The sequence below is a fragment of the Adiantum capillus-veneris genome, chromosome 17 (genome assembly GCF_014529385.1).
Source record: "Adiantum capillus-veneris isolate H3 chromosome 17, ASM1452938v2, whole genome shotgun sequence".
NCBI classification, from domain to species: domain Eukaryota; kingdom Viridiplantae; phylum Streptophyta; class Polypodiopsida; order Polypodiales; family Pteridaceae; genus Adiantum; species Adiantum capillus-veneris.
Genome location: NC_140947.1, coordinates 90,848,454 through 90,920,542, shown reverse-complemented (window position 1 = coordinate 90,920,542; position 72,089 = coordinate 90,848,454).

Genomic DNA, 72,089 nt, shown 5'->3' with positions numbered 1-72,089 from the left:
GGAGAATCTCTCTATCTTTCTCTCAGTTGTAAACCGACGCCTAGTTGCATGCCAATCCACGTGTGTGTGTGTGTTTTCCCATGATGATGAAGGTGTAAAATTTGGCATAGATGCAGGCGGGTCGTCTGCATTCCCTCCTTCTCTCTCAGCTACGCAACAAGAAAACAAGTCTCTCTCTCTCTCCTTTCCTGCGCTACACATAGGGCAGTGCCCTAGCCGGCTCATAAAGAGGGCAGCCCTCCTATCTCCTATGGCAACCCCCACTCTCTCGAGCGCATAGTACAGGGCAGCGCGTTCTCCCTCTGTTTGTCCGTGGATGAGGAGGAAGAAGACCTAGGGCTGGGGGAGGTGTAGCATGCATCCGAAGGCAGAGGAGGAATATGGCGAGGACAAGGGGCAAGAGGTGCATCCGAAGGCAGAGGAGGATACACAAGCTTGAGGGAATCTGGCATCTTTAAAGTATTAATGGTATTTTTTTTTAAGTCTACCAGTATGTACGAGATTTCTTACGTTTTATTATAAATCCTACTCGTTGGACGCTTCATTCATAAAACAAGGTGACCTTTTGAAGGGTCATATTTGCATTCTAAAGGAAAGTATGAAAAGGACATGTATATATGAAGGTGTTGACCCATTTATCAATACTCTTTATAATGGAGCTTAAAATTTTCAAGGAAAGAGAGACCCTCCACATGTCATACCTTGCTTCATTTCAAAGATAGCTTTAAAAAAATATTAATTTGAAATCCAAAAGTGAAGGGTAAGTATTGAGATGGTAAAAAATGAAAAGGCCTGTCTGCTTCATTTCAAATATAGCCTTAAAAAACTATTAATTTGAAATCCAAAAATGAAACGTAAGTACTGCAATCAAAAGTGTAAAAAATCAAAAGGCTTTTCAATCGTGTCAATCTAAAGGCAAAAGAACTTTTATACTCTTTATAATGGAGCTTAAAATCTTTGAGCAAGGAGAAGTCATCCAAGTGTCACACTCTGCTATATTTGAAAGGAAACCTTAAGAAATGCAAAAATGAAAGATAGAAAATGAGAAGACTTTTGAGTTCTAGAAATGTAAAGTAGAAAACTTAATACTTTGTCTATATTTATAATAGTTTTAATTCTTGGGAAGGCCATATTATTTCACTTCAATATTATTTCACTTCAAGCACTGACTACTTTTGCTTTTGCTTTTTAAACCCATTTGAAGGGTGGGTTTACTTTACATTTTAAAGGAACTTCCCTCCATGGGTCATTTAAGGCTATGGTCATGCGAAGCTAAGTGGTTTATTACATCAGCCTTTTCGTTCGTTAGCATGTAGATTTTTATCGGCTTATTGTGCGTAAAAGAGCGTAATTTTTAAACTACGTCGGTTTCTTGCCGATCAGTTCTCTTTCTCTCTCTCTATTGTTTTGCATCTCACTCTCCCTCACTACTTGCTGCTATCTGTGACGTTTTGGACTGTCGATCCTACCTTAGTTAAAATTGTTGAGGCTTATAGGTAACTAAGCTTTGTGTGGCCATGTCCTAATGAACCCCCCTTCATAGGATTGCACAAACCTTCCATGTCGTAAATGATCTCTCTCTAGCCTTACTGCTCAAAGCTCAATAGTTGCACGCATGTATTCGTGTTTTGTTTGTATGTGTGTGTGTGTGTGTGTGTGTGTGTGTGTGAGAGAGAGAGAGAGAGAGAGAGAGAGAGAGAGAGAGAGAGAGACCTGCTACCTTTGTGTGTGTGTATGTGTGTGTGTGTGTGTATGAGAGACAGAGTTGACGTGCCATTCGTTGAGGTGTTGGAGCGTTGCAAGAAGGCCTTCCACATTTGCATTGCAATACTGAAGTGCAGTGAGCTCAACAATAGGAGTCCAATGATTTTTTGTGGATGTCATGCACGCATTGTGTGTGTGTGTGTGTGTGTGTGTGTATGTGTGTGTATGAGAGAGAGAGAGAGAGAATGCAACATTATTGATTGCAAGATTTTGTGTGTGCCGAGAAATAGAGAATGGTCTATGTGATTCATCATGTGTGTGTGTGTGTGTGTGTGTGTGTGTGTGTGTGTGTGTGAGAGAGAGAGAGAGAGAGAGAGTGAGAGAGAGAGAGAGAGAGGGCTATCACACCAACATGAGAGAGAGGGGGAGGGAGAATAAGCATTGGTCTTACAATCAACAATCAACAAAGCGACGATCAACAGAATCCACAATCAAGAATCATGAATCAACATTGACATCTACAAAATCGAGAATTAACGTAATTGGAAAATTTTGATCCGACAAATCCAAGGCAGAAGGCGTATAAGCCCCAAGGCAAGAGCGGACCTCAACAGATAGCAAAGACGGACGACAAGAGGCAACTCTGGAAAATCTTAGATATTTTTGAGGTTTTTATGCTAGATTTCTTGCTCTTGCCTTGGGTTGACTCAGAATTCAAAGGTAAATCTCAAAAGTCATAGGTGGGATTGCACTAAACCTAGGTTTTTGCAAGCGTCTAAGGACAAATTAGATTTTTTGAGACAAATCTCAAAAATTTGTAAGGGGGGTTGCACTAAATCAAGGTGAGGCACAATACTTTCTTTCAAAAACTCAAAAAACTTAAATATGAGAAATTTTAGGGGCCACTCCAACTCTCATCCCCTCAAAGCCCTTTCCTTATGTCACGTGGCAGGGGCCTCCAAGGTGTATTAGATATAGTCAAGGAATTTGTAGGTGGGATTACACTAAACGTAGGTTTTTCTGGAGCACTTGCATACACAATAGTTTTTGGCTATTATTCAATAGTCCATTATCTATAATCTTTCTAATGGAGCTTGAAAAATTAGAGAAAGGTGAGTGTCTCCACATGTCATCTTTTGGTTGATTTGCACAGTATGTTGGATCAACACCAAAATTGAGTTGTTGACTCCCTGCTGGTTGTCCTCCTTGCTATAGACACATTAAAGAGCCTTCAAAAATTACATGAAGTACTCCAAATTCAATGCAAATTAATTATTTCCCACACGGTGATGGTCACACACACACACACACACACACACAGTGTACATGCGTATGCGTACACACACATGCAAGTTGTTAGGCGTACAATTTTGGGTATTATACTTTGCACGTTGTTGAAAAATGGTGGATTTGCACAATCTCTCTCTCTCTCTCTCTCTCTCTCTCTCTCACACACACACACACACACACACACACACACACACGGGTTAACACGATGTCAGGTGTACGATTTTAACTTTTTCAAATTTGTAGGCGGGATTACACTAAACCTAGGTTTTTCTCAAGCCCTTGTGTACACAATAATTTTTTGCTATTGTTCAATAGTCCATTATCTATACTCTTTATAATGGAGCTTGAAAAATTAGACGAAGGTGAGGGTCTCCACATGTCACCTTGTGGTTGATTTGCACGGCATGTTGGATCAACACCAAAATTGAGTTGTTAAGTCCCTGCTGGTTGTCCTCCTTTCTATAGACACATTAAAGAGCCTTCAAAAATTACATGAAGTACTCCAAATTCAATGCAAATCAATTCTTTCCCAATGCCTTGAAATAGTCAAAATGGTACACCTGACATCGTGTTAACCTGTGTGTGTGTGTGTGTGTGTGTGTGTGTGTGTGTGTGTGTGTGTGTGTGTGAGAGAGAGAGAGAGAGAGAGAGAAAGAGAGTGAAAATCCACCATTTTTCAACGAAGCACAAACTATAGTACCCAAAATTGTGCGCCTGACAACTTGCATGTGTGTGTACGCATACGCGTGTGCATTGTGTGTGTGTGTCACCATCATTGTGTGTCAGAGAGATAGAGTAGATAGAGATAGAGAGAGAGAGAGAGAGTACACACGATATACGTGTGTGTGTACGCATATGCGTGTGCATTGTGTGTGTGTGTGTCACCATCACCGTGTGTCAGAGATTATAGAGTAGAGAGAGAGAGAGAGAGAGAGTACACACGATATACATGGTTTACCCAATGTGGGCTACGTTCACGGAAAAGTAGCCACTCAATGGCTTTAGTACTTCAAAACAAGAAGTAGTTTACAAAGGGATTATACCCTTAATGGAGCTCCCGCCTTGCTTCACTCTCACCACCTCACACTCACCTTGTTGCATCAACTTCACACTATGAAATGTGTGTAGAAATGGCCTCCTTTTATAGGCCAAAAGGGCTTCCCTCTCTCATGAGAGGCAGCCATGCGTAGCTGTCCTTGTGTGAATAAGTCCAAATCGGACCCTCCAAACCGCCTATGTGTAGCCGCCCTTGTGTAGACAAATCCGCTTTTGAATTCGGCCACCGGCCATTGAATTCAACCACCGGCCACCGGCCATTGACTTCCGACCACCGGCCACTAGCCATTGACTACGGCCACCGGCCAACCAACCGGTCGATTTCCGACCACTTTTTGGCCGCCGTCCCGGCCATAATATTCCGGCGAAAATGAATATTCCGGCGAGGGAAAAAAAATCTCGGGGATGGAAGCCCCTAAAGTTGCCCCTGAATTTTGACTGTGAAAATTGTGGTTTCCGGTGAGTGATTTTCCTTCACGCACGATGGCTTCTCCTCATAATGGGGGCCTTAAAAATGTGCGCTTTTACCACAGAAAATTACAAGGGGTAAATCAGGCTCCATACTTAACAATCTCCCACTTGGAGACTGATCTCCAAACCAAACCTGTGACTGCTTTCCATCCTGGCTTCTTATCCTCAAATGCCGATTGAGGATGAGCAAAAGCTCAACTTCTCCTTGTTGACCACCTTTGTGAACATGTCTGCAGGATTTTCACTTGTATGCACCTTTCCTAGCTTTAGTTGTCCCTCTTCCAAAAGAGTGCGTATGAAGTGATATCTCACCTCAATGTGCTTTGTCCTTGAATGAAAGGCTGAGTTCTTCGCAAGATGGATAGCACTTTGGCTATCACTGTACAAGACACAATTGTCTTGTTTGAATCCAAGCTCTTCTAAGAATCTGTAAAGCCACAGAATTTCTTTGCTTGCCTCCTTCATTGCTACATACTATGCTTCCGTGGTAGAAAGTGAAACCACTTTCTGCAGCTTTGAAGCCCAGCTTACTGTTGTGCCTCCAACCGTGAACACATAGCTAGTAGTGCTCCTTCGAGTATCTTTGTCACCTACCATATTTGCATCAGTATACCCTTCTAGAAAAATATCAGTTCCTCCAAAATACAAAGCATTTGTTGTTGTCCCTTTTAGATACCTAAGTATCCACTTCACAGCTTGCCACTGCTCTTTACCTGGGTTGTCCATGAACCTGCTCACAACTCTCACTGCATGTGCAATGTCTGGCCTTGTCCAAACCATAGCATATATTAGAGAACCTACCGCTGCAACATATGGAACTTTAAACATATATGCTATCTCCTCTTGTGTCTTTGGACACATATCCTTCGTTAGTTTAAAGTGATCAGCCAAAGGTGTAGAAACTGGTTTTGCATTTTGCATTGCAAACCTTTTTAGTACCTTCTTGATGTAATCTTCTTGAGATAGCTTTATTGTCTTCTTCGTTCTATCCCTTGATATTTTCATACCGAGTATCCTCTTTGCAGCACCTAAATCTTTCATTGAAAAAGATTTAGACAGATCCTCTTTTAGGTCTTTGATGTCCTGCATGTTAGCACTTGCAATCAACATGTCATCAACATATAACATTAGGATGATGAATTTCCCATCTCCCAAATTCTTCGTGTAGACGCAGTGATCCGAGTTGCATCTTGTGAATCCATGATCCAACATCCATCGATCAAACTTCAAGTACCATTGTCTTGATGCTTGCTTTAAACCATACAAGCTCTTCTTTAATCTGCAAACCATTTTCTCCTTACCTTTTACTTCATACCCCTTTGGTTGAAGCATGTAGATTTCCTCCTCTAAGTCACAGTGAGGGAATGCCATATTTACATCCATTTGCTCGAGATTTAGATCATGAGCAGCCACAAGGCTTAAGACAAGTCTAATTGAGTTCATTTTTACAACAGGAGAAAATATTTCATTGAAGTCAATACCTTTCTTTTGAGAAAAACCTTTTACCACAAGCCTAGACTTCTACCTTTTCTTCCCACCTTCTTCTTCCTTCACCTTGTACACCCATTTGTTTTGAAGTGCCCGCTTACCTTTAGGCAACTCAACCAATTCCCATGTTTGGTTGCGATGTAGTGAGTCCATCTCCACTTGCATGCTCTTCGTCCATTCTTCTTTGGATTCATGTTTCATAGCTTCTTCGTATGATTCCGGCTCTCCAGAATCTGAGATCAAGAGATGGTTAAAGGAAGGAACAAACCTTTCTGGAGGTCTACTTGCTCTTGTAGATCTTCGGGGAATAGGTTGAGGCTCCTCATTTGGTTGACGTTGTTGCACATTGTCACCGTTTGCAATCCTTGAGTCTTCACCGTCCTCAAGCTCCATGTACTCATCACCTGTTTCTTTTGTTTGATTTCTTTCCAAGTAATCTTTGTACATATTTTTTTTAAAAGAAATTACATCCCTACTCCTTAAGCTTTTACCATCTTCAAGATTCCATAGGCGATACCCAAAGTCACCTTCTCCATAGCCAATGAAGAAACACTTTTTGGACTTTGCATCTAGGTTTGATCTTAGGCTTCTATCTATGTGCATGAAAGCCTCACACCCAAACACTTTGAGAAATGCATAATTCACTGGTTTACCTGTCCATGCCTCTTCCGGAACTCCACCATCCAATGTCGTTGAGGGTGACCGATTGATTAAGTACATAGACGTACTTACAGCTTCCGCCCAAAGCTCAAGCGGTAGGCCAGCATGTAGCCGCATGCTTCGTGCTCCCTCCATGAATGTCATGTTCATCCTTTCCGAAAACCCATTTTGTTGAGGTGTCCTTGGGGTTGTCCTTTGCCTCCGAATGCCATTGCTAGCACAAAAGCTTTCAAAAGCTTGGCTGCAATATTCACCTCCATTGTCGGATCTGAGGCATTTAACCTTGGTACATGTTTCATTCTCCACAAAGGCTTTCCATCTTTGAAATATGGAAAATACATCGGACTTATTCTTCATGACATAAACACATGTTTTTCTAGTTGCATCGTCTATGAATGTTACATAATACAATGAGCCACCAAGTGATGGTGTACTTGCAGGACCCCAAACATCAGAATGAACCAACTCAAGTTTTTTATTTTTTCTTTCATTTCTTGATTTTTGAAATTTCACCCTCTTTTGTTTACCATAAACACAATCTTCACAGAACTCTAAGTCCACTTCTTTCAAACCTGGTAGAAGCTTCTTTGTTTGAAGGATTTGCATTCCTTTGGCACTCATATGCCCAAGCCGGTAGTGCCACACTGCACTGTCAACTTCTGTAGTTGCTGCACAAGCTGGAGGTTGCGTGCTAATAGTACACAAGTAAAGTGTACCGACCTTTTCTCCTTTGGCAACCACCAAAGATCCCTTTGAGATCTTCCACCGTTTGTTTCCGAATGCAATGTTGTGACCTTCATCGTCCAATTGTCCCGTAGAGATCAAATTTTTGCGAAGAGAAGGAACATGCCTAACATCTTTAAGCTTCCATTCATTTCCATTAGCAGTTTTGACAGAAACTGTACCTTTACCGACAATCTCACAAGCTTCATCATCTCCCAAGTATACATACCCAAAATTACCTTTGGTGTAGTCTTGGAAATGTTGCTTGTGTGGTGTCGCATGGAATGAAGCCCCGAAATCTACTATCCAGGAATTAGACACATTGTCTAATGAGAGAATTAGAGCATCTTGTTCTACTTTCCCTGCCACATTGGCCTCCGATGTTGGCTTGTTGTCTTGAGACTCTGACTCCTTTTTCTTCTTGGACTAGCAATCCTTCTTGACGTGGCCCTTCTTGCCACAGTTCCAACATTCAAGAACTGACTTTGTGCGTGACTTGCTCCGCCTTGAGCGATCACGACCCTTTTGGTTTTTGAACCTCTCCTTAGGCCTTCCTCTTGTTTCTATTGACAGTGCAGCACTTGATGATTCTCCTGTGCTTCTCCTTCGTATTTCCTCGCTTAGGAGAACACCCACAACATCATCAAACTTAAGAGTATTTGTGCCAGAAATAGACTTACTTACAGCCATCACAAGGTTGTCCCAACTATCCGGTAGAGATGATAGTATAAGGAGAGCTCGCACTTCGTCATCGAAATTGATTTTCATCGATCAAAGTTGACTTATGTTTGTGTTAAAGTCATTTAGGTGTTCTGCAACTGAACCATGCTCTGCCATCTTTAGATTGAACGAGCACTTCATAAGAAATACCTTATTGGATGCCGATGGTTTCTCGTAGAAGCCGTCAACTGACTTCATCAAGTCCTTCGTGGTCTTCATCTCCGAAACATTGAAGGCCACCGTTGACGCTAAGCTTAACCGGATTGTTGCCGATGCCTTTCGATCAAGGACAATCCATGATTCATGTGCCATCGTTGCGGGCTTCTTTGCAAGACCGCCTAGTGGCAAATAGAGGTCCTTCTGGTAGAGATAGTCTTCAATCTGCATCTTCCAATGTTGGTAGTTTTTGTTGTTGAAATTCTCAATCTTGAGCTTCCCTTCCTCCGCCATAACTCCCACTCAATTCAAGGAATTCTTTCCTTGGGATAATTTAGCTATGAGCAAACCTTGCTCTGATACCAGTTGTTAGGAAATAAGGCGTAGCTAAATAGATAATTGAGTAGATTATTTAATGGAGAGAGACAGATTTACATACACGAGATTATAGATTAGAGAGAGAGAGAGAGTACACACGATATACCTGGTTCACCCAATGTGGGCTTCGTCCACAGGAAAGCAGCCACTCAATGGCTTTAGTACTTCAAAACAAGAAGTAGTTTACAAAGGGATTATACCCTTTATGGAGCTCCCGCCTTGCTTCACTCTCACCACCTCACACTCACCTTGTTGCATCAACTTCACACTATGAAATGTGTGTAGAAATGGCCTCCTTTTATAGGCCAAAAGGGTTGCCCTGTCTCATGAGAGGTAGCCATGTGTAGCTGTCCTTGAATAAGTCCAAATCGGACCCTCCAATCCGCCCATGTGTGGCCGTCCTTGTGTAGAAAAATCCGCTTTTGAATTCGACCATCGGCCATTGAATTCGGCCACCGGCCATTGACTTCCGACCACCGGCCAGCCAACCGGTCGATTTCCGACCACTTTTCGGTCGTCGTCCGGCCATAATATTCCGGCGAAAAGGAATATTCCAGCAAGGGGGGGGGGAAGTGATTGTGAAAATTGTGGTTTCCGGTGAGTGATTTTCCTTCACGCACGATGGCTTCTCCTCATAATGGGGGCCTTACAAATGTGCGCTTTTACCACAGAAAATTACAAGGGGTAAATCAGGCTCCATACTTAACAATCATCAAGCACATATGAAATATCGTAGTTGTTGGAGCATGTTTGAGGTCAGCTTTTGCAAAGGCATTTGGATATAGCATCCCAATTGGGGCTCCAAGAATTACCTACATCAATAAGGTCATCATGTGCCTAGTCTCTTCACAAAGATGGTCATCGATCTGGAATCCACTAGTGCATGCCAATTTGGATTCTCATGAATATGCTTTTTGGATTGTATGACAATATTTGGAGGTGGAACCAATGGAGGGGATTGCTAGCTAGAGTCTATTGGAGTAACATGCTGTGCTTGGTGATCCTTTGGTCCATGTGATCCCCTCATGAAATTTCTAAAGTGGGCAAGGCTTGGTGGGAATGAACCCGTGTTTGAAGAATTAAAAGGTAGTGAAAATGAATTTTTGAAGTCGTCTACAATGATTACAAGGAAGGTGTGCACATGGAGCCATCACCATGGAGAAGGGGTGCCAAAGCAAAGAAAGGGAAGGAGTATGGGTGGTAGAATCATTGTGCTTATGACCATCACGCAGGCTTGATCCATAGCAGCATGAAGAGGATGCCACACACAATTTAGGGGGCGTCAATACGAGAGGAGCTGCACCACAAGGAAAAGCGAAGGACATCTCCCTGACTCGGGCAACTCTCAGTACTCCAAGGATGTAGTCAACTGCTAAAGAAGAAGGTGAATGGTTGTGGAAATATAAAGTAGTTGAAGTGGTGGATCGTGGCCATTTAGTGCATGAGGGTGGGCCATGTCAAGAAGACGTTGAGGTGGAAGTTGTTAGAGAGGGAGGGAGTTGAGATCCGGTTCAAGAAGGATGGCCGACTGGAAAACAACAAGACGGGGCAAAAAATCAGGGGAAATGTCTAGTTGAGAGGGGAGGGAGAAAAATATGAGTTGCACAGAAATAGGTGGGACAAGTCATAGATCGAGTAACCTCTCAAGGACCACGAGAGGTCGTGATTTCCAAGGGGTAGTTCAACAAGGGGGCTGAAAGATTACTGTTGGGAGGATTCAAGGAGAGGCGAGCTGAGGTAGCACTATAAAGAGGGTGTTGATAAGCTATAAGGAAGAGGATGGCTCACAGAGCACAAGAAGAAGAGTCAAGGGACTACCAATTAAAGAGGGGTCTCATATGGTGCTAAGCCTACTTGTTCAGGAGGAGAGATCATTTTAGAGGACTTTATTGTTGAAAAGCTCACTTTTGTGGAAGAAGGCTTACAAACTTTCTTTCAAATTCCAATAATGTCTTTCATGTTTAACTACAAGACAAGGCTTTACATAGAGTCAAGGGACTACCAATTAAAGAGGGGTCTCATATGGTGCTAAGCCTACTTGTTCAGGAGGAGAGATCATTTTAGAGGACTTTATTGTTGAAAAGCTCACTTTTGTGGAAGAAGGCTTACAAACTTTCTTTCAAATTCCAATAATGTCTTTCATGTTTAACTACAAGACAAGGCTTTACATAGAGTAAAAATGTTCCCATCTTCTCTTCAATCTGAGTATGAGAGGGTGCGAGAGAAAGAAAGAGAGGATCTCATGTGCCAGCGTGTGGAAGAAGTTGCACCTTAATGAGAGAAGCATCATGCATCAAAGCCAAAGACCTTTGACCACGGAGGGGGATTGATACGGAGAGAGCTTTTGAATCAAGCTTTGAAGTGAGTTTTTTCTCTCTTTTTGCTTGCGTTTCATAGCTTTCTCCAAAATCTTCTAGAGTGAGCTTTTGGAGCAAACCTTTTTTTTCATTTTCTCCCTCTCCCCTCTCTCTTGCTCTCTCTCTCTCTCTCTCTCTCTCTCTCTCTCTAAGTAAGTGTGGATGAGACTTGCTTAGAGAGAGAGAGAGAGATTGAAAAGCTTCTAGAGAAAGCTTCTGGAGCGAACTTTTTTTTTCATTTTCTCCCTCTCCCCTCTCTCTTGCTCTCCTTCAATCTCTCTCTCTCTCTCTCTCTCTCTCTCTCTCTCTCTCTCTCTCTCTAAGCAAGTCTCGTCCACACTTGCTCCCTCCCTCCCTCTCTCTCTCTCTCTCTCTCTCCCTCCCCCCCCTCTCTCTCCCCCCCCCCCGCCCCCCCCCCCCCCTCTCTCTCTCTCTCTCTCTCTCTCTCTCTCTCTCTCCCCCCCCTCTCTCTCTCTCTCTCTCTCTCTCTCTCTCTCTCTCTCCCTCCCCCCCCCCCCCCCCCCCCCCCCCCCCCCCCCCCCCCCTCCCTCTCTCTCTCTCTCTCTCTCTCTCTCTCTCTTAGAGAGAGAGAGGGAGAGAGAGGGAGGGAGGGGGAGATAAGGAGAGGGAGGGAGGATAAGAGAAAGTGAAATAGACAAAGAGAGGGAGAGGGAGGAAGAGATAGAGGGCACACACACACACACACACACACAAAGGTATAGAGAGAGAGAGAGAGGGGGGGGGGGGGGCGGGGGGGGGGGGGGGGGGGAGGGAGGGAGAGAAGGAGAGGGAGGGAAGAGAAGAGAAAGTGAAAAAGACAAAGAGAGGGAGAGGGAGGAAGAGACAGAGGACACACACACACACACACACACACAAAGGTATAGAGAGAGAGAGAGAGAGAGATAAATATAAATAGGTAGAGAGAGTGAGAGAGAGAGATAAATATAAATAGGTAGAGAGAGTGAGTGAGACACACACACACACACACACACACACACACACACAAACACACAGAGGGTAAGGTAGAGGGATACAGAAGGGGAGTGAGAGAGAGAGAGTGTGCGCTCCTTGCCGCACTGTCGAAGCAAGGGACTTGCCGATACTCCGTGTGCGAGCCACAAATGGTTCCAAGCACACAACAAGACTAATCTAGCAAGCTCAAGAGAGCAAAGGGTGTGTCACTCACCGCTCTACGCTCGCCTTCATGGTGGATTCCTCGCCGCGATGAAGAAGAAGCTACAGTCGTGCCGCGCTCAACCGCTTCGCCGCCGTCGTGCCTTCGTAATGCTCGATCGCACACACACTCTCCCTCTCTCTCTATCTCTCTCACATACACATACACACACACACACAAGGAGGTGAAGAAGAAGAGGATGGAGATGGAGATGGAGCAAGAGCACTCTTCTATTGCACAAATGAGAGAATGAGTGAATTTTAGGTTTAGTTGGCTTTTATATGAGCTCACCCCATTCACACTTGGGCGCCCATGCTTAGCCAACTAATCCCTTGAATGTCCCAGTTAGAGTGCGCCTCTCATCGGCGATCACTCTTACCCTTTTCCTATTGGTCCGACAAGCCCGGTCCTGACTCTACCAAATACATAATACACGTCCGTCGTAGGTGATGGGGTGTCCGTGAGCTGTGAGGGTTAACATGCCCCCCTTCCTGATGTAGATTCCATCCTCGGAAGCTATTGAGTTGAAGTTCGTTCGTCAAGGTGGAAGAGCATTTGAGATGAATGTCCTTAGCCTTCTTCAGTCACTGCAAAATCAAACAACATTGGCACAGTAATTGCATTCTCATAAGTGATTAAAAAGCATATGCAGTTTTAGGTAGACAAATTGATTGGTAAAAGAATTTCAAACAATTTGTCAGCAATGAACATTAAATTGCAATGTAATCAAATGCATAAACAGATGTAAAGGTAAAAAATTAAACAAGTCTGGGGTCGCTAATTTGACGGTCGAAAGGCACTAGAGATCGAATATTAATACCATGGGTAAGCTTCTTAATTTTCTGTGGTCAATTAAGTTGTTTAATCGCGAGAGCCAAGTATTCATGTTCGAGGGCTGACTAGTGGCTATATCTAGAAGACCCTGTAGTTAAGCTACCATAAAAGGAATTTCTCATGAAATCATCGCCTGATTGATTACTTTTTCTTTGACCCCCCAAAGTCTTTTCACAGTGATTCAATTTTGATGTGTGTGCTTATTTTGTATGCCTTGGGTTTTTTGCTTTTCAAGTAAAAGCGCCCATACGGGGAACCTCTAGGGCTCTAGTACGATAGGCAATACATGTGAGTGAAGTACCAAATCAAGTAGATTTCTCTTCCCGCTTAAGATTTTACAGTGTGGCACTTTGATTTTTTGTTTGTTCATTTTCAACATTTTAATTTTGTAACTTTGGGGGGTCATATAACACTGATACACCTCCCCAGGCTCATCACACTAGTAAACTCCCTTTATAATACTTAAGTTAAAGGTCAATAGGGTCAAGCCCACTAGAAAGCCCTAGTACATTTCACACAATGCTGCCTAAATCGGATTAAGAACCTAAGTAACCATTAATTATTAGGAAGGCATTCCCCATGGTATTAAGAGAAGATTTCTAACACCTAACTTGGTCAAACTAGTTTGTCGGACTGCTTGATTTTTAAACCTAGACAAGTGATTATGACAAAAAATTACATTGAATTAAATGTTTGATACTAAGCAAATGCGGTGAATATTAGGCTACCAATCACAATTAAAGATGACAATCATAGATGTAAAAAAGATAAGGGGCAATACTAATGGACAAGAAACACCTGTTTGTGTCGATGGTCGCGCTTGATTTGAAGAGTGAGTCGAGATAAAGATTCCATGAAGGTCCAAATCCTACCAATAGCAACATGCTCCTGTACACACTAGGAAACAAAAGGAATACCTCCAGGAGGCACATTAGTGGAAAAAGGTACCAACACTTATTGAACACAACAAAAAACATAAGGAACCCTAACCTAATTATTTGCACCCCCCCTAGAGAGTCAAGGGAATAGGATATTGTAGAGGTTGGGGGGAAACCCTAAGGCTAAACCCCTATCTTCGTCGTCGAGATAAACAAAGTCATCATCCATGAGACCATATGTGCCATCCGTGTAGTCGTGTAAATTTTCTTCTTCATCATAGGTGCCCATGTTTACTAAGAAGATCACTAGACGCCTATAGTCATCTTGGTCAAAAGGGTAGGCTTGTGCAATGGGAGAAACGCTCTCTACTAAGTATGGATCAGACGTGGTCAAGAGACGTATCAGCCATTCCAACTCCTCAAAATTCCTCTCACATGCTAGCATACCTATCAAATCCCATTCACATGCAAGCACTGGAAAGACCATGTGAAATATTTGTGAAAAGTAACGAGGGTACCTCTCACCCAAGCCAGAAGTGGATGAATCTAGCATACTAGCCATATATGTACACGCAAATAGATGATGGTTAGAGTGCAAATATTACAAGGGTCGTGTTCTTGTGCATAATTTGTCTTTATGATTTGTGTTATGGCTCTTGCTCTTTTACTTTTTTTCTTGTTTTTGTGAGTATAAGGCTTTATATATACATTCCCTAAGATCGGAGATTAAGAGGTCAAGGAGAAAGGTTGAGAGGGAAGCAAGTGAATGATGGATGTCCACAAACACTCCCCTCTTCCTTGGGTAGATCATACCGTTTGAAATGATGTCACCCTTTGAAACCAATTGTTCCAGTTGGTAATAGGTGATGATTTTTGCCAGTAGTTTTCTATTACCCTAGGTGCCTCGTCAAGTTGCAAGGGTGGTAAGGTACTCTCCCAGGATCGAACTTGAAGTGGTTCATCAGGTGATTCTTGAACACTGGGAGGTGTGGATTCTTTTGTAGCTTCATGGAGGTCCACTACTATAGATGGAGGCTGTGTAGAAGCTTTTACCTCTATGGATGTATTACATGAGGAGCTAGAAGCTTTATGGAACTCCCCCCTTCCTGAGCTAGGTGGAATAAATTGGTTTTGCCTTGGAGCCCAAACTAGCTCTGGACTAGGTGTGTAGAATTCTGTGATCTTTCCCTTCCCACAGTCTGCCATTGGCTTTAGCGTTACACTGTTTGACTCATAGGGGTTTTTTGTCGATAGGTAAGGACACATTTTATGTTTAGGTACCCAAATTTGCTCATTTCCATCATAGTAGCCTTGGGCTTCTAATAGCTGTTTTGGAATGATTTGGTCTTGACTCTCCTAGGGCGCGCTCTTGGTTTTCCCGGGAAATTTTTTCTTGGAATGGATGGGAGGGTTGAGGTAGTTGGAAGTAAGGCCTTGGGGACCCATTGATATGTACTCTTAGGTCATGCAGGTTGAGTACTTGCAATATTACTGCTTGCTGCAACTACAAGTGTTGAAGTGCTAGATTCATGGGTAGCCGGCAAAGACGAGTTAATCACCTTGGCTTGTGAATGTTGGCTATCCTTCAACTTTGCTAGAGTTTGCAACGTAGGTGACTTTGCTTGAATGATAGGGGTAAGAGTCGGTGGTCGCGTCGTGACACTACCAGTATTCCAGTCAATAGTGCATTTGGTTGCCAACATCCACGTGCGTCCCAGGTTTACGTTGCCTTCCATAGCTCCTGCGGGCATGACTAGAAACCTCTGCACTATGCTTCCATTGCCATAGACAACAGGGGTCTGAAGGACTCCAAGAATAGCAGTTTTCTTTTTATTAATGCCCTTGACTTGCATCGTACTCGAGGATAGGGTCGGTTTCCCTAATTGACACCAAACTCCATAGGATAACAAATTGTGTTTAGCTCCCGTATCTAATAAGGCATTGTATAGTACTTTCCCATAGGGGCTATTTAGCTCAATTGGGTGTCGTAGGGGTGGCTCAGATTCTAATGAGTCGTCATCTGTGTCCTCGAAAAATGCTTGCGTGATTCCCAGATTAGCCTCTCGTTGGCGTCTAAGACGTTGTCGTCGTTCTCGAGCCTCAACTCTTGCTTGGATTTTTTTAAGCTATGCTTGTTCCTTAGCAGCCTTCTTTTGATGGATGGCTTGCAACTCTTGCTGGCTTAGAGGATCATAATATCTTTTGAATTTACTCCCATTAAGGAATCCAATGGTTTCAACTCCATCTAGAGTCTCCACACGAATGGTACTTTGCGGAGTAATTTCACACACTCGATATGGTCCCTTACCAACGTATTTCAAATTCTTCTTTTCATTACGTACCCCGTACATAAGAACTTTATCACCAACCTTGATGTCTTTATCCTTTAAATGGCTATCAAACCACTTCTTTCTCCTATCCTTCTCCACTAGAGCATTTTGCACAGCTAATTGCCTTTCTTCATCTAGCCTTTCCAGGATATATAATCGCTCCACTAAGGGGTTACCATCCCAACCTTCTTGAGAAGCTACTCAAAGACTAGGAATGACAAAATCCCATGGAATAACTGCTTCTTGACCATACACCATCTTAAACGGTGTGCAATTAATAGCAACTTTATACGCAGTACAATAAGCCCATAAAGCTGATGTAAGCTTTAGGTCCCAATCAGTGCGATGAGCTTCGACTGTCTTTGTCAAAATGGAGATGAGAGTTTTGTTGGTACTCTCAGCTTGGCCATTTGCTTGGGGATAATAGGGCGTAGACTTGTGGTGAGATATCATGAAGTTTGATGTGAGTTCTTTTATTACTTCATTTATAAAATGAGTTCCATTGTCACTCACAAGTTCAAAGGGGCATCCAAAACGTGTGATAATGTTCTCAAAGAGGAACTTAGCTATTGTTTTTGCATCCGCCTTTCGTGTTGCTTTTGCTTCAGCCCATTTGGTTACATAGTCGGTAGCCACAATGATATATCGTGATTGTGTGTTACGTGCAGCCGGACTAATCGGTCCTACAAAGTCTAAGCCCCACTTTTCAAATGGTTAGGTTACCTTGATGGGATGTAGAGGCATCCTATCCCTTCTTTGTGGCTTGTTGAAGCGTTGGCATTCATCACATCCCTTTGCAAAAAGTGATGCATCCTTAAACATAGTGGGCCACCAATAGCCTGACTGTAAGATCTTTCGAGCGGTCAACTTTCCTGCAAAGTGACCACCAGCTACACCCATGTGTGCCTCTTGTAGAATATATAAATACTCATCCTCGCGGGCATAGCGTCTAAGAACATCATCTTTTCCTCTCTTATAGAGAGTTCCAGCCAGTAAGCAATAGGGTTCGCATTCCTTGATTAATTTTCGAACTATATCTTTTCGCAGTTCTTTGGGTGGAAAACCATTAACTAAGAAGTTAACAATCTTTTCACTCCATTCAGGCATTGTCTCAACAATGAACAAAGGAGTATCAGGCAATTCATCATCAACCCCCGTAGGAGCTTTGCCATTAGGGATACGAGATAAATGATCCGCCATGACATGTTTCCTCCCAGGCCTCACAACAACGGTGAAGTCAAACTCAAGAAGAATTAACAACCATCGTGTAATTTGACCTGTGGAACACGGCTTGTTTACCAAATATAGCAATGCTTGATGATCAACATAAAACACAAACTTGGTAGCAAGAAGTAATAGTGAAATTTCTTTACTGCGTAAATCATAGCTAGACCTTCGCGCTCTGTAGTAATGTAGTTCATCTCGGCATCATTTAATTGGCAACTTGCAAAGCTAATAGGGTAGTCCAATTTATGTTCTCCTGGTTGAGTTAGAACACACCCAATAGCAAAATTTGATGCATCAATATGCACATGAAAAGGTACATTCCAATCGGGTGTTCGCAGGATTGGAGCACTTGTTAGGGCCTTCTTTATTAACTCATAAGATTGATGACATTCTTCCGTCCAGTGAAACTCGATAAGAAGCTTGTACAATGGACGCGCTATCTCGGCAAAGTTTAAAATAAACCTTCGATAATACCCAACATGGCCCATAAATCTTTAAACTCCTTTATAGTTAGTAGGTGGTGGCAAATCAGCAATGGCTTTAATCTTACTCTCATCTGTGGATATCCCGTTCTTGGACACTATATGCCCTAGAATGACTCCATGCTTAACCCAAAATTGGCATTTGAAAGGGTTCAATGAGATGCGATAAAATCTGCACCTTTCAAATATTTTTCGTAGATATAACAAATGCTTCTCCCAAGAAGAATAAACACAAAGGTCGTCTAGGAAAGCTTCACAAAACTCCCTTAGAAATTCTTTAAATGCAGTGTTTATTAATCGTTGGAATGTAGCAGGGGCATTCGTTAAGCCAAAAGCCATAACACGAAATGCAAACACTCCAAACTCTGTGATAAAAGCAGTTTTAGCTTGGTCCTCTAATGCAATTGTGATTTGATTGTAACAAGAGTACCCATCTAAAAAGCTATAAGCCTCCTTGCCCGCAACTCTTTCGAGCACATGTTCTGAATATGGCAAGGGATAATGATCTCTCCTAGTGGCTGCATTAACTTTCTTGAGGTCCACGCACACTCTTAGTTTCCCATTCTTTTTTGGCACAATGACTATTGGAGAAACCCATTTTGAGTGCTCAATAGGGTATATGAATCCACATTGGATAAGTTTTTCAATCTCCTCTTGTACAATTTTGGCGTACTTAGGATTCATTGGATAGGGTCGTTGCTGGACGGGTTTAGCAGTGTTGATCATGGGAATTGTATGTTGCACCACAGAAGGTGGAACGCCCTTCATGTCATGATATGTCCAAGCAAAGATATCCTTGTCTTCCTTGAGGAGTTCCTTAAGTACAGCCTCTTCAGTTTCGGTAAGGTCTTGAGCAATAAATACTGGTTTAGACTCCTCACCTGGTTCTGCTAATTCTATCTCTTTAACTACCGCTGGACCATCATAGACTCCACTGCTTCCATTGGTAGGTATTCGTTGGGCTTTGGCATACACAACCTTTTGCTCCCCCGTGGTATAAGATTTAAAATGTTCAGGAGCCGTATGTAAGTCAGCAGGCTCTTGTCCTGACGAAGACCTTTCTTTTAGTTCTGCCTCCTTTTGTTGTTGTGCTAACTCTCAGTTTTGACGTCTTCTTATAGTTCGACTCAATTTCGGCTCTGTAACCTCCAATTGAGCGAGGTCAATGGGTCGCGGGCTACACCACATGACACTCTAGAGATGTTCACCCCAATTGTCTACTAGCTTTCGATGAGCATCACATGCCCTTAGATAGCTAAGCCATTCTGCAGTAGATCTTTCCTTGTTTATCCTAGCTCTCACATTTGCTCGATATCGTCGTCTCTTATATGACCTTTGTTTCTTGTTAAGGTTTTGATTTTGGTAAATGTTTGAACTCGACTCGCTCGATAGGTCTTCGCTTGTATCTTCTTCACTCTCATATAAATTACCATAGATGGTCGTACTAGACCTTGAGTGTTCAGTTTCTATACTTGGCTCACTCGATGTTTCCTCAGGTTCTGAATCCATTTCTCCCTGAGATTCCGTTTCTGATGTGTATTGGCCTGAAGCCTTTGAGGAATCATCGGTTTCACTCTCAGGTAGGTGTGCCTCTTTCTTATCATCGGATGTTACATGCGCTACACCTAACATGTTTACTGGTGCAATGTGTGGTATCTCTTCCCCATTTGGTGTTACCCAGGTTGTTCCTCTAGCTCCCCATGTAACTATAGTTGCCGCTAGGTGTACCCAATCGACATTGTCTGACTCAGCCATTCCGGGTAGGATATCCATATAAGGAGAGTTCTCCCCAATATCCGTGTCTTCGTTACACGTGTAACAATACTGTAATGGAGCTAAGTGAATTGTTGTGTCTGATTGATTATCAATGATGAATTTATTTCCTAGAGGATGCGTTCGACCACTTAAAAGATCAACTCAAATGACAGAATCTTGGAACTGTAAGTAGACGTGGTTTTTGGACCAGTCATGCACCATTTTTGCTTCCCTCATGAATGGACGCCCTAAGATCATCTCAAATGACATAGGATGCTTGGAAAAATCCATAACAATGAAAGTTTGCCTTACCTTGTGTCCCAAGACCTTGATCCTGAGATCCTTAAGCATTCCAATAGGCGTAACAATAGATCCATTAGCCATTTTTACCACTACGCTTGTGGCTTCAAGGTGAGGTCGCCCCATAGACTCCCAACAACTCTTTGTCACCATGATGACTCCCGCACCACCGTCAAGGACTCCCTTTACAGTTAATCCTTTAGTAGTGATTGGCAGAGTAGCATTAGATTCATCACCTTCAAAGTATTGCCCCAACTTGTTAACGGGTACTTCAATTACAGATTCATGTCCCGCTAGGTTAGATGGTGGTGCTAAATGTTCCTCATCATTCATTACCAAGTCAGGTTTGTTCATATGTGCAAACTGTGGTGATCCGGTCTGTAATTCTCCATTGAGGAAGGCTCGAAGAGCTGAGACTAGCTCGGGGTCTTTATATAGTTTGGACATGATGGTGGTTCTAACTTTTGAAGACATGAAATCCATCAATTTGGCAACATTTAATGGCATCTTGTGGGACGTAGGACCCTGAAAAGAGAATGGTGAAGATGGAATCTCCACTTCCTCAAGGGGGTCGGGTATTCCCTCACCAAACATTCTCTCTAGTAGGAAAGGTGTGTGTCCACTTTCAGATGTCCTACCCTCACTCTCTTCCCGAATGATACTGGGTATAGCTAACGGCCTGTAGTTCTTGTGAGGTTGAACTTGTGTGGGAAACACTGTGTCTGACATCTGGATATGTTTGGGTTCAGGTTCTAATGTTCATTGAGTTTCTTCCACCAAACCCCTCAGTTGCTGGACTCGTTCAATTTCCACTGTTGGGTTTGGATAGGTTCCAATCTTTCTCTTGCAATCCTCATTTTTCGTCTCTCGTGGCTTATCTTGGGGGTTCGCAACTGGGTGGTTTAACTTTGAATACTCTTTTGGTGTTCGTCGGATTTCCCTCTCGTGATCCTCCTCACTGGCTTTTTCCTTTGTAGTAATAGTTTTGGTCTCCGTGGTCTCTATCGAATCTGAGTCATCCTCAGGGTCATTCATATACACGGGATCCTCTCATGTCCCTATGTTAGTCTTTGAACTAGGTTTTGAGCTAGAAGCATTAAGGGATTTCTTTCTTCGTGTTTTCTTCTTTCTCGCTCGGCCAATGGATGCAGCATCTCTCTCTTCGAGGATGTAATTTTGCTTTTGGAGCATCGATCGTGTGAGTGCATTCACTGGTGCTATGTTTATAGTTGGTGGTGTCCCATCAACAATCTCTATTAAGTTCAATGGTGTGATTTTCGGTGCGTTTGGATTGTTAGGACACTGTGCGATCAAATGATCTATGCCACAACGATTACAAATGAGTATTGGCATTGCTAATGCACTCCCTTGACTTGTTTGCATTAGTGCAGCATTCTTTTGCATTCTAATGGGGCACTCAGCTACTCGATGTGGTCCACCACATTCGTAGCACTGAAGAGGTGGTCTCCTGGCAAAACTATTATTGTTTTGGCCTCTTGCTGCTAGCGCAGTAGCTTGATATACCGGTTTGATTTGTCCCCAATGGTCTTCCATATAGTACATGGGACACTCCTCAAGCATGTCGACTCCATAGGTGATACTAGAGTCTATGTCCTCTTCGCAATCTACATAAGTATTAGATGACTCGCAACCTATTTGGTTCATAGGTGTAACTCTTGGATGAGGGGGTTGCGGTCCTAGCACTGGAGTTGGCAACGGTGTGGTTTGGACCACATTTTGGGTTCTAGGGACCATGTGCTGTAATGGCAATTGTTTCTCCATGGGTAGGGTAGGCATCAATGCAGGAACTCGAGGTGAGTCTGCCCAAGCTATAGGCGGTCTATTTTCCATGATGCGTTTAAGCATTAGGCAATCCTTCGCTTGATGTCCATACCTACCACACGCGTTACAAGTCCCGTTAAACTTTACTCTGAAAGTAGGGCATTCACTCGTAGTATGTGGGCCCAAGCAAATTGAGCACCATTGTTGCTCCCTTCTTGGATACATATGAGTGTTTTGTGGAGCACGATTACCCCTAAGGCTTTCTTGGATGGCCTTGGTGAGATCTGCCAAAGTCATCTCAGATATCGTTTGCTCTTTCACGATTGGCTTTATCTTCATTGGCTCATGCCCTGATGCTTGCGAGCTACTTGACTTCGGCTCGGCAGACACTCTTTCTCCTGCAATCATTAAATTATCCTCCAATTGGATTGCATTCATGGTGACTGCTTCCCAAGTAGTGATACCTCTAATGACTAGGCCATTATAGATACTTTCATGTCGTAGTCCCCTAATGAATCTATCGAGCAATTGGTTGTTGTTGAATCGCTCGTTTGGATTGCATCGAGAATTCAAATTCTTTAGGCGACTAATGAAGTCTCTCACGGATTCACCTTCTTCTCGTTGGGCTTTCTGGAGCTGAGAGGCTACACCCCAAAGTACTCCCTCTCGTATGTATTCTTTTAAGAACAGTCTCCTAAGAGTAGAGTAGATCGTTTTCTCTTCTACTCTTAAGGTTCTATACCAATCTCCAGCCTTTCCGCTTAGGGTCAAACTCAAAGCCTTATACTTATGTAGCTCAGTGTGCTCTTCCAAGGAATCGCATACATGTTCAAAGACTTCCATATGCTTTCTAGCATCTCCGTCTCCACTGAATTTCTGTGTGAGCTTAGCTACTTGAACTGCCTTGCTCCTGGCTCTCTATCAAGTGTACTATGCATGTTTTCCGCAATAGAGCGACCGATAGTTTGAGCAAATGCTGCCAAATCTCTTATTTGAGCAGGTATAATGGGTGTATGTGCTCCTGGAACCACATGTGAGATGGGAGTTGGCCTTGGCCTTGGCATACGCGCGGCTCTTGGGTCCCAAATTTTGTATGGTGGTGTACCAGACGGTGGTCCAAAGTTTATAGATGTGGCCCTAGGCATAGGGGGTGCCTGATATGGCATGGATCCACTTGTATAAGATCTTGGATAATTCCATTGTGGATTGTAAGCTCTTGGAATAATCGAAGGTGTAGGAGCTACATGAGGCTGAGGTACAACAGGTGCACATGATTGATACATACATGTAGGTATAGTTGGGGGCACTGTGCTACTAGGCATCGGCGCAGTGTTAACAAATGAACTCCATGGTGTACTTCTTGTCATGCTCACCATTGGGATATGCATGGTAGCCGTAGTGTCATTAAGAGAAAGATGAGCTAGATCTGGGAAGGTAAAGTTGCCACTTGTGGGCTCAGATTGTATTGAGGCTCCGGCGAAACAACATATGGAGGATCAATGGGGCTCACTGAGGGAGTCTCCATTTGTGATAGGGTTGGTTGGTTGGCCTTTCCCGTATCCAAGAATCTCATTAGGCCTGTTGAAGGCATGTTGATCCCTGTGTTCTATCTTTCTAACTCGACAATCCTATGGAGGACATCACAGACTTTCTGTTGTTGCTCATCTATGCTAGTAGCACCCGATGTGGATTGTAGAACATCTAACCAACCCACATGATAGGTGTGTCCTGTGTACCGATCAGTTAAAGCTTCTGCTTGTAGGTCATACTCCCAATTTTTGTTTAGGAATATCCCATCTAGGCCTGGCGTGCTGGAGGTTTCCCTTGAAGTGGAAGCATTATTGCTCCCCATAGCTTGCCCCTCCGTGACTGCTACCTTGGGAGCACTCGGTTGCTCGGCTGGCATGATTGTTGTCATAGGAGCCTTTGCTTTTAGGGCTCGACTTTGTTCTATCCTTCGTAGGTTCTCAATTTCCCTCTCCCTTGTTGCTTGCATATAGCGTTCGATCTCTTGTACTTCGGCAAGACTCCTACCATCGGGTAGTAAAACCTCAAAGGGAGATAGTCCTAAAGGATCAGGAGGTGCAGTGGATGGAACATTCACATGCACACTCTCAAGAAGCATAGGGTCCATTTTAGTCATGAATGATGAATTTACTTCCCCACTCCCTTCATTTATTTCATTAACCGCGTGTTCGGAGCGAGTAGCTCTACTAAGGGTCTCTTTTAAGCGGCTAAACACGCTGGACCCGGGCCGTGGGCCCATGGCATGCATGTATTGACTTGCACTATCAGGGTTTGGTGTAGGATACCCCTCCATGACTTTGTAGTCAGAGGAAGAATCACTAGACGCGATATGAGGATCTTGGGTCACGCTACCTTGAGTCCCGGCCGAAGGTCCAGAACCTAGGGTGGAGGAATAATGGGTGCCCGCGTAAATGGAGGCACTACCAATAGGCTCGTGCTCTAACACTCGTCCAGAGCGTGGGTTCATATGACTTGGATCCCCTAGAAGTGTCAGTGAGGGCCCGTGAAGGCTGCTCACCTAGTAATTTTGGGTGTTTTGCAACCCAAGTCTTTTCGTATTTATTTATTTTTTGATTTTTTGGTCCTTTTTTTCTGACCCAACTATAGAATAGAACGTACGATAGCTCAAAACGAGCGTCTCGGTCAGAGGGACATGCTGTGCTTTACAGCCCTCCGTTTGGTCACTTTATGCCATCGGAATCCCTAAAACCGTCAATTTCTAGTAGGGAACTAGGCCCAAATTAGAAAGTCTAAGGGTGCAAGTGGGAAGAGAAGGGAGCAGAGTGGAGGACTTGCCCCACATGCTCTCATTCCCTCTTGAGGGGGTAGGGTATATATATAACAGTGAGTCTAGTACATACCATAAGACTGAGGACTGAGGCCTGGGCCTGGGCTTGGGCTTGGGCTTGGGAAAATGATCCCGATCCCGATCAAAATTTTAGTGTAGCCCCCCAGTCACTCACGCTTAAATATTTTTGGTTTTTTTTATTAAAAAAATTTATTATTTTTAAAATTTTTTTTGCGATGACCGTGCGCGGTTTAGGTGACCCTTTCTTGGCCACACACACTCTCACCTACCTAACCTCCCAGTCAACAGCTCACAGACAGCTCACTACCTTATCTACTTACTAACAGTGCTGCTAACCACTGACTAATCTGTTAACTGCTTACTGACAGTGAGCTAACTGTCCACCTACTTCCTCTCTCACTACCTTACTGTGCAAAGACTGTGTGCAGCCAAACCTTGACAGAAAACTGTGTACAGACTGTGTGCAAACAGAAATTGCTAACTGCCTTCCTACTTATTCATTCACTGCAAACAAGCTAACGACTACTAATTGTGCAAAGACTGTGTGCAAACAGAAAACACAACATTATGCAGAAATCACAGAACTTGCAGACAACACAGAAATTAACAACTTACAAAAAAACAACTCATTCCTCTTCCTCTTCCTCTTCTTTCCTACTACAAACAACTCATAGGAGAAGCACAAAGTGCCTCTTGGGCTTAGTGCAGGGCGATTCCCCGGCAGCAGCGCCAAAAATGTGCACTCCTTGCCGCACTGTCGAAGCAAGGGACTTGCCGATACACCGTGTGCGAGCCACAAATGGCTCCAAGCACACAACAAGACTAATCTAGCAAGCTCAAGAGAGCAAAGGGTGTGTCACTCACCGCTCTACGCTCGCCTTCGTGGTGGATTCCTCGTCGCGATGAAGAAGAAGCTGCAGTCGTGCCGCACTCAACTGCTTCGCCGCCGTCGTGCCTTCGTAATGCTCGATTGCACACACACTCTCACTCTCTATCTCTCTCTCTCTCTCACATACACACACACACACACACAAGGAGGTGAAGAAGAAGAGGATGGAGATGGAGATGGAGCAAGAGCACTCTTCTATTGCACAAATGAGAGAATGAGTGAATTTTAGGTTTAGTTGGCTTTTATATGAGCTCACCCCATTCACACTTGGGCGCCCATGCTTAGCCAACTAATCCCTTGAATGTCCCAGTTAGAGTGCGCCTCTCATCGGCGATCACTCTTACCCTTTTCCTATTGGTCTGACAAGCCCGGTACCTGACTCTACCAAACACATAATACACGTCCGTCGTAGGTGATGGGGTGTCCGTGAGCCGTGAGGGTTAACAAAGAGGAGATAGAAAGAGGGGAGAGAGAGAGAGGGAGAGAAAAAAATGCTCGCTCTAAAAGGGTTTGGAGCGAGCTGTTTATGTTCATTGTGAAACTTAAGCAAAAAATCCTTGCTCCAAACCCATACTCAACAGAAAGATAAGAGGGAGGAGAGAACGAAGCTTTTGGACTATTGATTGAGTCAACGTTGTGGTATGGGTTTTGGTATCCCAAATCTCACCAACATGCCATATATACATTATGCTCTCACTTGTTGATGCTGATGCAATGTCATAGTAGACTTTCACACTCCATTGCCTAGCCATCATATCCAACAAGATGGTCAAGGACTGCCTCACAAACCCTCATGAATGTCCTCAAATGCCACTTAAAGAAGCACACCATTAAGAAGGGACTGGGGTGTAGGAGGGTCTCTTTATTTGCCATGGGATTAAAAATGAGATTAAGGAATGAGCAAATGGGGATTTCCATGTGGACTGAAATGGTGGGTGTGGTAGGTCCTAAAAATGAGTGGTCAAACTTATAGGCCTAGAGGTGGAGGGGTCTTTTCTTTATTGATAAAAGGAGAAATTTAGAAATATTGAACCTTTTTTCAAAAAGTTGGGAAAAACTCTACTCTTTCTCTCTCTAGAGGCTACTGACTCCTCCCCCCTCCCTCTCAAAAAGGGGATCTTTCAAAAAACGTGCTGACATTCTCTCTCCTCTTTACTCTCTCCAAGTATGCTATCTCTATCCTCTCTCCCCTCAAACTATGAGATCTGCATCTCCTTCTTCAAGACTCTCTCTCTTCTTTACTCTCTGCAAGGCTACTATCTCTATCCTCTCTCTCCTCCAACTGTGAGATATGCATCTCCTTCTTCAAACCTATCTCTCCTCTTTACTCTCTCCAAGGCTGCTACCTCTATCCTCTATCCTCTCCAGCTATGAAACCTGCATCTCCTTCTTCAAGTCCACTTTTCCCTCCAAATACCTATTGTAGCAAAGGTTTGACACCTCCCTTCTCCATAGATGACCCAACCTCACCTTCACACCTCTGTGTAAACCTATAGATCTGAAGCATTGGATGCTTCTAGAGTATTTTTCTAAACACCTTCCTTGGTCCTTTGTCATCCTCTAGATCTGAAATGGTCTACGCTCATATATCAACATTGTTGTGAAGATTAGGCACAAGAGCAAGATCATTAGGCTTCTTTCACCATATATATTGGTAAGAACAAGGAGCTTTGTACCTATTTCTAATGTTCTCATTACTTTGTGCACTATATTGGTTTTTGTTTCCATCTTTCAGGTAAAGATTTGTAGCGGTTTCATTGTCTATCATTGTATACATCTTAGCATAATTGGTTATGTTGCACTAAGAATAACCGTGTATATGAATTATTCTTGATTTTTTTTTTTGCAGGGTTCATGGATGCTTGAGAGTCAATCGCTGCCTACATCATCGCTTGTGTCATCGCCTACATCATCGCTAGAAGGATCTAGAAGATTCTAGAAGGTTCTAAAAGTATCAAGGAGATTCTAGAAGTTTCTAGAAGCATGGAGAAGATTTCGAAAGAATCTAGAAGTTTCTAGAAGTTTGGAGAAGATTCCGAAAGAATCTAGAAGTTTTTGGAAAGCTCTAGAAAGTTGAAGAAGGATCCAGAAGGTTCTAGAAGAACTAGAAGGATCAAGAAGGTTCTAGAAGATTCTAACCTCCTCAAGAACAACCTAGAAAGTCCTAACCTCCTCAAGTAACCTCCTCAAGCACTAGTATAAATAGGGGTCTTGGCTTACAAGCCCCTCAGTCTTGCCAACACCAGTTGTGAGGCTCCTATGAGGAAAGCCCTCTTCTAGTTCTTATGTTCAAGTCTTGTCGTTGCAATCAAGCCTTGTCTTGTGCTCAAGTCATGTAATTCAAGTCTTGCATCTAGCTCTCTTAATCAGGTATTAAGTCTTGTAATCAATATTAAGCTTATCATCAAGTCCAAGTTCTTGTACATTGTGAGTGCCTCCTCTTGCTCTCTTCTAGCTCTATACGCACTCATAACAGTTTGGCAAGACTACCATCTCTTAATCTTCTCAAGCCATTATGGAGCCGGCAATGGAAGGTGTCATCAACGCATTGCAAAGAATCCAAGCTCAGTTACAAGAACTTTGTGAGAGTAACGCTCAACTTCAAGTAGGGCAACCCCTAATCTTGGGACCGGCATTGCAAGATCTTCAACTTCAAATTCAAGAGATTCAAGAGACAAGCACACATCAAGCACAAGCTTCAAGATCTAGCTATTCTCAACAACATAAGAAGGAGCCGAAGGTCAGCATGCCTATGAAATTTGATGGGACTAGATCAAAGTTTAGAGGTTTTCTCCAACAAGTGTGTCTCTTCATTCAAATGCAATGAGAGCGTTATCCAGATGATGCCTCTCAAGTGGGCCTTATTGGGACCCTCCTCTCGGGTACGACTCTCTCTTGGTTTGCTCCCTTACTTGAAAAAGAATCTCCTCTCCTTCATGACTTTGAAGCTTTTGTGCGGGAGTTCTCCGCAACCTTTGGGGATACTGATAGAGCAAGGGTTGTTGAAACCAAACTAAGAGATCTCCGCCAAGGATCAAGACCTGCATCCGTCTATGCATCCGAATTTCAACAGCTCACTTGTGATCTGACTTGGCATGAGGAATATTTCATTTATCCAATTTTGGTGGGGATTAAAGGATGATGTAAAAGATCTTTTATTGACTATGCCAAAGGTTCACATACTAAGCCAGTTCATTTCTCAAGCAATAGAATGTGATAATCGACTATTTGAGAGGAGACAAGAGAGGCGTCTTGGGGCACCATTGTGATCCCAAACAAAAGTGACACATAATGGCTACACACCTCAACAGGGCCATGAATCAAGCATTCAGCCCATGCAAATTGATTCATCACGGTTTCAACCTCTCTCAGTCTAGGAGAAGCAAAGGTGACGCATTGATGGCTTATGTATGTATTGCGGAGAGCAGGGGCACATAGTTCAACAGTGTCCAAGGAACAAAAGGATGAAGGTTCATGGTGCAATGGCCTCAACGTGTTCAAAAAACATGGACGTCCAACCCCAATAGAGACCGACCGGTTGAACAAAAGACAAACAAAAAAAGGTCTCTTTCTTCTTGCTGATTCCACTTCAAGTTTTATGCTACCAGTCAAGATCCATATGCCGGGTAGGCACATGGATTGTGAAGCATTACTAGATTCAAGCGCAACTGCGTGCTTCATGAACAAAGAATTTTCAAAAGAACAAGGCCTACCACTTGTGGAGAAGTCTAATCCAGCAACTATAGAAGTCATTGATGGTCATCCCCTCGCTTCAGGGGATGTCAGGTATGAAAATTGCCCCATAGAAGTAACATTGCAGGAGCAGGTTTCAAGAATAGCGTTCAATATTATACAAAGCCCAAGCAGTCAAATTGTTATTGCAGCTACCGTGGCTTGAATTACATAATCCTAACATCGATTGGAGGGCTCAGAGAATTGAACCACAAAAAGTCCAAAAGAAGAAGGGAAGGCATAATAGGCCTATATATCTTGGAGCCAAGGTCTTCATGGGTGCAACCAAAAAGTATCCAACTTTCCTGATATTTGCAACACCAACCGACATGTCGACAACAAAAATCATGGAGGCATTGCCACGTCAATATCAAGATTACAATAATTTTTTTGAGAAGAAGAATGTAGACCTCTTATCGGAGCATCGACCCTATGATTGTGCTATAGAGCTTCAGGAGGGAACCCAACCCCCTTTTGGCCCAATATACAAGTTATCTCAAGATGAATTGGTAGAATTACGAAAAAATATTGATGAGAATCTTGCTAAGGGGTTCATACAGCATTCAAAGTCCCCATCAAGATCTCCAATACTCTTTGTAAAAAAGGACGGAACTCTCCGGATGTGCATGGATTATAGGGGCCTGAACAAGATCACCGTCAAGAATCGCTATCCCCTTCCCTTGATCCCATAGCGTCTTTAGCGCCTTGGCAAGGCAAGAATATTTACAAAAATAGACCTTCGTGGTGCTTACAACCTAGTCAGAATCAAAGAAGGTGATGAATGGAAGACAGCCTTTCGGACAAGGTATGGCCACTTTGAATATACCGTCATGCCATTTGGTCTCACAAATGCCCCAGCTATTTTTCAACATTTAATGAACGATATCTTTCGAGAGTATTTGGATTATTTTGTGGTAATATATTTGGATGATATCTTAATATTTTCCAAGGATCAAGAAGAGCATGAGCACCATGTACGATTAGTGCTTGAAAAGCTTCATGCATTAGGGTTATATGCAAAGTTGGAGAAGTGCTCTTTTCATCGATCTAAGGTGGAATTTCTTGGTTATGTAATTTTTGAAAAGGGAATCTCCATGGATCCAAAGAAGGTTCAAACCATCTTTGATTGGGAGACACCCACCTCGGTAAGAGATGTTCAATGTTTCCTCGGATTTGTAAATTTTTATCGTATCTTCATACAGGGATATTCCAAGGCGGTTACAGCACTCACAAGGTTGACATGCCATAATAAGTTTGTCTGGGACTCAGAGGCCGTGAAAGAATTTCAGACTCTCAAGCAAGCTTTCGAGACCGCACCTATTCTAATTCACACAAATCCTACAAAGCCTTTTATCTCAGATTTTGCCCTTGGCGCTATTCTATCCCAAGTAGGAGAGAATGGTCAAGTACATCCAGTGGATTTTCATTCCCGCAAGTTCTTAGCTGCACAAATCAATTATGAAATCCATGAGAAAGAGCTCTTAGCAATCATCGACTCCTTTGACACTTGGAGTCACCTACTTGAAGGAGCTCCTCATAAGATCCCTATCTATACAGATCACACGAATTTGGAATACTTCATGGCATCCCACGTCTTGAATCGTCGCCAAGCCAGGTGGAGTGGTATCCTATCAAGGTTTGACTTTCTTATCTCTTATAGACTTGGTCGTCAACAAGGTAAGCCAGATGCCTTATCAAGAAGATCCTACCTTGCACCTAGAGAAGGCGACGCAACATTTGATCAACAAGAGTCAGTGATTTTGAAACCTGAGTAGCTTAACCTAAACACCAATGAGCCAAGCTCCTGAATATTCTACTTTTCTTTCTAAGGTGAAGACGCAAATTGCCAAAGACCCACTTGCTCAAAATATTAGACAACAACTACAAGGACAAGAGGTTAATGAGGACTTTCAAGAAATTGATGGACTAATTTACTATAAGGGTCTTCTCTATATTCCGCCAGGACCAACACGCTTGGAGGTACTTCAGCAATGGCATGATCTTCCATCAGCAGGGCATTTTGGGGTTAATAAGACAATTGAGCTTCTCTCCCGTGACTTTTGGTGGCCTCAAATGTGGAAGCTTGTCAAGGAGTATATAGGCACTTGTGACACTTGCAATAGATCAAAGGCCCCTCGTCATCATCCTCATGGGTTACTCCATCCCTTGCCCATTCCAAGCAAACCATGGTCATCCATCTCCATGGATTTCATTGTAGAGCTACCCTTGTCACAAGGATTTGACTCCATTTTAGCAGTCGTGGATCAGTTTACAAAAATGGCACACTTCATATTAACCGCTAAAACCATCACCAATGAACGTACGGCCAAACTCTTTCTACAGCATATCTATCATTATCATGGATTACCGGATGACATAGTTTCTGATCGAGGCCCACAATTCATCTCTAGCTTTTGGAAAAGATTATTCAAGCTACTCGGAGTACAAAGCAACCTCTCTTCAGCCAATCACCCACAAAGTGATGAACAAACAGAGAGAGTAAATCAAGTTTTGGAACAATATCTCCATTGTACAATCAATTATCACCAGGATAATTGGGTCGAGCTCCTATCGCTAGCAGAATTCTCCTATAATAACAGTTTTCATGCCTCCACCCGTCACACTTCATTCTTTGCTAATTATGGTCAACATCCCAAACAAGATATCCACAAACACCATCAAGTCAAGAATCCAGCTGCTATTCATCTTACACAACAATTATCTGCAATTCACAAAGAACTTACAATTCATATCAAAGAAGCTCAATCCAAGTATAAGGAAAGTGCAGATCTCCATCGCATGCAGCATCCAAAATATAAAGAAGGGGATAAAGTGTGGCTCCTCCAGCGTGATCTGCGTTAATCTCATCCCTGTCAAAAGCGTGATTATCGAAGGCTTGGCCCGTTTAAAATTATATGTCAAGTCAATCCAGTCACCTATCAACTGTGTTTGCCCTCATCCATGAAAATCCATCCGGTCTTTCATGTCTCAATCCTAGAACCTTGTCACACATCTAAGATCCCAGGAAGAGCCCTACAACCACCTCCTCCGGTTGAGATTCAAGGACATGACAAATATGAGGTCAAGAAAGTCCTAGATTCTCGAGTTTCGCATGGCACGTTACAGTACTTGGTGCATTGGAAAGGCTATGATGTTAGTGAATGAACCTGGGAACTAGCATACAATCTTCAGCATGCATCTCTCAAAGTCCAAGAGTTCCATCAACAACATCCATGGAAGCCCCAGTCAAGGAACACCACTGCTCCTCATGGAACTCGTCATAGAGGAGGGGGTAATGTCATGGATGCTTGAGAGTCAGTCGTGCTACCTGCATGATCACCTACATCATCGCTAGAAGGCTCTAGAAGAATCTAGAAGGATCTAGAATATTCTAGAAGGTTCTAAAAGTATCAAGGAGATTCTAGAAGTTTCTAGAAGCATGGAGAAGATTCTGGAAAGCTTTAGAAATTTGAAGAAGGATCTAGAAGGTTCTAGAAGAACTAGAAGGATCAAGAAGTTTTTAGAAGCTTGGAGAAGATTTCAAAAGAATCTAGAAGTTTCTGGAAAGCTCTAGAAAGTTGAAGAAGGATCCAGAAGGCTCTAGAAGCACTAGAAGGATCAAGAAGGTTCTAGAAGATTCTAACCTTCTCAAGAACAACCTAAAAAGTCCTAACCTCCTCAAGTAACCTCCTCAAGCACTAGTATAAATAGGGGTCTCGGGCCACAAGCCCCTCAGTCTTGCCAACACCAGTTGTGAGGCTCCTATGAGGAAATCCCTCTTCTAGTTCTTATGTTCAAGTCTTGTCCTTGCAATCAAGCCTTGTCTTGTACTCAAGTCATGTAATCCAAGTCTTGCATCTACCTCTCTTAATAAAGTATTAAGTCTTGTAATCAATATTAAGCTTATCATCAAGTCCAAGTTCTTGTACATTGTGAGCGCCTCCTCTTGCTCTCTTCTATCTCTATACGCACTCATAACAGCAGGGTGTGCTGCATTTCTTTCATGGCTTCTTTAGATGCTTGTCAACCCAAGAGTGTTATTGAGTCATTAATATGCAACAATGTGCAAGATGATAGTGGGGATTACTATCGATGATTTATGCAGGTCTTCACAATACAACCAAACTCAAGAGGTATATTGAAGGGGTCAAGGAGATATATGGCTTCTTAGGTGCACCATTGCAAGGGGAGAATCATGGATTTCAAAAAGAAAACTCAAGATGGCAAGTTGCTAGCAAGGTAAAACCTGTGTATATAGATTCTCAATTGAAGCTTGACACATCCTTCTCTCAGCTTAAGTTTTCTGCAAACTATTAAGTGCCTTACTTTTGCTTACATGTTTTGGATTGTCCCATTTATGCTTTTACGTCTTAGGTTGTTTAAAATGTGTACATGATTTGGCGTATTTTTATGTTAACCACTTATGGACACCCTATTGCGTTTGACGAACGCGTTATCACTTATTTGAGTCATGGACCGGGCTTGTCAGTCCTATAGATGCGTAGTGATCATCGATGAGAGGTGCACCACTTATCCCATTTTTACATGATTTTTGCTATGACCAGCCATAGTGGACGCCCATGTGTGAGTGGGTCAGATTCATATAAAAGGTCCATCTTGACCTAAAATCCTCATTCTTGAGATGCCTGCTAAAGAAGTGCTCTTGCTCTACCTCTGCCTTCTTCTCCATTGTGTGCTCACGGGTGTGTGTGTGTCTCCTTCTTCTTAGCGGCATGGGATTCTTCACGACGGCAAGCATTGAACGATGAGTGACACACCATTGCCCCTTTGAGCTTACTAGAATAGTCTAGTTGTTTGCTTGCATCCGAAATTACTTTACCTGCAGAAATAAGTTGCTCATTGATATCCTTGATACTAGTAAGGAAAGTGTTCATATCATCTTCCTCATGCATAGTCTTTGACTCCAGCTCTTTACGCAGCAATGCAATTTTAGCCTCATTGTGACTTGCACAAAGACCAGCCAAAATATCCCAAGCTTGTTTTGCAGATTTCGTTGAACGAATGAGAGGAGTAATGGTGCGCTTCATAGACAATGCAATCAATGCATGATCCTGCGCATCCTTTACATTCCAACGAGCTTGTTCTGTCATAGGCAAAACAACTCTAACAGTAGCAATTGTTGCAGCAAGACCTGCAACATCCTCAACATCGCCTACACTTCAGAACTAGAACGTACATCAATGCCCTACACTATATTCTAGACACCCTTTGACCCAAGAACATGTTGTATCATGTAAGCCCACATAGGGTAATTATCCCCATCCAATCTTTCCTCACCAACAAACATCTTGAACACATCTGTGTTGTTGTCAGCCATGGAAAATGCTTGCACATGGTGCCTGAAATGAGGATAAACTCAGTGAGACTAACACGTGCTATAAAGCATACCCCCCCAGTACACTGTATGGGACTTGTTATGCAATAATTCGCATTGACAAAAAATTTGCATGAAATGACAAAATTGCTTGTACAAACCTGGCTCTAGTGGAAACAGAGGTCGAAATGAGCCCGAATCAAAAATTTAAGCGGACTCAGTCTACAAGCTTATCCAAATTTTTTGTCGACTTGCTGACGATTGCAAAGCTTGTTGAAATCTGATAAAATGAGTAGGGGTGTTCTAGAGATGCTAGCAACTAAGCCCAGGAGGACGCAACCTGCTCTGATACCAATTGTTGAAATTAGGGTTGTAGGGAAATGCACACAGCTTGGAGAAGACAAAGGAAGCTCAAGGCACACAATAGAGAGTCTGTTACTTAGTGTGCAATGGAAAGATAGATAGCCCTAGAATGATGGGTGTATATACAATGCACGGGGGGAAAAACTCCTAAAGAGGGAAAAAATGCCACAACGGTCCTAAGTGTGTTCACACACATCACTACCACATGTATATGGTAACAGGAGACTCTTTGAGGTTGTCAATCTCAATAAGTGTACCTAATAAGCAAACACACAAACTCAATAAGAAAACCACCACTCAATGATTGGAAAATCTTTCTATGTCCTTTCTCACCGCTCTAGGTCATCACGCCATCTTAGCACTCAAACGGACGCGAAATGCTATGAAACTTTAGAAGGAGTTCTAAGACACCTAGGGCACTATCCTACTAAGTCTAGTCGCAATCCAACAAGGTATCAAAATCACCATCCGTCATGAAAAAGGTCTTTAAAATTGTAATAAAACTATCCAAAACGATCGTCGTATGGTTTAGGAACACTCTCGTATGGTCAAAACATCAAAAAATAGTAATTTAAGCACTCAAATTTGGAGATTAGTCTCACTAACACATATGCGCAAACCGCACCAAAACTAACAATGCTTACACTTGACTGTGTTGGGGTATAAAGCCCAATGTGGTCGCCCAGGTAAGTGGGCAGGCTGCCAGGTATGTACACATATTCTTTTGTTAACACCTAATAATAACTCACTATGCTCTAAACATTACAGTAGAGCGAGTTCACCATATCGTCATGCTCTTCTTCTCGCACTCTCTCTCGCGTCGCACTTCCACTCGTACTCCTTCAACTAGTATCAGAGCTCAGATCGAGGCTCGGGGCAGCATTGCAGGAAGCTAGAGTCACCTGCTCATATTGGAGTGAGATTTGACAGGCGAAGACACGGCCACCGTTCGGCTTCGACAAAGTTCTGTGCAAGCCATTTTCGACTACGTGGTCTCAGCGGGTGCAGATCCGACTCTGCAAATTAGGGGTTTCGGCCTACGACTGCAAGTGCTAAGTATATCTACACTTCCAGAGTGCTGATTTGTGGCTGTCTACACAACAAAGGACGGCTCATAGTTCTTGGAGGCGTGTCACATACAACACAGGCGCACCTACACACAGACTGTAGGCGACATCCACTAGTTCATCAGGTAGCTTGTGTTTGCTGCTTGATATTCCAGATTTCATCCTGACATTGCAGGTACTTCCAAATAGGATGTATTATAAGAGATGATGTATGTCTGTTGAGGGTTTGCTGACTGTGAGTCACACAGCAAACAACCATCGCAGCGGTTACAGCATACAGTGGGAAATTTATGGATGTATGACTTTGTGGGAAGTCTATGTACTGTCAGATTTACTGCAGCCTTTGTTGAGGGTCGAGTGAGGTTTTATTGAGCTGGGGGATTCTCGAATGTTGAGATACTTTCGGTGATATAGGTCTTGGAGCGATCCCTCGAGCACCCTTAGATAGGCAGCTAGGATGTATTGACTGTGAGTTAGACAGTTGGGATTACATCTTTGCTTTACTGCCGTTGAGGCATTGTCGCAGTCTATGCTTACAGGACAGTGACAAGACAGTGAGAGACAGTACAGGTGTAGGACAGGTTTACCCACAGCTTACAGTGTTAGAGAGACAGTGGTTTTTTGAGCTCTTTTTGGTCTGTTTTTAAGTACACCATAGCCATTTTACAAAGGAGACTCTGCTGAAATTTTTGCAGAATCTGAAGCTTTCTTGGTTCATTTGACAGGTTGATATTGGTTCAGAGCACAGTTTACAGGGGAAACTCTGCCGAATTTTTCCCAGGAAAGTAAACTACTGTGAAGCGTAGTTATGGCTGGATCACAGGACACTGCTCTTTACAATATCAAGAAGCTAGATGGAACCAATTTCCCATTGTGGAAGAAGCAGATTTGGCACGTGTTGGTACAAAAGAAGCAGATAAAACCTATAAGCTCAAGGGGATAAAACCAAAAGATATGGACGAAGATGAATGGAGCGAAATGGATGAATTGGCACTTTCTACCATTATGCTGACTTTGGCAGAAAGCGTTTACGTCAATGTAGCAGACGAGATATCGGCTTATCAAGCATGGACAAAGCTGAGTGATCATTATGAGAAGCAGAGTGCAGCTTCACAAGTATACTGGCTTAAGAAGCTTGTTGACTTGAAGATGAAAGAAGGGACCCCTATGTCCAATCATCTGAATGAATTCAACACCATCTACAGTCAGTTGTCAGCTCAAGGTGTCAAGTTTGATGAACCTGTTAGAGCTATGTTCCTGTTGATCACATTGCCGGAAAGTTGGGACACTTTTCGCACAGCTTTGAGTAATTCTGCACCTCCAGATGGTTTGACCATAGCAAGTGTAGAAGGTAGTCTGCTTACTGAAGAAACCAACAGAAAGACAATGGACAAAGGCAAAGGAACAGCCTTAGTTGTCAGGGGAAGGACCAAAGAAAAGGACAAAGGTGGAAAGAGGAATCGATCTCGTAGCAAGTCCCGCAGTGCTAAAGGCAAGAGTGACATAGAATGCTACCATTGTGGTAAGAAGGGTCACATGAAAAGAGACTGCAGAGAATGGAAAGCAGAAAAAGGCAAAGAGAAAGCTGAAGACCATGGTGAGAAGAACAAGTCCTCAGTGAAGATTCAAGAAATTAATGTAACAAACACTGTTGCAGAGGATGACAGTCTAGTGTCAGGAGACATCTACTTCTTGAAGAATACAATGGACTTAGCTCTTCTTACAGCATCTGATGGAAATGCATTGAGTGACTGGATTATAGACTCAGGGACATCACTTCATGTGCCTCAGGCTCTCAAGCGCCAAATGGACTAGTCATCCATTATGGAATGATGTCGTAGGGTAACATAGGGATCCTCTACCCGCTAAGAAAAGGACTCATGCATATGCTTTATCTTCTCTACACCATAGTCGAGGACGACTATGATTTCAAGAGAGAGGTAATGTCATAATAATCAATATCTAATTCTCCTAAATGATTTTCTCATATTAAACTGATCATTTAATGTGGGGAAGTGCCAAGGGAGAAAAAGCTAGAATATTGGTTAAGTTAGCAGACCGGCCACAGTAGGGATCCAAAGGAGGGAAAATAGGGATCCAAAGGGGGGGCCATCTGCAAAAGAGCCATGTGAAACAACGGGCTAAAAAGACCCTAAGGTTCAGCCCATTAAGACTTCCAAAATGCTAAGGTTCCAAAATTCAAAGGTTGTGTCCAAAGGTCAACCTTAGGGAAAATTGGATGCTTAGTGTGTGCCCAAAAAGTCTTTCTACATCCCTACATGGGAGGGGGCGAGCCCCAAAGCTAGGGGATGAGAGAGAAAGCCACACACACACACACACAGGCTCCCTTTACACAAAGGGAATGAGGGACACATGTCAGCTCCCTAGGCCAGATGCCCACAAGGTATGCCCAATTCCTATTGGAAGACCCTTGAAGTGGACCAATGAGAATTAGGCTAGAGTAAATCTAGTTTAATTAATTTAAAAACATTTAATAAAAGAAACCAATAAGAATTAAGTGTCCTAGAAGACTATTGGGCAGTCTCCCAAGGGGTCCAATGAGCATTCAGGAGCCCCATGGCTTGCCTGATTCCTATTGGCCAGGAGGCAAAGGGGTCCAATGAGAGTTTAGTTTAATTATTTAATTATCTAAAGCTCTCACAAAAGGGGAAAGGGGCACACATGTCAGAAGGCTATCACTTATGCTGCTTAATCCCTATTGGCTTGACCTGGGAAGGTCCAATGAGGCAAAAGCCAGACTAACTTAGCAGCTAGGGCTCGCCCAAGAGAGAGAGGGGGCTGATTTTTGCTTGGCATTGACACACACACTCTCACACTTGACCATGTGTGAAGGGAAAATACTCTATCTCCTCCCAAGCTTTAATGGAGAGCTCATCACCTACTCCAAGCTTGTGAGATAGAAGCCTACATCAACACTCTCTTGGCATGTGGATGCAAATCCAACCAAGAGCCAAGCTTCAATGCATGCTCATCTTCTCTACCAAGCTAATTACTAAGCTAAGCTATGCTAATATGAGTGATTATGTGAGGAGATGTACTTCTTTCTCGTAAGATACTTCTTTTTCCTCTCAATCTACTCTCATACCCTGCTAGCTCTCACCATCTTCGAAGGTGTGTGAGGTCTTGGGTCTGAGAACGGGGATAATTCAAGTTGTGTTTGATTAAGTGTTTTGCTTGGTGTATGAAGCTTCCATCTTCATTGCACTAGCTCGTCTTGAAGGAACACAAAGAATTGTATTGTACAATGTCTCTCTTGATGGGAGAAACCATAATACAAAGCCTTTTGGAGGGGGGACCGGCTCCATGCAAATCCGGTCCTCAACTGTTGTCAATAGCTTAATTGCTCTCTCTTTTGAAAGTATTGTCGATGCTATCTAACTAGGTGTTATGCTTTTTGTTGCTCTCTCCACCCAAGCACTCTTGTAATTCTCATTAGGAATCAAATCTAATGAAATGCTCACTATGTTCATGCTAATTTCCGCTACACATAAGATTTTAGGCCATTAAATGTTACAGCAAAATCGTTTCACATGAAAGACATGGGTGAGGCAAGTCATATACTTGGTATGCGCATTGAGAGAGACAGATCAAAGAAGTTGATTTGGTTATCTCAAATAGAGTATATTGACAAGGTTTTGCAACGTTTCAATATGGAGAAGGGAAAGGCATTGAGTGTTCCATTGCCACCATATGTGAAACTTAGCAAACAAGATTTTCCTGTGTCTGAGGAAGAACAGGCTGAAATGGATAAGATTCCATATGCGTCTGCAGTGGGTAGTTTGATGTATGCAATGATTGCTACTCGCCCAGACATTGCATTTGCATTGGGAGTAGTAAGTCGATACATGTCAAACCCAGGCAAGAAACATTGGGAGGCAATGAAAGGAATATTGAGATACCTGAAAGCTACAAAGAGTATGTGCATATGCTATGGAAGTCAGGAGCTAAGTGTAAAGGGTTTTACATACTCAGATTATGCAGGTGACTTTGACAACCGAAGGTGTACGTCAGGGTATGTATTTACATTGGCTGGTGGAGCAGTATCATGGCGTTCTAGATTACAAGATTGTGTTACTTAGTATACTACAAGGCTGAATATGTTGTAGCATCAGAGGCATGCAAAGAATCAATTTGGCTTAATCGACTAGTAACAGATTTGGGAATCAAAGAAGAGATGCCTGTGTTATATTGTGATAGTCAAAGTGCTATACAATTGGCTCGCAATCCAGTTTATCACTCAAAGACAAAGCATGTGGATGTGAAGTATCATTTCATCAGGGAAATGCTCGAGGATAAGCAACTTCAGCTTGTCAAAGTTCACACCACAGAAAATCCTATTGATCTACTTACAAAAGGACTTCCCTTAGAGAGCTTTGCGCCATTTCGCAAGCAGTTAGGTGTAGGGTAGGTGTAGGGTACAGTTAGTTGTAGGGTAGGTGTAGGGTAGTACATCACTTCTCTACATCTCTTGTATATTAGCTTGTATAGTAGCTTTTCTCACACTTAAAGTACCACATTGGACTTTAAGTGGGAGGTTGTTGGGGTATAAGGCCCAATGTGGTCGCCCAGGTAAGTGGGCGGGCCGCCAGGTATGTACACATATTATTTTGTTAAAACCTAATCACTATGCTCTTAACATTACAGTAGAGCGAGCTCAATATATCGTCGTGCTCTTCTTCTTGCACTCTCTCTCGCGTCGCACTTCCGCTCGTACTCCTTCAGATTGAAGGAGCAAAGAGAGAGGAACACAATGCAAGCTTCAAAACTGAAAATGGATAACACAATCATTAGTTATATTGATTACAAGTTGGGGCTTCTTAGTCGCTTGATTGTTCGTACAACAGAGCTTTCTTCTCTTCAAAAGATAAGCCTCCTTTTCACATTGAAGTTATTGACCTTTATACCTAGGGCTTTATAAATGGCCAATGGCCGACTCACACGGGCCTTTATAGATACCATGATAAAATTACAACTCAGAAAATTGACCTGCTACTCTGAAATTACGATTTACACACAGTGTAGCTGCACTAGATTGGAAAAATAACAGAGTACAAATGTGGTGTCTGGATACACGTGCGGCCAAGTGGGTGCCTATTCGGTCAATCCGCTAACAATTTACTAGCAACATTTTCTTGTTTTGGTAATAGAGAAGTGGCAAGAGTTGGAAGAGAAGAATGAGAAGAATGTGGCATTGAGACATCATCATTTACTCAACCATTGTCAGCATTCAACAAAAAATAGCACAACGAGTAACACAAAAAGAGTTCTTCTAATTCATCTTGAGAAGAGAACTTCATAAGCTTGATTGTACAAATTAGTGGTGAGAAAGGCACACCCTTTTTTCCAAATAGCAACAGGTGTACACCATTGGATTCAAACATCAAACTATTATGCTCATAGGTATGCTTTAATGAGGACCCTAGCTCGTATAACCACTCTTGACTTAGTACCACATGTGCCTGATCCATATTCATGAGTTGAAAAGTCAATGACGTATGATACCATTGAATTTTCAATGGTACACCCTTTTCTTGTGTATCCCACACCTCAACATCATAGTCGTTAATCATGGCCACCTTGGAGGGGTGAGAACTAGGGGTCTACCTGGGGGATTCACTCTATATACAAAACGGGACGCCACCTGCGAGCGGACAATTTTGATAAAACCCCTATATACGACTCATATTAGGGAATATGACCCCCCTTTCTACGCTTATACGACAGTCAATGAAGAAAACTATCATAGCTGTATCTTACATATAAATTTTAGGTCTCACATAATCTAATTGAGTAAAAATTGTCAAAGAGTGTGTAGCATAGTGACTGGTAACGTACTAAGACACCACTTCTAATGACAACTAGATGTGCCCTCGATGTGTCTTAGTTTGACTTTCAAACTATGTGCCCAATCATGCGGCACTCTACCTACTCGTCCAATTCTGACCCATCCAAAGTTGGTGTAAATCAACCCTTGACCTGAACCCTTATCTATGACCTGAATGATGCAAAATTTTATATGTGACCTGTAAAAAAACTTCCCCTAAACTCATCTGAGTTCTAGTGCACATCGCTAACCAATTGTTACAAGTAATCAGCCCGGGTGAGTCCCCCCCTCCCCCCCCCAAAAAAATTGATACCCCCTCCCTTATTTTTAAGCTTGAGAGATAAATTATTGGGGGTTTGCCCCTAGCTTATATGCTTATGTAACTTGTAAAAAAAACCTCCTCCCCTGCACTTACGTGGTGCGGTAAGTTTTTCATGGTGAATCCCTCGGGGGGGTCTAGGACGAATTGAACCGTTTCACTAGCTTATAACCTAATGAAATTGTGTGAAGCAGCATCATCTACGAGGATTCTCACCTTGTGACCTTAGATAAACCCATGATTATGCACCAACTCATGTGGACCAAAGGTCGGTTGCCACATGGAGGTCGTAATACAGTACTCATGCAGTGCTTTGATGTGTGTTACTTCCACATTGGAAAATTGAGAAGAGGACTCTAGGGGAAGCACTTATACCATGGGTCATATGGGTGTCCATGCCATATGACCCAGGGTGAGCACTTACTACTCTAGGGGAACCCATGCAGTCCAATTTTTTTGCCCACTTCATTTGTAGGCAGAACTTCTTTTCTGAACAGATCCTCAAAGGCCACCCATGTTTGTGGTATGTTGTCCTTCTCCTTGAGCGACAGGCTACCATTTGTAGGCCTTACCCTCTAGTGTTAGACTTATTGGCAGTGCCTTATTTGCATTCGGAGTTCGTCTGAGATCGTGAATACTATCCCAATTGCTCAAGAATATATTCATAGTATCCTTGTTGCGCTCCTTTTCCTCCCCTCGAAAGGTTGGTGGCTTAATATTTTTTAACAAGTCATCCACCTCTTTTTGAGAGAGAAAGGGAAACCCCTCTACATTGGAGCCTTGCTCTTGCAAAGACCGAGGGTGTTTATTCCAACATGGGGGCTGAAGAAACCCTAGTCCACTCATTAACTAGTCTCTTGGCTTAATATTGCATGAATTGCATAAGCAAGCCATATATTTTGCTCACATTCGCATTCAATTGTGCAAAATTTGGCTCTAAAATAGGCATTCTTGTTTGCACTACCCTAAATTCTTGCATATTAAGAAGTTCAATGCTATCTTCCATGCCAATTGTCATGCGGGAACCTTTCATGAGAAACAAAAAAAAAAAAAAAAAAGAAAGGCAAAACTGGTGTAGGGTTTTCAAAATCAAGACTATAATGCATGTCCTTGTCCAAATCCATGGTGTAAACATGATGTGCTTGCAAAGGAAAACAAAATACCTTGTATCAAAAATTGCTTTTGGCAAACTTCACCCGTGAAAATAGAAGAGAAGTTGTGACAATACATGGCAATTGATCCCACCAAAAAGTCCACATAGCTTGCCGAAATCACCTTTTGATGACAATTATGGATTTCAAAAGTAGCCAACGACCAAGCCTTGTTGGATAAGTAGTAGAAGCCGGTAAATAACTCATAGTAACTTTAATTGTGGGAAGATATATATCAAATATTCAATAAGTACTCCAAAAAACTTTAAAATGAAGTTGCCCAAAACTTGCAAGCCTTGCCAGAGAATTCGAAGCACTTGCAATTAGCATATTGCCTTGATGGTCGATCCTCTGGATACAAAGAAACCTCCCATTGTTTTCACACTCATGCAATCAAAGACCCATGGGGTTTGTATGCACCCTTAGTGGGTTTGGAGGGTTAACTTTTGATCCTCTCACCCCAAATCAGGTGCTTGCTTATGAACCGAAGCTCCCAAAAAAAACGTCAATGGCATCGATTGCAGGTGTCTTAGGGAGAGAGAGAGAGAGAGAGAGAGAGAGAGAGAGAGAGAGAGCAATCAATGGCATACTTGGTTGCAACCACCACACAGAGACGTGAAATGCTCCACAAATCCACACAAACTTAGCAAGATGAAGAGGATGTTATTTGGTGTTGGTCAACTCCTCCCTCCCCCTTCGACTAAGGGATCATGCTCGCTAAGAATACCTCCTCTATCTTCTCCATGATTTGTATGAGCATTGGAGAGGGGGAATGGAGAGCACGCCCAGCGCGCCTGCACAGAATGCCTCCTATAGCCCAGGGCACACACTGCACCCCAATCCACTTTGCGAGCACCTTCGACTAGCTCTTTTCACCAAACCACGCGCGCACATGCGCTCACATAGACACACACTAACTCACACAACCCGCGCACCTCAATGCAGTAGCTTTTATCCTCTCCCACACGCTCAAAACACCACACGCACTCTCTCTCTCTCTGCAACACTTCGTCGGGGCGGCACACACTTGCCGACACGCCCGCACGCGCACACACGAGAGCAGAAGAGAAGGGGGGAAAGGGGGGCGAGACGACGTCAAAATCAACTGCAATGGGGGCTTCTCTTCTTCATTCACACCAGAAATAGGTACAACACCGTTGCCGTGCAAACCAAAAAAAAGCACAAAGGGCAAGCCCCGCTACACAACCATACACAAAGGTTTCCATAAGACCTGCTCCTCGTGAGCTTTCCCCAACTTCTAACGACCGAACCCTCGAAGGTCTTTTCCTTTGCAAAGTGCTTGTTCTTTTCGCGTCGTTTCACGGACCATGCCTCTCGGCTTCGACTGCCGAGCCCGAGCGTATGAGGATCTTCCTCCTTCTTCTCTCGTCCTCTTTTTTTCCCAAGAAGAAGCCAAGGAGCCCACGAAAACTCCAAGCCGCTGCCCTTCTCTCTTCCTTGTTCCCCCCCTCCCCCCCCCCAAAAAGAAAAAAAATCTTCTTTTGCAGTGACGCCTGGAGCCACTGTGCCTTGGGCTTTTTTCCCTTACTCCAGCTTCCCTTCATTAAATTAGCCTTGAAGTTCACTTTTTCTTCCTTCCCTTTTAGTCCAGCCACACTTTGTTTTTTGACCTTTACAAAACAAAAAAGCCTCAAACATGTGATTCACGTACCATCAGTGCTACGCGTGCTCGGGCTCGCCCATCAGCTCTTCGACTATGTCACATGGGAGATCCACCTGTCGGCTCCCCATCATGATGCCTCGATAGCTTCAAACGGCGTGTCTCAAACATCGAGAAAAGCATCCGATCATCCACGTTGGTGCAACCAAAGTTGGTCCGCGCTATAAAGTGTGCTATGCAATGCAAAGGGTGCTAACAGGTGCATGGCAAAGGGCTAAAGTAGGTATGAAGACCCTGGGCAGGAGAGTGGATGTGGAAATGTATGCTTAAAGTGTTTTTTTAGGCCAGGGGACCTTCGAAGTGGGCTGATTGGGACTGTAGGTCAAAGTGTTCGAGATGCGTGGAATGTGCCCCAAAATGTGGTGTTCAAGATGCTCTAGAAGCTCGTCCTGACGGCTCGTCAAACCGAGCTTTGGTGTGAAAGATATGCCAGTCCAAAGTTAGAAGGCCTAGCAGGTTCCGACGGACAGGGCAGGTACAGACAGGTGGCAAAACTAGGATAAGTGGATACACGTGTAAAGCTTGAGCTGTGGAGCATGCCGCTCTTTTCGGATTGCCATTCGGAGCTCAGACGGGCAAGTATGGCCTGTGGAATATTTACCGGGGGTCGGGTAAATGCTCATCGGGCCACGTCCATAGGCGTGTTGAGAAAGATATTTTTGAGCTCACTCAAGTCCTGGAAAATCGCATGCAACATGGGGGTTCAGCCAAAATTTGCGAATCACTGATCGGAGTTATGGACATCGAGATGGGCCCAGTTCAAGTTGGCAAGTGGTGACAGCGAAAAAGGATCAAGTGGTTTTCCCCGTCTTTGGACATGTTTTTGGAGGCCATGGTACGGAATGCTGGGGAAGCGCAAGGATTTTGGGGCCGGCAAATGGATCTCCCGTGCAACATAGTCGGAAAATTTGGATGGCAAGCCCTGGTTGTGTTGTGAGCAGTGAACACTGGCACCATGGGAAATAGGTGCAAAAAAATCCTTGGCTATAAATTCAAAAGGGAAAAGGGTGACCCCTTGACTTTGGTGTAGTTTTCTCAAAAGCAAAGCAAAAGGACTTAGGGTAAAGGGGCCAATAGCTTGCCTGGTTTCAGTCCAAAAACGCGGCAGGCCCCTTTACTTGTACAAGTTTCCTCCAAAAGAAGAACACGAGCTAACGGATGATGTACTGGTTAGCCGAGAGTTGGGTGCAATCCTGATCGTTCAATATCAAGATCGAGCCTTGTTGGCCACAATGCACTATATACACCCCGCGGCGTCTCCCTTTCCACAATCGTTTTTGTTACACATGGAATTTTGAATTGTGTCGTACCGCTTCTGTGTCGCACCATTCAAGTTGGCCTTACTATCCTAGATAGCCCTTGTGTTGAGCTTTTGATCGCGCCCTCCCAAGCTGCAAATTGTTGTGTACACTGAGTGCAATTCTTCGCCTTCCTTAGGTGGCCTTATATTGGCCCCTTTACCCTAACTCATAAAAGAAATCCCAACGGCACTGGTGCCAGGGCGCTACCGCCAAAGAAGGAAACTTTTTTCTTAGCCTTGGAAAAGAAGAGGAAGAAAAAGAAAAGTGGAGGGGGTAGCGGTTTCGAGTTTTTTGGCTCCTTGGGCTTGGGGAAGAAGGAGGAAGAGGAGGAAAGGAGGGTTTTTTTGTGCGTTCGGCGATCAAGGCCAGCGCACGCGTTGTTCGTGATGCAGGTCGAAGGAGCGAGGTCCTGGCAAAGGAGGCAGCCCACAGAAGAGAAAGGGAAGGGGCTTTCGGGTGTGCTCGACAGTCGGAACCCACGATGGTGAAGTGTGGTCCGTGAAGCAATCCGAGAGCACGAGGGCTCATAAGAAGAGGGAGCCAACGAAGGCTACCAAGAGGAAAGGCTGATGTCGAAGCGAAGCCATAGTTGAATTCTCTCGTCAATGTGTGTGCCGACGTGGTCAAGTGGCGAGGGAGGTGTGTGCCCCTCTATGTGAAGCAGGTGATGGCCTTGTTGCGACCAAGAGCAGGCCATATGGATTTTGTACACGTGTTTTTGTTTTGAAGGAGAAGCTTTCATTGTCAGTTTTGGCGTCGTCTTTCCCCCCTTCCCCCCTTTCTTCTTTGCTCGTCTCCAGGGTGTGTGGTGCCGGTGTGTGTGAGCGTGTGCGCCCCCTCGGGCCTTCTATGTGTGTGAGAGAGAAAGAGAGAGAGGTGTTGAGTTGTGGAAGAGCTGGAAGCGGACAATATCGGTGTGGTAGCTTTCTGAGGATTGTGCAAAGCGTGTGTGCGTTGACCGAAGTGCAGGCGAGGCCCTGCTAGTGTGAATCATCTTTTTTGAACGTGTTTTTGAGAGGACAGGGGTGCTGTGAATACCCTGAGCTATATAGGGGCAGATGTTTGTGTGTCGGGTGTGTTCCCCATTCCCCCTCTCCAACGTTCCCTACGAACTTGTAAGGTCTCTGACTCCGATCAAAAGGAACACCCTTGTACCATGAAATAATCATAATGGAATAAGTTACTATTTTTAGCAGTTTTCCAGATTCTGTCAGTGCCATGATGTTTAGAATGTTATAAAGCTTCGAAATGTGAATTAAAATAATTTCTATGAAAATTTTCCAAAAATAGTAAGTTTTTGGTCACCCGACCCTTCTAGTTTTGACCGTCTCGAAAATCTGCACCTGTACCCCGAATTTGAAAAAAATGCATTTTCGGACCCCGGGGGCTGCTAAATATGGCAGGTACTCGGGCGAGTACGCCTTAGTTAGAGCTTCGTATAGCAATTTTCGGCATCAAAATCCGACTCGTATGACTCGTTTTAGCCTAGAACTAAATTTCCTAAAAATTGTCCGAGGAGGTACCGGGGGCCCGGGACTGTGTGGGAACAGGTCCCAGGCCACTCGAGATCAGCTTTAGCAGCTAGGGGGCGCCCTCTTGCTTTGTGGGAGTCTTGGGAAAGATTCCAAGCCTGCAACTCAGTCTTAGAACCAGTTAACCAAGCCAACCTGACACTTGGTGGGCAGAGAACTGGACTTGCCATGCTTAACTAGAGAAGCTCCCATATGCATTTAGCAACCCAGATCGATTTTCAGCCTGTAGGAGCCTATTTAAAGACCTGCACACACACACACACACACACACACACACACACACACACACACACACACACACACACTTATGATCACACACACACACACAGTGCATACACACACACCCACATACATTGGGAAGGTGTTGCCGGATCATACACCTATTGAAGAAGAAGCTAGGAGGGAGGTGCTGCCGAATTTTCATCTCAAGAAGCTCGATTAGATCAGAAAATCGAGAAGATTACTATCTCTTAATCACGGTAACGACAGTTTAATTAATTCCATCTGAAAATCCCTTTCTCTACCATCAAAATTTCTCGTACATTATGCCTATTCCTAGCCGAAAATGTTAGGAAATAAGACGTAGCTAAATAGATAATTGAGTAGATTACTTACTGGAGAGAGACGGATTTACATACACAAGATTATAGAGTAGAGAGAGAGAGAGAGTACACACGATATACGTGGTTCACCCAATGTGGGCTACGTCCACGGGAAAGCAGCCACTCAATGGCTTTAGTACTTCAAAACAAGAAGTAGTTTACAAAGGGATTATACCCTTAATGGAGCTCCCGCCTTGCTTCACTCTCACCACCTCACACTCACCTTGTTGCATCAACTTCACACTATGAAATGTGTGTAGAAATGGCCTCCTTTTATAGGCCAAAAGGGCTGCCCTCTCTTATGAGAGACAGCCATGTGTAGTTGCCCTTGTGCGAATAAGTCCAAATCGGACCCTCCAATCCACCCATGTGTGGCCGCCCTTGAGAAGACAAGTCCGCTTTTGAATTCGGCCACCGGCCACCAGCCATTGACTTCCGACCACCGGCCATCGGCCATTGACTACGGGCCACCGGCCAACCGACCGGTTGTTTTCCAACCACATTCCGGCCACCGTCCGGCCATAATATTCCGGCGAAAAAGAATATTCCGGGGGGGAAAAGTCTCGGGGGCCTCCGCCCCCGAGGCCTTTAAAGTTGCCCCTGATTCTTGTCCGTGAAAATTTTGGTTTCCGGTGAGTGATTTTCCTTCACGCACAATGGCTTCTCCTCATAATGGGGGCCTTACAAATGTGCGCTTTTACCACAGAAAATTACAAGGGTAAATCATGCTCCATACTTAACAGAAAATCTCTATGACTACTCTCTAAATTCTCCTTATTCGTACTCTATTATGTAATCATCATTCCATAGCTGAATTATCAGCCATTCTTCACTCTCGATTAATGATTAGAGCATAATTATCAGAATCTTCTCTCTCTAGATAGCATAGTAATTAATTGGCAAGCTAGTATTTGTGCAGATTGAAGAGAATCACTATTGTAATCACTCATTAACATTGTAGCTTAATTGAATTCATTTCTCTTATGCATTAAGACGTAATTAAGGAGAAATTAATCCGTCATTAAGTCTCTAAGAATTGGTTTTTCCTCACACATATGCATAGGGTAAATCTGCATCATCTAATTGCTAGGAAATAGTTTAATAATATATAATCCAATTCTCTGGTAATTCCAATAGTGAAATCCTAATTATTCTTGATCATGTAAGCCGAATAATTATCTTAGAGCCGATTCCCATAGGATTATGTGCCATCCTTAATGATTGCTTTATGAAAAATCTAGATCTATCATATAGGAGGGATTAATTAATGTCACTAATCTACCCATTGGACTGTTATGATGCTTGAGAACCTTAGCTCTTTCTCCAAGCTAATCATTTAAAGTAGTGAGAAATGGCCCCGGTTAAGAGGACTCGCTTCCGTGGTGCCCACGATCGCGAGGCAGGAACAAGCAATGTCAATGGGAAGGGGAAGGCTCCCATGGAGGAACAAATACCGGCCATCTCACAGGCCATCGATGAAGAAGGGGAAGAGGTAGATCATATTTTTATTCAAGTTGTTTAAACTAACATTGCATACGCTAGTTAGGAATGCTCATATCCCCAAACATGTTGGAGAAATCCGACGGAAACCTCGGCATTGAAAGCATTGTACATTAAGTTCTAAAGTAGGAAGGAAATGATTGATGGGAATGCTGTTTGCAATAGGAAAGAATGTCTGCTAGGGAAAATTTCGCTCGGCATGTTCATTCTATTTCCAATGTTGAATTAGTCATGAACCCCCTCCTGATCACAGGGGGCAGAGTTCCTGGTTAAGGGCTCTTGAATCTACGACTGCTGGTTAAGCGGTGGATACCCACGACTGCTGGTTAAGCGGTGGGAACCCACGTCTGCTGGTTAAGCGGTGGGAATATCCATGTCGTGCTTTCTATGCGGTGGACATACCTAGTTGTATGGGCAGCTAGGCGACAACGGGAGGAGTAAACTCTCGCTGGAGGGGGGATGTTGTACCTCCAGAACATTGGAATTTTACTGAATAAGTTTGAGTAGAATTTTTACTAGAATACTGTCTTGGTGTTGTTTGCAATACTGGTTGAAGGGCTATCTTAACGAACAATGTGCTTCGGAATTAAAACAAGGAATGTCTATGTTGAACAACCTTTGTGGTAGTAATTAGGTCACACAAGGAAGTGTGAGTGTGGGGGTGGAAAGTGGGGGTTTGGCTCAGGTTGCCAATGCCTACGAGATGGGTGGTCCCGATTGGTCGGGAACTCTCTGTCCCCATAGTGTTTAAATCGATACTAGTAATACTCATTGCCCCTAGAGCGGTGAAATCTCGAGAGTACGTGCCTCTGAAACATGGGAAAAAAGGCACTCGGGGTTTCTCTCCTCTTGGAAGGTAGGTCTTAGGATCGCTAAATAGTTTAAGTACGCTTCCCCTACGAGGTGGAGCTAGATCTCATTACTAGTAGGCTCAAACTCGACTCACTTTGTGATGAGAGATCGTCCACTAGTTGAACCCTGAACCACATTGTTGCTTCCGCTATAGATCTAGTGGCCACCAGGTTCACCATCAGATCCGTTGTTTGATACGGCGGGGTGGGGACCTCACAGAACTGTCAACCTCGGCCAAGCATATCTCCATGCTCCGGACTCCGATTCAGGTGTCGTCGACTTCGACTAGCGTCAGATGTTGCATGCTATCCACCAGACACCTGGCGAGCTCGAGAAAACACCAAATGGCACGTTTCCCAATGTGGCCCAACCGCCTTGAAATTGACCCCTGTCAAAACTTGATTGTCCATAACTTTGCATCCAGAAGCCTGATTTTCAATCCGAAAAGACCTATGTGCTACACAACTCGAGGACTTCCCAAGTATCATTTCACACCCACCTTGACCAACCACCTATGCCCGCCCAATCCGGCAAGGATCTGCAAACGCATCCCACTTCAACTTCCCATATCTTGCACATCCGGGCTCCGTTTGACGAGCCGTCTAGACCAGCTTATAGAGCACATCAAGCATCACATTTTGGCACACAAAACCATCACTTCGGACACATGAGGCCACCATCCAATTTAGCACCTGGCAGCACACCCTTGGTAAAAAAATCCATCATGTGCATACATTTCTCGATCCACTCTCCTGCCCAGGGCCTTCATAAAGACGAATATTGAAGCCAAGCTTTTGAAAGATTTTGTGCTAGCAATGGCATTCGGAGGCAAAGGACAACCCCAAGGACATTTCAACAAAATGGAATTTCCAAAAGGATGAACAAAACAAATCATGGAGCAAGCAAGAAGCATGCAGCTACATACAATACCGCTTGAGCTTTGGGCAAAAGCAGTAAGTATGTTCGTGTACTTAATCAACCGATCACCCTCAACGGCATTGGATGGGGGAGTTCCATAGGAAGCATGGACAGGTAAACCAATGAATTATTCATTTTTCAAAGTGTCTGGGTGTGAGGCTTTCATGCACTTAGATAGAAGGCTAATGTCAAAGCTAGATGCAAAGTCCAAAAAGTGTTTCTTCATTGGCTATGGAGAAGGTGACTTTGGGTATCGCCTATGGAATCCTAAATATGGTAAAATCTTTAGAAGTAGGGATGTAATTTTCAATGAACAAAATATGTACAAAGATTACTTTGAAAGAAAACAAACAAAAGAAACAGGTGATGAGTACATGGAGCTTGAGGACAGTGAAGACTCGAGGAGTGCAAATAGTCACAAAGTACAACAACGTCAACCAAATGAGTAGCCTCAACCTATTCCCCAAAGATCTACAAGAGCAAGTAGACCTCTAGAAAGGTTTATTCATTCCTTCAACCATCTCTTGATCTCAAATTCTGGAGACTCGGAATCATATGAGGAAGCTATGCAACACGAATCCAAAGAAGAATGGATAAAGAGAATGCAAGTGGAGATGGACTCATTACATCGCAACCAAACATGGGATTTGGTTGAGTTGCCTAAAGGTAAGCGGGCACTTCAAAACCAATGGGTGTACTAGATGAAGAAAGAAGAAGGTGGAAGGAAAAGGTACAAGTCTAGGCTTGTGGTAAAAGGGTTTTCTCAAAAGAAAGTTATTAACTTCAATGAAATATTTTCTCTTGTTGTAAAAATGAACTCAATTAGGCTTGTCTTAAGCCTTGTGACTGCTCATGATTTAAATCTTGAGCAAATGATGTAAATACAGTGTTCCCTCACGGTGACTTAGAGGAGGAAATTTACATGCTTCAACCAAAGGGGTATGAAGTAAGAGGTAAGGAGAAAATTGTTTGCAAATTAAAGAAGAGGTTGTATGGTTTAAAGCAAGTATCAAGAAAATGGTACTTGAAGTTCGATCGATGGATGCTGGATCATGAATTCAGAAGGTGCAACTCAGATCACTGCGTCAAAAGAATTTGGGAGGTGGGAAGTTTATCATCGTAATGTTGTATGTTGATGACATGTCGATTGCAAGTGCTAACATGTAGGACATCTAAGACCTAAAAGAGGAGTTGTCTAAATCTTTTCAATAAAATATTTAGGTGTTGCAAAAAGGATACTTGGTATGAAGATATCAAGGGATAGGACGAAGAAGACAATAAAGCCCTCTCAAGAGGATTACATCAAGAAGGTACTAGAAAGGTTTGCAATGCAAAATGCAAAAACGGTTTCTACACCTTTAGCTGGTCATTTTAAAGTAACCAAGGATATGTGTCCAAAGACACAAGAGGAGATAGCATATACGTCTAAAGTTCCATATGATATAGTGGTAGGTTCTCTTATGTAGGCTATGGTTTGGACAAGGCCAGACGTTGCACATGGAGTGGGAGTTGTAAGTAGGTTCATGGTCAAGAGCATTGGCAAGCTGTGAAGTGGATACTTAGGTATCTGAAAGGGATAACAATATTTTGAAGGAACTGATATTTTTCTTCAAGGATATGCTGATGTAGATATGGCAAGTGACAAAGATACTTGAAGGAGCACTATTGGCTATGTTTTCAGGGTTGGAGACACAGTAGTAAGTTGGGCTTCAAAGCTACAGAAATTGGTCTCACTTTCTTCCACGGAAGCAGAGTATATAGCAATGATAGAGGCAAGCAAAGAAATTATGTGGCTTCACAGATTCTTAGAAGAGCTTGGATTCAAACAAGACAATTAAGTTTTGTACAGTGATAGCCAAAGTGCTATTCATCTTGCAAAGAACTCAGTCTTTCATTCAAGGACAAAGCACATCGAGGAGAGATATCACTTCATACGCACTCTTTTGGAAGAGAGACAGCTAAAGCTAGGAAAGGTGCATACAACTGAAAATCATGCAGACATGTTTACAAAGGTAGTCAACAAGGAGAAGTTAAGCTTTTGCTCATCGTCAATCGGCATTCAAAGATAAGAAGCCAGGATGGGAAGCAGTCACAGGTTTGGTTTGGAGATAAGTCTCCAAGTGGGAGATCGTTAAGTATGGAGCTTGATTTATCCCTTGTATTTTTTTGTATATAGAAATGCACATTTGTGAGGCCACCATTATGAGGAGAAGCCATCGTGCGTGAATAAAAATCACTTGCCAAAAACCAAAATTTTTATGGCCAGTCTCGAGCTTCACTCGAGACTGGCTTCATCGGAATATTATGGTCGAACAGTGGCCAGACAATGGTCGGAATACGGCCAATCTATTGGCCAATTGCTTGTAGTCAATGGACAGTGTCCAGTGGTCGAAAGTCAATGGCCGGTGGTTGATTTCAAAGGAGGACTTGTCTTCTCAAGGGTGACCACACATGGGCGGATTGGAGAGTCAAATTTAAACTTGTCTACACAAGGGCAGCTACACACGGCTGTCTCTCATGAGAGAGGGCATCCCTTTTGGCCTATAAAAGGAGGCCATTTATACACACATTTTGGAGTGGGAAGTTGATGCAACAAGCTGGGTGTGAAGTAGTAAGAGTGAAGCAAGGCGGGAGCTCTATCAAGGGTATAATCCCTTTGTAACCTACTTCTTGTTTGAAGTACTAAAGCCATTAAATGGCTGCTTTTTCGTGGATGTAGCCCACATTGGGTGAACCACGTATATCGTGTGTCCCCTCTCTCTCTCTCTCTCTCTCTCTCTCTCTCTCTCTCTCTCTCTCTCTCTCTCTCTCTATAATCTCTCGTATGTGAAATTTCTCTCTCCATTAAGTAAGCTATTCAAATATCTAATTAGCTACGTCATATTTCCTAACACCTCAGATACTCATGAAGGCTCTGAAGATCATTTAAACGTTTTCCACAACCTCAAGTTTTAAGTATAATATTGAGAAATCAAGATTGATTTCACTTGTAGAAAACAACTCGTTTGACTCAACTAAATAACTCTAGAGGTTATCTCAAAAGGAAATATCTTTTGACACCTTAAGGCCCGAGTTGGGATTGACATCACTCACAAGCAAAGGTTCCAATGGGTCTTGGACAACAAAGTAAGGAGCATGATGCGAAGGTGGATTATGTGCTTCTTCCCTTCTAGATCATGGTGAAGGTGATTAATTTGTTTATGCCCTCATACATGTCTTTCTCTAGTCCACTCTTCAAAATAGCTAAATGCAACTAGAAAGAATTCTTAAAACTGGTGAAAATATTCTTGTGGAAAAATAACACCAAAGATTTGTTGCTCTGGCACACTGGGCCAAATAGGAGTCTATTGCTAGAACCATGGAGCTAGGTGGTATCAAGATTCTCAATTGTGCTATTCATGCAAAGGCCCAGTGTGCCAAGTTTATGGTCTCAACCGCAAAACAAGACCAAGCATGGGCCATTATGACAAGGGACATGATTGACAAGGTGAAGCTCTTTTCTCACTAGTGGAAGGAGTTAGGGATTCATAACAAACTGTTGGCCCCTTGGTGGTCAAAACTGAGATTAGATGGCACCATAGGCGAGCTAAGTGTACACCAGAGCAACAGAGACACTTGAATAAGGGTAGTGAGATATTTCAAAACTCCATAGCACAAAGGTTCCCATGGATCTCTGAAGAAGGAAGCAAATTAATGAACCCATTTTGGAGAGAAGTTGCCAGAAAGGTCAATATTAAAGGACTTTGATGAATGGTCGAATTTTGGGGTAGCAACAAGAGATGGAAATAAACAGACCAATTGGCTACCTAGTTTCACCTCAATAGAACTAAAGACTGTTGATAAACAAAGCCATATAAGGGTTTGACAATATTTGCATGCCTATTTGTAAGTCTGAATTCGAGTGGAAAGCCTAGTGGTGGCCCAAGAACATACAATTCTCTAACTAAAATCAAAGATATTGATAGTCATTTTTTGGCTCTCTGTATTTGCCATAGTGAGTCGCCTCACCCAAGCAAAATCACTTTAACACTATGGCTATCCTCACCTATTCATATATACATATATGTGTGTGTGTTATACGACCTATTATTCCATGGAAGAATCCTCAACTAGCTAGTTATTTAGCTAGGGGAGACAAAAAATATATAGATAATTATTATGGCCAATTTTATACATAATAGTTCACCCTAATTTTGGCCCAAATATAGTTCATGTTTATGTAAGTATTATACAAATTTGTGATGTACCTATATTGAAGTGTGGGTTTTTACTGAGAATATGTACGTTAATTTTAACCATTTTACCCTACATAATAATTTGTTATTTTTTCTTGTACATACATGTGTATACTTGTATGGAAAGATTGCAAATAATAATACCAAAATGGCTATAACTTAGCCTTGGTGGAACTCCACGCCAGCATAAGTTACAAAAACTAGTTTTAATTGTGTGAGTATATTTTCACAATTGTGATTTTTTCCTTTCTACAATTATTCTCCTTTTCACTCTCATAAATTAAAGCACCAAAATATTCATCTTTTTATGGTAGCCTCATAATGAGAGATCTATTTTTTTAAGTTGACCTCTTTATTTTTTTTCTACCGATATTATTTTTATTTTTATTCACATGTACATATTTTTAGACCCCCTCAATATTTGATTTCTTAAGTTATATCATGAGCTCAACAATATCTTCATTTATAGACCCACAAAATAAGGTCAAGGATATGTGGCATCCATGAATGCATTATGGAGGGCTCACTCTTAGAGGCATTCAAAATAATCATCCAAAGAGGGACCCCACAAAGACTCTGTGCAGTGGAAGAAGATAGTCTGTTTTGCAGAATTTTTAGCATCCACTTCCTCTTCGATTTTGGAAAAGTAATAAAGACAAGAATTGTAGCTCATAAGCTGAACTTTTGCCTCAATGTTTTTTCATGATTTTTCAAGCTATGAGCTGTGAGACATGATATAATTGGTGGATCCAGCTTGCCCATGCCATGTAGCCACACTCCCTCTTCCACTTTATCATTTTCCTCTTTCACACGCACTTCTCCACTCATCATCCCCATCTCTCTCACCTCTGCTCTCGACATCATACTCACCTTCTACTCAACCTTGAAGAATAAGAGAAACCATGGTGAGCTCATGCCTCTTACACAGAGTTCGATTTCAAAATTGACCTCCTAGTCTCATTTGTTCTCCTCTAAATTATCAATTTCTATTTAAAAAATCCACAAAATTCACCTTCTTCTCTTAAAGAACAACATCATGGTGATGGCTTACTCATTTTCAATCACCTTGGCTCCCAAGAAAAGTCAAGAATGGAGAGCAACCGTGCCGTCAAAGTTAGTGGACCATCAACAAGCGTCAAAAGTTGGCATACTCAAGCTTCTTTGAGTATCAATATTGTAAGAAATTCATTTTTTCTTACCTCTCAAGCATTTATCTTTATTATTTGTATCTTACATGGATACCCTCATTGTAAATATCCAAATCCATTTGTAAATCAATAAAAAGTATCCTAACTCTACTAATCTACTAACACTAACCCTACTATGTGAAGTCATATCACCTCCATTTCTCTCCTCTCTCTTTTATCTCTCTATCCCCACCACCTTCTTGATAATTCTAAGTAAGAAAATAGATAAAATGTTGAAAATATAACCCAACCACAATTAGAGGACTAACCCTAGTCCTCAAAAATGCTATAAAAGGAGTGTGTAACTAGCACAAAGGGAGACAATACATAAGCAAGAGCACCATGATATAGCTTTAAAAGCCAAGCTCAATCTCTTTAGAAGGAGCTCTTGAGTGAAATCTCATTAGCTTATGCGTATACATGTGTTGCCCTTAGGGGCGGGATAAGCAAGAAAGTTTTACGCCATTGTAAGAGAGCGATCATTAATTAGAGAGTAGGAAGCCTTCATTTCTCCTCCCAATTGTAAGCACAATATTTTGTTGAGTCAAGGAGGTGGATTTGGACGAGTCTTACCATAGCCCGAGCAATATTTCTCGAGCGAACTGAAATTCGAGCGAATATCAAAGCTTACTTGCATTTCATTACATGTCATGAACATGTATTTGAGTCAAATTTTGTAGAGAGAGATAACCAAGCTTTCCGCCATTTGCAAATCAATTACCTTGTGAACTGACTCTTAGCTTCCATTACATGAGGGCCACAAATGGCTAGTGCACTGAAGCATTTGAAGAAAATTGTGGTCTAGTGTATTTTTACTGGCTAAAATTAACCTCCTAGTCTTCAAGAAAACTAGCAAAATATTAATTTTTTTAGTATAAATACCAACAAATGCTTCAAATTTGACCTATGAGCTAGAAGAATTATCAAGTGTAACCATCGTGCGTCTTTATTTTCTTCCGTTGAAAAAAATGTTCTTGGAAAGCCCTGGTGTGGTGTACTACCCATAACAAAAATATAATCTCCCAATAGACCCCTGTATTGGCTGAGGGGCCTTGTGGGCAATGCGACGTTTCGGGAGCAAAGGCCGACACCTTATGTAGACAGGTAATTTATCCCCATCCGACCCCCTAACCACTAGGTGCAGTACTCTGGCAAGACACAAGCGTACATGATTGAAAATCCCTTGTTTCACGCTTGACAAAAACAAGATCCTCTAAGGTGGCCTTTACCATGCATGGTAGCACTGATCAGTAGTGTTTCCTTCCCTCCATCACCATTATATTGAATTGCTTTGAGAAGTTTTCTTTTCTTATATGTACATTTGGACGCTAAGAGCCAAGAAGCGGTTTGGTTGGTTAGCTTATGAGAATTAGTCATGCAATCTTGTGCGTGAGATCAAATCCCTCTAATGAGCAAATGACTCCCCAGCCCCATGAGCTTGTCATAGACAATGAATTCATGAACAAAGCTAAATACGAATCAATAAAACCAACATGGGGCAACGCGGAACCAACTCAAATCAAATAAAAAAGTCGATCACTAGTGGAAGGGTGCAAAAAAACTAAAAACATCTAACTTGTATAATGGAGAGAGTGTTCTTTCGAAAGTGCCAGGTGGGTATCATAGGTAAAGCTCTCTCTCTCTCTCTCTCTCTCTCTCTCTCTCTCTCTCTCTCTCTCTCTCTCTCTCTCTCTCTCTCTCTCTCTCTCTCTCTCTCTCTCTCTATCTATCTATCTTTCTAGAGGATATGAGACTCTTCATCCATGCTTTTATCCTGGGGTTTGCTTTCACCCTTGGCAATCATTACTACAAAAAAAATCTCACATGTTTGAGATCTTGCTTTCATAGAGCTTCCAACCACGGCATTGGTTAATTAGGCGGGAAAGGCCTCTTGGTTAAAGTACCCTTGTAAAGGACTTTTTTTCATTATACTTTTTTTTCATTATTATTTTTTTAGTTGGTTTACTGTGGCCAGGCGTGATGAGTGAGACTTGAATGCAATAATGGTTTGGAATGAAGGGTTTCTCCCCAGTCTGACGTGCGCTATTTGGGGCTGGCTTTAGCTGTAACGCTGCCCAGAATTGTGGGGGTATGGTGTAGTTTGATGAAGGCTCTGCTACGGTGGACCTTCTTCCTGGATATAGGCCATCCTGTGTGGGCTCCGAGGATGTGGCGAGGTGGTTTTCTTCCCGGTTTTACTCTCTCCCTCTCTCTCTCTCTCTCTCTCTCTCTCTCTCTCTCTCTCTCTCTCTCTCTCTCTCTCTCTCTCTCTCTCTCTCTATTAGATAGGACTTTGTATCGTATCTACCACATTGTAAACCTCTGGTTTGCTTAACCCTTGTAAAACATTGACATATCTCATAACTCTAAATTAGTGGAATTTTACCATACTTTCTTAAAACAGGGGAATACTACCACTGGACTTAAAAGGATTACTCCATACCCCACCACATGGGGGGAATGCATGAGCTGCCACTTAAAATGGTTGTAATATTGGGCCAATTTTGATGGGAATTAAAAGGGAATTACCCTATTTGTAATGCCTTGTTCGGTGAGGGTGGTTTGATAGTTCTGTCGATACGTGACTGTGGTGAATGCATCCCCCCCTCACGCACTATTCTTAGGGGTTCATGAGGCTAGAGCTTCGTTCTCTACTGTACCGGAATGGTGGGCAATCAATACAACCTTACTGCCATGAGATGCCCTTCAATATATAGGCTCTATAGCCAGCTACGAGCGGGATATGCGGAGTTGGCGCTGCTTTATAAGGTGAGCTATATGCTCACTTGGTTTTCATTCAACAAGGGTGGGTGTGTATTTCCTTGTGTGCATACTCTACATAGTTACTCTCTCTGTACAATCTGCTACTTCATTGTCTTCAAAATTATGGCCCCAAGCAAGAAAATCGCAGTGGAATCTACAGAGGTGAGTCAGATTTTATTACTTCAAAACACCTTAGGCTTTGGTTTTTATCAATAAGGCATGATATGCTCTAGCTCTCTCAATGGGTGGTATTTCTGATCTTTGCGAACACCATGAGGGGTTTAAAATGGTATTAGTAACCATTAGCTAGAACACATATTTTTGGTTGAGTTGAGGCCTAGAGGCTGGCTAATCTCTTACTGTTTCTCTATTTGTGGTTGCCAATTTTACCAACAGAAACTTTGCTAAAACGTATAGAATGATCATGGGTTAAGCTTTGGTACTGGTAATTATAGTAGGTGGTCCTAACGGACTGTCTTTCGGCCTTTTATGATTTTACATATATATTCTTTTTTATGTTGTTGTTGTAGATATCGAAATAAATGACATCAGGTGGCCTTTCAATGGTATATTCTTGGTTGGGGTTGCCTACTACTGACCCTAAGCATGGTTTTCACTTGAAAGGCTGATGGCCCGTAATTTACTACAAACTAATATGGTTTTTTAAATCATTAACAATAACTCATAATTGATCTGACTTGAGGACCTGTTTGCGAGCTTATCTCTTTATGATAATCTTCCCTTTTGTTGGGATTAATGACAAGATACTCTGCTTACACACAAAATAATCATAGATGTATTTTACATGCTAGAAATTGGGATAATTTTTATATACGGGCTTTTTTCAGGCCTAGTATAGGTTTACTTAGCTGGATTCTTCATTTAGCACAGGTTTGCCTTTAGATGATGTATACCGGTTGGAGATGCCTACTGTTAATCCCAATCATGGGTGTTGTGTTTTTTTCAGAGGGGATGATGGGCCGGGAGGTATTGGAAACTGATATATGCTTTTTAACTAGTTGTTTGGTGTAGCTGATCATACCTGATGCACGGTTTACCAACCTTAGACTATGGTAAACATATAGATGTATTATGTTGGTGCTTGACTGATGGAAAGTGCCTCATCTGAGATTAACGGACGTCATTCAGCTCTGTTTAAGATTTGGTTTGGCCGTGTATCCGGGCTATTCAGGTTATTCTAACCGTTTATGAGTATCATTTTCTCATCTACATGGTATTTATGGGCTCTTCTTGAACCAGGCTATGATTTAACGTTAGCAGCTGTTTTTTTGGCCTAATTTCTGGTCGGTACGATATATCTTGTAATCCAGTTTATACAGGCTCTCTTTCGGCCTAATCTATGAGATCACTGAAATATGGCCTGCCTGGCTCTTCGAGGTTATTGCCTGGTTAGGAATGATAACTACTAACTTGAAAACTAATTTTTGCAGATCAAGTGATGGTTTAAGTTATACTGGAACTTCAGTGGTTCATTAACTTACTAAAATAAGCTTTCTAAATGAATTTTAAGATAGCGGATTGGTTTATGGGATTAAGAGCTTTTTTAGGTGGTATTCTATGTCAAATTGGAAAAATTTGAGGCTTTATTTTGCATTTGACTAAAGGAATGTTGCTTTATAACTTCGCATTAGAATACGGATTGTACATATCAGATAATTGAGCCTAACACTTTGAGGATTTATTTTATAAACAAACAAGAGATTATAGTTTTTAGAATTCGTGGTCTTTGAGAAGGCGGTTACACATCACTATAATTTTAGCAGCATGCTTTTCTTCTTTGTTAGTACCTAGGTGACATGGATGACAACTAGGTCACCCCAGTTACCTCTTATGCGGTTTGAAAACTAACGAATAGTTTGTTTTCTTACTGTGGATGCAGGTAAGGGTGTCCTTTCCTTGGCTGCTATTTGAGAGGATGTAATGTTGTACATTGATACTGTAATACTAATCACGACCTTCTTTCCCTAATATAGCATGATACTGTGATGTATTTGTTTGGATATTCAGTCGAAAGGAATACATGATTTTGTACTATGGACTGTAGACATTGGCCTTTGTAGTTTGTCTCATGTGTTATGCACAATGTGTACAGATTAAACTCTCTCTCCTTAAGCACATGGGTGCTTTGGGTTTTAGACCTATGGCACCAGGACCTAGTCTGCAGGATTTTTATCCTTAGGAGCTGCGGCTTGAAAATGGATTTTCTAGGGTAGGGGGTATCCCACACAACCATTATAACCTATGTCTTGGTTGGTTTTAGGATGGAATACCTACCAGCTCCTCTTTGATCTTACTAATATTGATATTTTTTACTTCAGATTGTCCCTGTGTCTGTTGCTCTTGACCTTTCCACCCTTCCCTTCTCCCCGGCATCCCTGCTTGTGATTAAACTTATCCAGGACCCTTTGGCAATTTCTCTACTAAACCAATTCTCAAAGGTTACAGAAACCCATGACTCTATCATGACTCTATCATGAATCTATTAACCTTTAATGATTGAGTTCTTATCCTCCCCAATCTGGTGGCTGAGACGAAAGAAGGAGTACTTCACCTTCAAAAGTTGGCTTCTAACCTTGCTGCAATTGAAATGAGTCATAAATCCGATCTTCTTCAGTTCTCGGCTAAAGGAGCCGACCTTTCTAACTTTATGAGGAAACTTTGTGGCCTTGCTTCTTGTTTTGCCACCACAAAATCTTTTGATCCTGCTAAGGCTCCAAAAGGCCTCTTTTGTAGGGATGATGCTACTCTTGAAGCAGTAAAAAGCTTTCAGCAAGAACTCAGCTTGTCTAGTGAAACTTCTTTACTAGATATGGTTCCAAAAGTCTCGAAGTGTTTTCCCTTCTTACCTCCGATATAGATTGCTATCGAAGGAATAGAGCTTGACCATCAGCTTTGGGAGCTTCAAAACAAAGCTTTTGTGGCACCCATCTCGATCGAGACTTGGGTTTTTCTTGTAGCCCTAGCTGCCTCCACAAGTGAAGACTGTCGACTTGAAACCCTCAAGGGAGTTCAGTTCTTGGATAAAGGTGATGTCATTAAAGCACCTTTTACTATGCATTTCTTAGATTCAAGAAAATGCCCTATCTTATCTGGCATTTATGTCAGAACCAAGGGAACAATGACCTTTTCTAAACAAAGCAACGAATTCTATTCTGAATCAGTCCCTACATCACAAAGCTTTGGATGCAAAAGCTGATTGTTAGAGTAACATCCTTTGGTTTGATCATGCAATTTGGTTCCTCCTCAACCATCTGGAGGACCTCTTCCCATCACACACAGAGGAGCATTTTCTACCTATTATTTGTTCTTGGCTTGGGGATCAGGCTAAGGAAGCTGTGCGAGCCCAGATCACTTAGTGACCTTCACTTCAAGAACTTCATGTACAAGGCTCTGAAAGAGCTAAAGTTAGACGCACCAAGTCATTTCTCTCTACTTTAAGTGCTTCTAAAGGCATCAAACATATCCTATCCCTTCTCAAACCTTCTCTAGATGCAGAGGAGTCCCCTAACCTCAAAAGGCCTTTGTTAACTAGTTCTGCTTCACACTCGATCACATCTTTTTCATCCCTTGCTTCTATACCAGGGTCCTCTAAAGGACATAATAAAGCTAGAAGCTATGTCAAAGGTAGGGGGAAGAATCTCCCTATCTTGATTGTATTGCTCTTTCAGATCAATCAGACTGCTTCGGGAAAGCTGTTTTTATGCAAGGAAGAAAATCAAAAGAAGCGAATTGTTCATTGCTATTTTGTGAATCTTATTTTTGATATGTTTACTCCAAAAAGTTTGATACAGTATGCTTTTTCACATGTGTTTAACAACACCGACAAGGTGGATGAACTAACCTTTGGTTGGACCTTTGATCCTCCCTTGAAAAACTTTCTATATTCCACTGAATTTCTTACTTCAGGAAAACAACCATCTTGTATGTGCTCTATCTTTGGAAATTTTTGTTCTGATTTCCAAGATTTTGGACAACACGTGTGCACTACGGATTTGTCTCTTATTAGTTCAAAGGAAATCAAGGACCTATTGTGTAAAGGTCTGAATCATATCCCACTCCAACCACTAAATCCACACTTGGCTTTTGCCACATTACTTACTTGCTTGACTAACATAGTCAAGTTACTGAATTTGGACAGTCTACAACATGTTAGACTTTCTGATTCTATATCTGCTTGCTTTCAAACGTGTATTGAGTCAATCCCACCTGCATGGTTTAGTCAGAAGCAACATGGCTTTCCCCTCACTATCCTCTCTGATTCATAAACTCAAAAAGGATTGGTTTGTGGTAGGACTTGACAAAGCCCCTCATATACCCACTATTGTCTGTAAACACTTAGCCAAGATGATGGCTCAGTCAAGGCTTAAAGGAACGGAATTTTTTCTTTTTGAAATGGGTCCTGAAGAAGCCATTCGTTATCTAGATTCCTCCCTGAGGTACTTTAAATTAGATACTCAAGGTTCGAAACTACCTATACTTTTTCCTACTTACAAAGGTCACAAGCATAAGTTCAGATGGATTTTAGATGCCTCCAACTGTATCATGTTACATGCCACTAATGTGATCACTGCTTGCCTCAATCTTATTCTTACCAACTTTAATAACATTTGTGAAGAAAAGTTTCTAACGGTGAAGACCTTCACTCCACTTATGATTAATAACTTCTGGCTTGTGAAGAACTCTTCTGAGGTATTCATTAATCTGCCGCAAAACATTGTTTCAATGTTTTCAGCTGATATCACACAATGCTATGAAAACATATCCCTCTTTGGGCCTTCTGGGCTTTCCTTTGTTCTACAGCAGATTGGCAAAATGGTTTTTGCAAGAAGGAATGAGATGGGACACCAAACTATTTCACTAGCTAGAAGCCCAAGATGGGTAAAAACCATACAAAAAGGACCACCCATCCATTATAATCTCTATAATCTAATAGAGATTATTGAATGGCTCTTTTGGAATTGCTTTGTTATGCTAGGTGAGCAATGCTTTCAACGAATCCATGGTATCCCGATGGGCTTCTCATGTTCACCAGTCATGTGCAATCTATACCTGGCTTTTTTTGAGTATAATGGGTACTTAAACATTTGGAGACAACTGACACTACCATTGATCTTACACAATTTCAACACACTTATAGATATATGGATGATCTTCTAAGCTTAAACAATCCCAGCTCTGCACAATGCTTACCGTTAATCTATCCTGATACTCTTAAGATTGAACCAACCTTTTTGGAGTACCTTAATATTGACAACAAAATTGTTGTTACTAAAACATTTTTTTTAAATCTGGAGTTGGCACTCTATTCTCTGTTTACTGGGAGTTATATCACTAAATTCTCCTGGAAGAGAGACAAGCTAGAACTAGGCCTGGTTGATCGTCCACAAAAGATAGCATTAAAAACTTGTCTGGGCATGATACATCTAATTATGTATTCATCCTCAGATTCTTTCATTGCGTTTCAGGCAATATGTCATCTTATGAAGAAGTATGTAGCAAATGGGTTCGCTATGAAAGAGTTGCTTGGCACTATTAGGCATTTTCTTAATAAAAACTCTTGGCCATTATGCTTAGCTAAAAAAGAGACGGTTATTGAACTTTTGGAACTTGTTCACTGATACACTGGTTGTAGGGGAGGTCTCACCACCTGGTGATGACCCTCCTCACCATGTGGTAGGCCTTTCCCTGGGTAAGGGTCTCTCTCTCTCTCTCTCTCTCTCTCTCTCTCTCTCTCTCTCTCTCTCTCTCTCTCTCTCTCTCTCTATCCTTTTAGAGGATATGAGACTCTTCATCCATGGTGTTATCCTGGGGTTTGCTTTCACCCTTGGCAATAATTGACTACAAAAAATATCTCACCTGTTTAAGATCTTGCTCTCATAGAGCTTCCAACCACGACATTGGTTGATTAGGCGGAAAAAGGCCTCTTGGTTAAAGTAGCCTTGTAAAGGACTTTTTTTCATTATACTTTTTTTTTTCATTATTGTTGTTTTAGCTGGTTTAATGTGGCTAGGCGTGACGGGTGAGACTTGAATGCAATAATGGTTTGGAATAAAGGGTTTCTCCCCAGTCTGAAGTCCGCTATTTGGGGCAAGCTTTAGCTGTAACGCCGCCCGGAATTGTGGGGGTATGGTGTAGTTTGATGAAGGCTCTGCTGCGGTGGACCTTCTTCCCGGATATAGGCCATCCTGTGTGGGCTCTGAGGATGTGGCGAGGTGGTTTTCTTCCCGGTTTTATACTCTCTCTCTCTCTCTCTCTCTCTCTCTCTCAGATAGGACTTTGTATCAAATCTACCACATTGTAAACCTCTGGTTTGCTTAACCCTTGTAAAACATTGACATATCTCATAACTCTAAATTAGTGGAATTTTACCATACTTTCTTAAAACAGAGGAATACTACCACTGGACTTAAAAGGATTACTCCATACCCCACCACGTGGGGAGAATGCATGAGTTGCCACTTAAAATGGTTGTAATATTGGGCCAATTTGCTGGGAATTAAAAGGGAATAACCCTATGTGCACGTCTCTCGCACGTGTCAATGCAAGGAACTTGCCGATACACTATGTGCGAGCCACAAATGGCTCCAAGCACACAATAAGCCTAAACTAGTAAGCTCAAAGATAGCGATGGTGTGTCACTCACCGCTCTACGCTTGCTGTCGTGGAGGATTCCTCACCGCGAAGAAGAGGGAGACGCCGCTATGCCGTGCTCAACCGCCTCGCCGCCGTCGTGCCACCGCAATGCTCAATTGCTCTCTCTCTCTCTCTCTCTCTCTCTCTCTCTCTCTCTCTCTCTCTCTCTCTCTCTCTCTCTCTCTCTCTCTCTCTCTCTCTCTCTCTCTCGCGTATACACACACACACACACAAGGAGATGAAGAAGAAGAAGATGGAGATGGAGCAAGAGAACTCTTCAATTGCACAAATGAGAGAATGAGTGAATTTTAGGTTTAGTTGACTTTTATATGAGCTTGCCCCATTCACACTTGGGCGCCCATGCTTAGCCAATTGATCCCCTGTTAGCGTGCGCCTCTCATCGGCGATCACTCTTACCCTTTTCCTATTGGACCGACAAGCCCGGTACCTGACTCTACCAAATAAATAATACGGCGTCCGTCTTAGGTGATAGGAATGTACGTGAGGGTTAACATGCCCCCCTTCTTGATGTAGATTCCATCCTCGGAAGCTATTGAGTTGAAGCTCGTTCGTTGAGGTGGAAGAGCATTTGAGATGAATGTCCTTAGCCTTCTTCAGTCACTGCAAAATCAAACAACATTGGCAAAGTAATTGCATTCTCATAAACAATTAAAAATCATATGCAATTGTAGGCAAACAATTTGATTGGTAACGGAATTTTAAACCATTTGTCAGCAAAATAAACATTAAATTGCAATATAATCAAACGCATTAACAGTTAAGAAGGTAAAAAACTAAACAAGTTGGGGGTCGCTAATTCAACGGTCGAAAGGCACTAAAGATCAACTATTAATACCATGGGTAAGCTTCTTAATTTTCTGTGGTCAATTAAGTTGTTTAATCGCGAGAGCCAAGTATTTCATGTTCGAGGGCTAACTAAAGGCTATACCTAGAAGACCTTGTAGTTAAGCTACGATAAAAGGAATTTCTCATGAAATCATCGCCTGACGGATTACCTTTTCTTTGACCCCCCAAAGTCTTTTCTCAGTGATTCAATTTTGATGTGTGTGCTTATTTTGTATGCCTTGGGTTTTTTGCTTTTCAAGGAAAAGCGCCCATACTGGGAACCTCTAGGGCTCTAGTACCATAGGCAATACATGTGAGTGAAGTACCCAATCAAGCTGAGATTTCTCTTCCAGCTTAAGATTTTACATTGTGGCACTTTGATTTATTTATTTTTTTGTTCATTTTCAGCATTTTAATTTTGTAACTTTGGGGGGTCATATAACACTGTTACACCTCCCCAGGCTCATCACACTAGTAAACTCCCTTTATAATACTTAAGCTAAAGGTCAATAGGGACTAATCCCACTAGAAAGCCCTAGTACATTTCACATAATGCTGCCTAAATCGGATTAAGAACCTAAGTAACCATTGATAATTATAAAGGCATTCCCCATGGTATTAAGAGAAGATCTCTAACACCTAACTTGGTCAAACTAGCTTAGTCGAACTGCTTGATTTTTAAACCTAGACAAGTGATTATGACAAAAAATTACATCAAATTTAATGTTTGATACTAAGCAAATGTGTTGAATATTATGCTACCAACACAATTAAAGCAGACAAACATGGATGCAAAAAGATAAGGGGCAATGCTAATGGACAAGAAACACCTGTTTGTGTTGATGATCGTGCTTGATTTGAAAAGTGGATGAGAGAAAGATTCTATGAAGGTCCAAATCCTAACCACATCAACACGTTCCTGTACACACGAGGAAACACAAAGAATACCTCTAGGAGGCACATCAGTGGGAAGAAAGAACTTTGCTAATCACTAAACTCTAAAACAGAAACACTCGATTCTACCTACCCTCCATCACTCAAGTGATGAGGATCAAAGGTTTTTTATGATATAGGTTTCTGTTTCAGTGTACCGGATGTGAATGTGTAGGTCTGGTCAATGTTTTGACTTTTATTGTGCACACTCGTTTGCTAATTGCTCTTGCTCTTTATTATTTTTGTTTTTTGTGAGTATAAGGCTTTATATATACATTCCCTAAGATTGGGAGATTGAGAGGTCAGGGAGGAAGGTTGAGAGGGGAGTGAGTGAATGATGACTATCAGCAAACACTCCCCCTTCCTTGGGTAGATCATACCATTTGAAATGTGCTCGTTGCCCTTTGAAACCAATTGTTCCAGTTGGTAATAGGTGAGGATTTTTGCCAGTATTTTTCTATTACCTTAGGTGCCTCGTCGAGTTGCAAGGGTGGTAAGGTACTCTCCCAGGATCGAACTTGAAGTGGTTCATCAGGTGATTCTTGAACACTGTGAGGTGTGGATTCCTATGTAGCTTTATGGAGGTCCACTATTGTAGGTGGAGGCAGTGGAGAAGCTTTTACCTCTACGGATGCATTACATGAGGAGCTCGATGCTTCATGGGACTCCCCCCTTCCTCAGCTAGGTGGAACAAATTGTTCTTTCTTCGGTACCCAAACTAGCTCTGGAGCGGGTGTGTAGCATTGTGTGAATTTTTTTTTCCGCGATCGTTGATTCGTTTTGGAGCTATGGGATTGGGCTCACATGGGTCAGGTGACAGGTAAGAACAAAATCTACGTTTTGGCACCCAGATTTGATCATTTCCTTGCTAGTAGCCTTGGGCTTCCAATAGTCGTTTAGGAATCCATCGCCATGTTTCCTTACATTTCTTAGAGCGAGTGAGACGTTTCTTACAAGGCTTCTGTTTTTTAGCACTAGCTATGGTCGCTAAAGAAGCTTTAGGGACCCACTTGTATGTTTTCTTCGTTATATTAGGATGAGTCTTGTCAGAAGCTATATGCATTGCTTCTAGCATATTTAAGGGTACGAATGGTGGTATTTCATCCCCCTCATGTGTTACCCAGGTCGTCCCCCTATTTCCCCAAGTGTCTATGGTTACTGCTAGGTGGACCCAATCCACATTTGTCCGACAGTTCTCCATTGAGGAAGGCTCGAAGAGCTGAGACTAGCTCAGGGTCTTTATATAGTTTGGACATGATGGTGGTTCTAACTTCTGAAGACATGAAATCCATCAATTTGGCAATGTTTAACGACACCTTTTGGACTTCAGTCCCTTGACATGGGGAAGATGGGATCTCCATTTCGTCGATAGGATCAAGTAGTCCCTCTGTAAACATTCTTTCGATCAAGAAGTGAGTACGCCCACTTTCCCATGACTTTAAGTCACTTTCTTCTTGGATAACACTAGGTATGGCTAAGAGTCTATGGACTTGGTGAGGTGGTTGTTGCATAGGGAACACGGTGTCTGTAATCTGGATCTGCCTAGGTGTTGGTTCTAGATCCCTTTGGGTATCTTCTATCAAACTCCTTAATTGTTGGACTTGCTCAATCTCCTCTGTAGGGTTTGGATAAGTTCCCATCTTCTTCTTGAATCTTGTCCATTGTGGCTCGTGAAGATCTTCCTTGTTGGTTTCTATCTTAGTGGTCGTTTTGGTCTCCATGGTTTCACTTGAATCAGAATCCTCCTCGGTGTCGTTCATATATACGAAGTCATTACCAGTCCCTATGTTGGTCTTTGAACTGGGGTCTGACTTCGCTGCTTTTTGCAATCTCTTCCTTTGTGTGTTTTTTTTTTGAGATTGGGTAATTGATGTCGTGTCCCTTTCCTCAAGAATATAATTTTGTTTTTGGAGCATCGATCGTGTGAGTACGTTTACTGGTACCACAGGTGTACTTTGTGATGGCTCCTCGATAACTTCAATCAAGTTTAATGGTGTGATCTTCGGTGCATTTAAATTAATTGGACATTGGGCAATCAAATGATCTATGCCACATCGATTACACATGAGTATCGGCATTGTAGACGTGCTCGCTTGATTGGTTTGCATTAGTGTGGCGTTCTTTTGTAGCCTAATAGGACATTTGGTCACACGATGCAGACCTCCACACTCATAGCATTGAAGAGGTGGTCTCTTAGCAGTGTAATTGATATTTTGGCCTCTTGTAGCAAGAGCAGCTACTTGATAGACAGGTTTGACTTGTCCCCAATAGTACTCCATGTAGTATTGTGGACTTTCTTCACGCACATCCATCCCATAGGCAATATTAGGGTCTATATCTTCCTCACAGCCTTCCAAACAAGCAATAGATGACTCACAACCCACTTGATTCACTGAAGTGATTCTCGGATGTGGTGGTTGCAGTCCTAGCACTAGAGGTGGTAAGGGTGTTGTTTGAACAACATTTTGGGCCCTAGGGACCATGTGTTGTGTTGTTTGTTCAAGAGGTGGGGCCGGCATCAATGCAGGCACTCGAGGTGTGTCTATCCATGCTAAGGTTGGTCTATTAGCCATCGCGCGCTTAAATACTATGCAATCCTTAGCTTGATGACCATACCTTCCACAAGCATTGCAATTCCCATTGAATTTTAGTCTAAACGTAGGGCATTCACTGGTACTATGCGGTCCATAGCATACTGAGCACCATTGTTGCTCCCTTCTTGGATACATATGATTGTTTTGCGGAGCACGATTGTCTCTAAGACTCTCTTGAATAGCCTTGGTGAGATCTGCTAAAGTCATCTCAGATATCTTTGGCTCTTTAGAAATAGGCTTTAGGGTCATTGGTTGATGCCCTGATGCTTGCGAGCTGATAGATTTAGGCTCAACAGACACTCTTTCTCCTTGAATCATTAAATTATGCTCCAATTGGATCGCATTGGTGGTGACTGCTTCCCAAGTGGTGATACCTCTAATGACTAGGCCATTGTAGATATCCTCATGTCGTAATCCCCTAATGAATCTATCAAGCAATTGATTATTATTGAAGCGCTCATTTGGATTATAACGAGAATTCAAATGCTTCAGTCGATTAATAAAGTCTCTCACCGACTCTCCTTCCTCTCGTTGGGCTTTCTGGAGCTGAGAGGCTACACCCCAAAGCACTCCCTCTCGTATGTATTCTTTCAAGAACAGTCTCCTAAGAGGAGGGTAAATTGATTTTTCTTCCACCCTTAGGGTTCTATACTAATCCTCTGCCTTCCCACTTAGGGTTAGGCTTAAAGCATTACTCTTATGCAGGTGATTGTGTTCTCCTAGAGAATCGCATATTTGTTCAAACACTTCGATATGCTTTCTCACATCCTCGTCTCCACAAAATTTTTGTGTGAGCTTGGCTATTTGTACTGCCTTACTTCTAGGCTCTCTATCAGGCGTGTTACGCATATTCTCAGCAATAGATCGACCAATAGCTTGAGCAAATGTTGCCAAGTCACCTAAGTGATTAGGCACCGCGGGTGAAGGTGCTCCATAGAATACATGTGGAGTAGGTATTGGCATTGGTCTTGGCGCATAGGAAGCCCTTGGGTTCCACATTTGGTACGGGGTTGTGCCATGTGGCGGTCCAAAGTTCATATGTGTGGCCCTAGGCATAGCAGACGTCGAATGTGACATGCTAATGCTAGCCGGTATAGTCCCATGGAAATAATAACTTGGGTGTTGTGGTTGTGGAGCATAGGTAGTTGAAACAATGGGAGGGGTAGGGACTACATGAGTGTGATGACCC